Here is a 71,884-nt window from a genome sequence, read left to right on the forward strand (position 1 = left end):
CATGCTTCTGTTATTTCTCATCGTTTTCGATTGCTTTTATTCTACGATGCTGACATGATCTCGTTGATCTTTCACTGATAACCGAAAGCATCTACCTTTCCTCAGTCATTTGAATATTTATTTGAATACGTAGTCCGTCTTCACCCTGCTGTCAAACAACCATAATAACAAGTCTGGCCATAATCATATTAAGATTGGACCACTGTAGTATATCTGTCTGTTCCGATCAACTACTCTATTCTTAGTTGCTTCAGTTGTAATATACACACCCATTTCCTTTCAAACACGGGGTTTGTGGATTAGTTACTGAATCCATGCGAAGTTTTTAGGACTGTCAAAGGTAACGTTGCGATTTTAACTCTTTCAAGTCCCGTTCTCTTATAGCGTATATCCTCACTTATCTCTGTTATTTTCCCTCGAAGTTTTTATCGCGTACTTCCTCAAATTTTCTCACATTTTAGACTTTAATATAATGAATAGCATGTACAGTCATAGCGTTGCCACAAGTAGCCATACTAAAACCAAAAGTATGACTAGCATTGCTAAAGGTTTTAATTCAGACGTCACTAACTAATAGACAATCTTCGTTTATAGCAATAGGATTATAAAAAAGCTCAAGACAACAGGAAAAAGCCTCAAGTCAATGTGAGCAACAACCCGAGTTCCCAATTTTGAGGAAAATTTGACCCATTTTAGGGAAGCCACCATAGTGAACTTTGGGGAAATGGCTCAAAAACCCCAAAATTCCCCTTTAACCTTGGTCAGGGTCATTTGACCCCAAAATTTCCTCAAACTTGGGAGCTCGGGGTGGATTACTCAGCTCAATCGTTTTATTTAGTGTTCCATTTTGGAGAGTAGTGTATTGGAAAGTAGAGTAGCCTCTGATAAAAAAAACGATGGGGCATATACTGTACAGTATAAAGAAAATGTTTTACTTCAGCCAAGCAATACCGCCTGTGTAAGGTCCAAGACGTAGCAAAGGTAAGCCCTCTCTACTCAGGGTAAGTTTAGATTCAGCACACGTTACAGAAGAAATTTTACACCTCAGAAACCATCTGTTAAGCGACCCTTTTAAATTTGAGTTTGACACAACAAGTCGTGGGCCTTAAGAGATGCCTGTAGATCGGCAAATACACGAGAACCAACCAGCATGGTGGTTCGCGGAGTGCCTGCGCTGGTAGTTGATAGTTGTGATAAAGCTCACAAACATGATATGTAACAGTGGCGTTGGGTATCACATAGCATAGGCTTTCACATCACTACAATAATTAGCGTGTCCAGGCTACTTTGTCCTTTCCACCTCACTATCATTAAGTCTTCTCTGGTGGCTGTAAACTTCAGAAACCGAATGGGCTTAACTGAGGCTCCTCAGACGTGGTAGGACTCGAGGAACGGTCTCTCTAATCACGTCAAATGTTGCAAAAGCCAACCTAGATCGGCAGAGCAACAGCAGAAAGATCAAATAGAACACAATTCGGTGTCGGCTGACCTTGATTAACAACCGACAGTTTAGATCACAGAGAACATGGTTTCGCTAATGGGACATGATATACAGGCGAAACCCTACAAAGTTCAGTTCCCTCGCAACTAACACAGTTTAAACAACAATCTCCTTAAAATCCTGTTGACCCATACGTCTGTAGAGGAGCATCAGGTGATGAGAGTGGTGGTTAACAGTGGATGACCACTTGTGGACAATGAGGGGTATGATTCAGTATGCTATCCAACACAATGTACCACAACGTAAGAATACACTCGGAAAGCGAAGACCCTGTGTTAGACGAGTCACAAAACGCTTGCTACTGACCAAACGGTGAGCCTGGGACAAGTTGAGAGTCTCCGTGAAGGATTCTAATCTTAGCTTTTACTTGGCATTGAGAAACAGATGCGACGCCAGAGTCTGCAGTAATGGGATATGTATTCAGGTCAAGCTAGCGGCCAAAATCCAAACTGACCCCATATATCTCTACTGATTCATGATCAGGAGGAAGCCCACAAGCCAAGGGATCTGTACTCGTAGAGGGTCAAATGGCTTTGAGATGTCAGAGATCTTTAGCTCCAACTTCACAGACCAACTAAACTAGGAGCCTAGAAGCGCGAAGTATCTCTGAATTTAAGTGGCAGTTTAGGGTCTTGGATTAGTATTTCGGAGACTAAAATCCCTGCGTCCAGCCGACCTATAATCCTGAAACACTGTGCGGAGGCCATCAGGACACTAGTGTTTGACGTGTTCAGGCACTCGCTAGATTTACACCAACTGCCAAGAGAATGTAAGCAGTCCACTCTCTACAATCTTCATTGAGACGATAGGGAAGACTCAACCTGTTACAGACCTATTGCATTATTCCCAATACCGTCGAAAGTAATAGGAGGACTGTTGAATGAACAAATGAGAGAATAGATAGATAAAAACAACATCCTATAGGAAGTCCAATGCGGACTCAGGAAAGGCAGCTCCTGTGAGTCCAATCTCCTCATATCATGACAAAGCTGGAAGACCTGTTGGGACCAAAAGATACCGATTTATCTAATATTCCTCGAATTAGCTAAAGCTTTTTATACAGTGCCTCAAGTACTCGCAGCAAAAGTTGCAAAGATGGGTTAGATAGGCCCTATTCTATCTTGGTTCCGAAACTTCCTAAAGAAACTTGATCTCAGGCTTGTACACCCCAATGTTGTTCCTAACACTGCTTAAAACGTGCGCATGGCCCCACCTTGAGGTCCACCATGTCGTTTACACGTGCGCGTAACAAAGATGTTGGATATTGGCAGTGTATTCTATCTACTTGCTGAGAGGTCGGCTGACATTTTCTTTTGTTCTTTTCCCTTCCAGACTCTTTCACTGTCTTAGCATACAAGGTACTTTCAGGTTAGACGGAAACGTACCCAAAACTGAACACCACAATTATTTCATCTGGATTTGCTTACGCACTGTCCTTCGCTCTATACATCGGATCTTTTTTCCGGTTTGCACATGTAATTGGTCTCTCATTTAGCTTTTAGGAGTTTGACATCTGACCATCTCTTCATATCGTCCTGACGAATTTTCGTTTATACTGCACGAAATTGAAATAAATTTGGCGTTGAACCGTGTTATTTTGAGGATGAAATTAGATTACAAAGGTTGTTGTAACTTTTTGGATACCAGAAGGTTAAACATCATAAATGAAGTCAACAATGTAATTATTATTCAGATGCTCTATCCTTTTTAGATTTCTTTGAAAGGAAACAGCTTCTCTAGTGCTTTCAAGTCATATTTCCAAAGTCAAACTATTCCAAATGAGGTTTTGTGGTCACTAGAATGTTATAACGATGTCTACTGCGGTATATATAATTCTTCTGGGGACCTGTTCTTCACTGCTTCGCAAGGTGAATATGTGATTGCCAATTGTAACTTTTATACAGATGGGTTTATTCGAGTATTTGATTCTTCTGGACATTATTTTCGTTACATGAATGAGATTAATGTTCCTGAATATACCTGGAGTATTGTGTCACTCTCTTTAAGGTGTGTGCATTTTCATTACTTACAAAATTTTCTAGCAATTTGGGGGATACCCTTGTTTTCTGCAGTTTGTCTCCTATTCGTAAGTAACAATATTTATTTGTAATGAGATTTCAAATGCAATGTTTTATTTTCAATGTATAGTTTAGTTACCGTGTCCATTTTGTCAGAATGTAGTTTACCGATTTTCGCAGAACCATTCTTGCTTTTTAAAATTGTTTGTCCCTAGCTTGTGTAATTTTAATAAAAATGTTCCCATAGGATTCTGTGTCATCCTCCCCTCAACTAGTCGGCTAAGTGTGTTAATCAAAATGGGGATCGTACAAACTCAGTGTTCCGTTTTTATCTTAGAGCTATCAGATAAAACTGGACTTCCACAAAATCACTGCTGAGATTAACAGAGACCAACTGATCCATAGTGATCATTTCTGAAGATTGATAGGACCATCCGCTTTTGGGGAATCGCATCATGTTTGGTCAATCAGCCGCCATGATTGTCTCCTTAATAACTTGGGTTTTGCGCGTTTTAAGAGATTGAGATACTTCAACTGAGATGTGTCACCCATCCAGGTCACCGACTATCCCGACGTTCAGTCTCGAACAACGTAGCTGGTTAAAAATATCATCAAACTAAGACATATCAGTTCGTGTCATTGGCAGTAGGTTTGAGTTATATCTGGAGGCACCTACTACCTGTTAAGATACGGGTGCTCATTTTCAGGTGTAGCTGGGTCCATCTGATATGGGTTTAAATCAATCACAATGTCACATTCGTACTAATTCTTAATTTTTGTATCTAGTCATAGTATCGTCCCATTTTTTTCCTTTCGAATCGTTCTTTATATTTAACCTTGCCCATCCATTACGTCTGGTCCTGAGTTCACCCAAGTAGGTACTATCAGTAAAAGTCAGTTGATGTTGGTAACGATTAATAATGTTATCGGGAGTGGACTGTAAGCTTCAAAATAAAAACGTCTACTTTAAAATACAGAGATTTTACTAGTTTATTTTTGTTTCATTTCACCAATGTTTTACCCTCATCTTAACATTCACATTTATTTCAGTGTATTTCACCAGTCTAACCGATGTGCGTGATGAGGAGCTAAATCTCAAACATGCCGAACTTCAACCTGGTGTAAGAAATATAACGAAGACTTTCAGTGTTGATTTTCTTGGCGGGAGTAGTAATCAAGTGGTTAGTGGGTAAGGTGTTTCGTTCTGTCTGTATCGGTGTCTTATTTTATTATTTACTTTGTTTGAACTATTGGATTTCTTTTACAACACTCCGCTTATCAACACTTTTGTCACTGTTTTTAATTGACTTATGAATATGTGTATAAGTTTGTCTATAAACAATTATTTGGAATAATCATAAATCTTTATAGTTATAGTACAAATCATTCCGTTCTGTAAGTATTATAGTCAGACCTCATACAATTAATCTCTAATGAACTGTTATCAAGTACAACTGACAAATGTTATGAAATCAAGTGAATAAATTACGTTTTGTTTGCTATACATCTACATGCATACCTACTTAATAAGTACAATGCAAAAAGTAATTTAGTTATAAATGCTTTTCACAATTATTTAAGCTCACTTAATATAAAAACAGCGCATACTTAAGTTTATGACTTAGTTAACTGCAAGTAATATATGCAGATTTTTTGAGTTAGATGATTACGGTTATATGAATGTCTAAATTATGGGAATTCGCACTGTTTTACTAGTGTAGTTTCCGTGAATATATTCCCATCACTAATTTTTACTAATAGTTATCTGTGCTTTTAGCTTCTTATTTCATTCATACGTTTATCACATTTAAAACTTGGGCATAATAAAATCCTATTTGGTTTTCACGTATGAGCAACTTATGTTCTGATATAAATGTTCATCTTTCTAAGCTGCCGTATAAATCACAACAAGGGCCAATTGAAAGTATTAAGATACATATCAGATTCTTGGCAGTGTTAGTTGCATCAATGATTCAAGAAAAATCAGACAGGAAGTATTGATTGAATAGAATGAATTAAACAAAGTAAAAAGTATGAAACTATGTAAAAGCTCATAATTTCAAAGGTGGAGAACGAATGCAACTGCGCTGCTGCAATCAGGATCCCTAAGATCTTCAGACATAAGCGAAATATCATGTCTCTTAATAGCTGAGTTTTACACATTATTGCATTTTACCCTGTAATACTACTGTAAAACGTTGTCGTTAAGTATACAGAATCATCAGTTATGGATCGTCTTTGTGTATTTCTATTGGTAACACTATGTTTCATTCACTTGTCTTCGCTTTACTGTGCTGATGTAAACTGTGATCACTTGTCCCGATACACCTGAGAATTAGAATTAGTCAAGACCATTTCCTTCTTGTTATCACGTGAGGTTCGATGTCTTTCACTAGAAGTCAGGGTAGTGGCAAGTTTTACAATTCATTTATAGTTTCGTTGAAATCTCAGTCAGCTGATAACTGGGACAGCTTAAAATGCCTTTCAGTGTTTTCTAAAAACAGCAACTCATTACACTTTTACTCAATTTGACCAACTAACTGACAGATATCTGAAAAGCTTTTTTTCTCTACATTGGCTTGTGACAATCTTTTTAAGTGTTGAAACAAAAGTACACAAGCATAATTAGCTTTTACATATGGATTACAAAAATAGCTTAACACACTATTACGTAGTTGTACGCGAAGTACTAACAGTTAGGACTCGCTGAAAATAAGTTCCTACGTGTCAAAAGCTGTAGATAGCAGTACGCGTTGTTTTACTTGCAACCAACAAATTCTAATAGTAACAATTACCTCTTCTGTCCGTTCAGCCATTCAAATCCTTGCTATCTATCTGATACATTCATACAATTTCAATGTTAAGCTTTTCAAGTTGCTTGTATTTTGAAGTGAATACTGTTTAAATTAAGCCTTTATGATATCATTAAAAGTTTCGTTTCTCTGTCTTATTGGGTTATGGATGAGACTTTTAGTGATTTCATGCGAGAATTTTCGTTTGTCAAAATCAATTTGTAGAATCCTGGTTGATAGACAAGTCTAACTACATGACGTAGGTAAATAACAGCTGCTCAGAAAAACAAATAATTGAATTAAACCTCCTAATGATTTGATTTCAAAACAAGACCACTAGCCAGAAGAATAGGTTTATCATGTAATAAGTTAACGTGCTTATGTAGAAAATACTAACACAAAATAAATGTAAAATATCATAAGCGATTGGAGAAAATTACTTCGTATATCACTCACTCTCCAATCAATAGAAACCTGATTATTGGAACTAGTTCTTGGACATCGTATCATGTTGCTACATGATTTTATCCTCGTTTATCTCCTAAAAATTAACTATTCCACTATTTTCAACGCAGATGACAATCTTCTTATAGGTATTGATTAGTTTATATTTGTCACACTTTCCAGTAAAAACGTTTTTATCAATTTTGTCTCTTTTTTCTCATCAGACATAACAAAGGCATGGTTTATGTGACGGATCTGCAGACAAACAAGTATGAATCATTCGTAAGTATGAGTTAATCAATCATGTTGATTCCTTTACAATGACTTGTACGCTTTGTCTATCGAATAATAATAATAATAATAATAATAATTATTATTATTATTATTATTATTATTATTATACCTTCAAGTTTCATTTTGTTAAAAACTACTTGGACCATTCTATTCTTCATAATTTCATTTTATTTATTAGTACTATTTTTTAGCCAGCTTGCAAAGTTGCTTTCAAATTATTTGCTGCGATCATCTTAATGAAAAAATTAAACCAATTCCTTTGCATCATTGTGGAAGACTAACATCAGTTCTCTGTTTGCTTTTAAGCTTTACATTTAGATTTAAAACAGAAACGATAAAAATAATATCGGATTAAAAGTTGAAGATTCTCACTTTTAAACTACTCAGTTATTTATTTCTTTTTGTATTGTTTGTTTGGATGTTCCCATTGACGTTTAGGACTGCAATTGATCAGTCTCTTATTGGTATATGTTCATCCTGTTCTTATTGCGTTAGGTCACAAGCATTATAAGCAAACATGGATGGTGGCTAACAGTGGAATTCAGGACGCGGGTTTCGTCTCATTTGGGACTCATTATCTGGATGTGACTGCATTTCCATTGCATAAGCCAGCGGCTATCCGGCTCAGTAGCTAAATGGATAAGTCGATGGCGTTTGGAACGAAAGGTACTGTTTTCGAGTCCTGAGGTGAACATCAACTCTGGGATGCAGGTACATCCAGCTTATGAGTCCCAAATAAGATTTATTTATTCATTTGAACACATAGATATTGATACAAAGGGGCACCGAATACATATGCGCCACACAAGTTACTTGATTTGTTTGTAGGCTGTGGTACTCCCCGTGTGCGCAGACCGAAACGAGTGGTTTTCTTAAGGGGTCACACCCGGAGCTTTCGACTTACAGGTCTGATCCATAAGGCAGTGGAGCAACGTAAAGAGATGCAGTCCCATGGTAGCTGGTGACCAATAATTGGTTCATATGCCATTTGTTCCTTCAGGATCCTTCAGCCCATGTGCACCATTGGTATGGAATCAGGGTTTTCCAACTCCCCTAGGTGGATCCTCCATATCCACCAATTTACTAAACAACACCCCAGCCATGATAAGCCAGTGACTAAGGCTTCTCTGGTAGTGACAGTAAACGCGTGGATGTGTGAGAGCATTTCGTGAGGGAGAGCTGACCCTCTCCACTCTCGGTCGTACCAGGGAATTCGGGCGCTATGGGGGTGTTGTTGGCAGAGGGGATTCGAGCACACGACCTTCGGTCTCGTGTACGAATACCCAAAACCTAGACCTCGCGTCCTGGATTTTACTGCTAGCCACCATCAATCTGTGCTTATAATACTCGGCTGTTTATTCATTTGTTTTTGTGTATCACATTTCAATTCAAGTTTCTTTAGATTACTTTGATTTTGAGATCAACATTCTACTGATAGCATACTTCTTTTACAAAATAAAACAAATAGAACCCTTTCCTTGGTCAATAAACTCGCAATATATGGGTATGATTTAATGTTTCCAAACAGCAAATACTGCAGTAAAGTATACCAATTTAAATAACTTAAGAAACCGTCATAATGTTAGTCTACCTATAAAAGAACAGGCTTACACATATTTCGCATCATACTTTACCTAACTCTCATGGTGAACCCCCATGTTTTACAGCTGAAACTTGGTGATTAAATTGATAGTGGGTGGGTAATGAATCCGGCTGTTAATATGGCGCACCAAACTGAAAAATTAGACTAACATTAATGATCCTTAAGTAAAATATTGTTTCGGACTAAAATATATTTCATCACGAATTTTAGAATAGGTTATTAGAGATTCAACAACTTATTATCAGAAGTAGCTTTACATTAAGGTTTGTAGCTATCATGCCAGAGATTTTTTGTCTTAAATGACTAGCAAGATAAACTTCTAGAAATAACTAAATTTATCGGCTCTGTATTCTTATTTGAACACTCGTCTAATATTCGGATTTTCCGGTGTTATTGTTATATGATTTCCTTTCTTTAACTTCTGTGAAATGTTATCTTCCTATATTTTGTTTGGTTCACCTATTGTGACGATCGGACCGAGTAATGTAGACTTGGACATTCTTTCTTGAGGTTATTCCTGGATCAGTTTGCAACATGGTTTGACAAACAGTATAAAGTATCAAGTTGGATGGTGAAGTTGTGTCACCAATTACTGATGTGATAATAGATTTAGTTAGCAGTGGTTTAGAAGTTAATGCACTGATTGGTAAGCACAACCGTAGTACCAATCGACATATTTAAGCATCAATTCCATCCATGTTTACAAATTATTTACAATTATTTTTTTGTTCCCATATTTGTATGCTACGTACATATCTTTTTGAAATCACCATAGTTTGTGTCATTACAAACCAGCTACTCTTATTGCTCGGTATTCTTCGGACACCTTATTTCACTCGACTATTCCCCGAATCAAAACACGATTGAACAAGAGTATGATTTCACAATTAGAAAAACGTGAGTATATCCATAGTTTTACAAGAGAATCTAATCATCTCCCAATATCCCCTCGTGCTGATTGGCTGAGAGATGGTCAATCAGCATGTTCCAACACAATCCCTCACTGAACATGGTTTCATCCAAACTCTGTCTCGCTGTAGGTTTCTGTGTTAGCTTTCTCGTTCTAGTGTAGTTGAGTAGTCTGAGAACAATTGGTTTAGGTTAACGAAAGACGTAGTAATAGTGTTATCAAGTAATGGAAAATTCACGTGATTATGTTGAAATCACTGGTGTTTATGTCATAGTTTTAGCACCACAGTGACAACATACCTGTTTCACCCACAAATGAAGGCCGAGGTATGAATGATGCAAATTACATTTGACTCAGTTAGCAGACGGAGTGAATTTATTACAAATCATGCAACTAGTTTTTCGTTTACAACCCATGATCATCTGTCTGTCCAATGATAAAATCCAACGTCAATTAGGTGACAACGTGTTGATACACTAAAGTGACATCTCTCCAGTGAATCGTAATTTTGTTGACCTAGTCATACATCGGCCTGTAACAACTCATTACATGTGAGGATTTTGAGACAGGGGTTGTTGTCCCTCGCGTTCATACAGAGCAGCAACTATTTGTTGATGTCAACCTAAAGCTCATTTCTTCTACTGTTTCAGATGCTGAGTTTACTAACTGTCCTAAGCGAAAATTTCGTATCTATCGCCCCACTCTAGAAGTGGATTTTTAATTGTTATGTCATTATTTTAAAAAGTTTTCTCACTGCGTGGAGGTATTTAATAGCGCTTTTTGATTAAGTGCATAGCTCCTCGAAATAATTTCAACAGACAGACTGGACCTTATACCCAAACGAGTTCTGAGTCATCATTAAGAAACTTGGATCATTTGGACATGTGTAGCAAAGATGTATAAAACAAATCGCTTGTTTTATTCACTAATATAAAATTATACGAACCAGGTTCATACATAAAAAACTAATGAGTTTTCCCACTAACTGTAAGCTTTAAAATAAACAGTATTAAAAGTTAAAACCAATAACACTCGTTAAAAAGTTCATTATATTGAACTGAACACATTCTTTAAATTGACAATGAACTATGTTTCTCATTAATGAAAACTCCTTACTTGTTCCCCATCCACGTAAATATGTAATTGATTCTACCATATGCTCATATCTATGTGCATAGAACTTTACAGTATATTAGTTATATTGTTATTATAAGCAGATTAGCATATCACTAATTCGTGATGTCTTGTTTACTAAGTTGATAGATAAAGCGAAGTTATGATTTGGGTTATGTGTGTAAATATGGGTTAGTTTTTTGGGAATCGAATTTTATTATTGCTTAACATATTTTGATCTACACTTGTTAGAGTACAGGCGGTTGTATAATAGTTCTCTTTGTTAACTTTTTTTTGTTCTATAAGTAGGTGTAAAACTTTTGTACCAGCTTTGATTACTAACAAATATTTTAACATAGCTAATTGTATTTTGATCCTACAGGTTCAGTTTTTTTTCATTTTAATCAAGGCTGTAAATCCACGATCAAAAGCTGATGTAAATGCTGTTACTACACTGGATCGATCAAGTAATCTTATCCTTGCGGGTAGTGATGATACAAATGTTAGAGTAAGCTATTATTTTGATGATTATTTAGGTGTTTTCATCCCATTTCCACCTATTTACAAAACTTACATTGGTCTCTGTCCAGTTCAGAAACTTTTTATGTAAACCGAGTTAATATATTTGACCATAATTAATTATTAGTGATTGAAAATATCTTAATTTTGTAATGTTTTACTTGTCACACAGATTGTAGCGGATTTACTTATGGCTGTATTTCTGCCTTTTTTCACGATGGTCAAACATTTAGTCTTGCTCTGATCCCGTACCCCTGATCATAGATTAGTATCTCCAACTTTCACGTGATTTGTATCCTTGAGTCAAGTGAGTACACGGATCTGTAAAAGTTCTAGGTTAAAACTAAATATGAAATCAGACAGTAATTCTATTTACTTTAGCTATGAATAAAATAATTTAAGTCACTTGACAGTGTTTTAATGTAAAATCTAGATAGACGTTCGTGGTACAGTCGCTGCTCATTAATCTTTGCTGTGAGTATTTTTACTAAATTCCCTTGATTGTCGTTTCGTGGTATTAAACGGTGGAACTTAGTTTCGTAAATCTTTTCCTGTAAGCTGCAATCATTCTTCCACTGATTTCTCTTGTTTGTACAATAGGTAGTATAAATAAGAACTTTCGTCTAAATTTGAACGAATAGTTTCACATTTGGGCGCCGAGTTAATGTGAGTCATTAAAGAGGAAGAATTTGAGATTTTACAAATACATTCTTCCTCTTTAATATGTAGTATAAGGTTTAATTAGTTCATGGACATAACTGACAGGTGATTCATTTTTACTTTCATTGAAATAGTAAACTGATCAATGTTAGACCGCCATTAGCAAGCTGGAAGCACTGGACGGCTGTGTTGTCCTATTGTGGGACTCCTCAACAGTGCTTGTCCATTATTCCGCACGTGGGATTCAAACCCAGGACCTTCGGTCACGCTCACTGACGATTAGTCTTTGTATTTAGTTGTAACGCATGTAGCTACTTATAGGTATCATAACTGTTTTTAAAGAAATACTTTTAACCCGTATTAGGCTATTGCATACGTAAAGTTTTTAATTTAATAGGCACATGAGCCCATGCAGTTCGCACATGTGAAATATCAAGATGTTTTCAGTTCACACACTGAGTAACGTTTAATTCAATAATCATTAGCGTTGACCTTGAAACTTTTCGACTAGAAAGGTGCATCTGAATAGTTTTCCACCATTGTACTATATTTGGCTAAAGTATATTGTAATGACGTACCAATCAAACCGTAGGTTGCGAGTTCTAAGGCTATAGGACATATAAACAACTAAGTAAGCTTCGAATTAACCTTCTGTTAATGTTTTTAATGATGTTATCCTACAACGTTTGTAAGGACTGGTTATGATTAGAAGGTAAAAACATGTGATAGAAGTATAGTATGTAGACAAACCAATCAGATTTGATGTAAAGCTTATACATACATACATACATACATACATACATACATACATACATACATACATACATACATACATACATACATACATACATACATACATACATACATACATACATACATACATACATACATACATACATACATACATACATACATACATACATACATACATACATACATACATACATACATACATACATACATACATACATACATACATACATACATACATACATACATACATACATACATACATACATACATACATACATACATACATACATACATACATACATACATACATACATACATACATACATACATACATACATACATACATACATACATACATACATACATACATATATATCTGCAATCTCGCCACCTAATGTTGAACTCAGTAATCTTCGGTTTCACTCACAAAGGCCTAACCTCTAGACAGACTACTGAAATAGAATCCAGAGGTTTATACGTATAATTTAAATAACTTTACAAAGAAAAGAGAACTCTTCCCAGGACTTTCGTCGACGTTTCCTAGTTCGGTTGCGTTACCGCGCTGGGCGTACGCCGAACCAAAGGCCCGACACACACCAGTCTCCGTGATCAGGGTCGGGAACATTAACCCGATTCCCTTTCGCTACAGGAGGCTGCAATGCAACAGTACTTTGCAGATTACTGAACAAAGCCCGCGAACGGACAATGTCAGGCACTCCGTCTCTGTTCCAACTTTCCGGATCACTTAGGACCGCTTGACCGGTGGTCAACTCGGCCTTCAAGGTTCCCACCTGAATATTTGCTGTTACCACCAAAATCTGCGCCTGTGGTCGCTTCACCTATGCTCACGCCTGAGGTTCCCCGCTAGCCACATCGACCCTCCTAGTCGTTACCGTCACTCCATGTCTGAACCAAGTGCAGCTTGCCCCCACACAGTATAGACTCAGCTTACAGCAACGGTCCGGTATAGGTTCAACGCTCGAACACCATTCATTTTTAGGGCTGGTTGATTCGGCAGGTGAGTTGTTACACACTCCTTAGCGGCTTCCGACGTCTATGGCCGCGGTCCTACTATCTAGACTAACCAACACTTTACGGTACCTCATGAGTGTCGTGTTGGGCACCTTCACCGGACGTTTGGTTTATCCCACAGCGCCAGTTCTGCTTGCCGAAAATGACCCACTTGGCACTCACATTCAATGTAGAACTCCAATTAAGCGAATTAAGCTTCTCACCCACTTAAAGTTTTTGAATAAGTTAGGGATGATTTCTCTCCAATCCCTCTAATCATTCTCTTTATCGGATAAAACTGTTTATTTCTCAGAATGCCAGTTATCCTGAGGGGAACTTCGGAGGGAACCGGCTACTAGATAGTTCGATTAGTCTTTCACACGTCAGAATCACTACGGTCCTCAACCAGAGTTTCCTCTGGCTTCAACCTTCACAAGCATAGTTCATCATCGTTCGGGTCTCAACGTGTACACTCTTGCTCCTCCCCAACGGTGCACGTTATGATGCTTATTGTTTAGAGTTTGTACATATTGATTATCGTGTTTTGGTTCCTTTCTTAGCTTTTTGATATTCGTGCATTGAACAAAGGGTGTCAAAGTTTATTTTCTGGACATGTGGACGGTATCACATATTTGGATTCAAAGGTACTGTTGTTTTTCTGTATTTGATTAATTTCATAGTTATGTTTTATTATCATATCAAACCCATAGAAAATGTATAGTTTTTAAAAAGATAAGAAGTATGAGTTGATTTATATGAGAACTTTCGTCTAAATTTGATCAAATAGTTTCATAGTATTTTGACGCCGATATGATGTGAGACATTAAATAGAAAGAATGTATTTGTAAAATCTCAGCGAATAAAGTTGAAGTAAACCCAACGTTTCGCCTGGCAATCTGGTCCAAGCCCTTCAAAGAAAATATAATCAAACATCAAAATTATTGCTGTTTGGTTATGAGTTGATAAGTTTACATTTTTAGTACTAACCCACAGAAAGTCTCATTATACTTCATAATTAATGAAATTGTGATTTATTTTAATTTTAAATACTGACTGGAATAGTTCATTTGTTTGCACTAATGTCAATCATTTCGTTTCCATTATGATAATGTGATTACTCACTATTAGCTTAGTTGTTTGTATAGTAAGTTCCTTTACTCGTTTTACAGAGATCCTCAATGTCTTTATAAAACTGGAGGAAATACTCTCGCAACACCAAATACCTTGAAAAAAGAACACATACAATCCTCTATTCTTTTCTCTCAATGATCATACATTCTGAATAGAAATACCATGTTCTGATTAAATTTATTTGAATTACTAAAGAAGATTAATTAAGCGGACTTCTACTGCATTGCATAGTGCGTACTTGGATTCTTAACTAATAACCAAGTTACGCTTAAAAGTACTGTGTTGCTATGAAAAATAAAGTCAACACTCCATTCCTTAGATACTGAGATGTCTGGCCACAGTGAACGAATGATACGTTTAGGATATAACTTAGTTATTCGCAACTCCGCTTTCAATGCGATGTGCGAGACAGTTTTCATAGACGGTCAAAGAGCGAAACCTCGTGCATTAGATTTCATGCGAATAATATCTCTATTGATCGCTGTGAAATTGCCGTAGTGCTTGAATACGAAGATATTTGGGTCCAGCTACATAATCTCTGAAAATTAAGCAGTTGTACACGATACGTAAAGGTTCAAAGTAACGAAAATGTTGTTCTAGTCCTCCATCGAGAGGTTTCTGTGACTGATCGTCTTCTGAATTAACAGATCATTGGTTAATGCAAGTTGACTGTCCACAACTGACTGTAGTAAAGCGTGAAAAGTTGATATCCTACATAGTCTTTTGTAGATAACTCGGCCCTTCAGTTAAACTAATTAGAATGTATAAGAAAGAAACATAAAGTCTTGCCAATTGGTGTGATATTAACTGTTAACAAAAAAAGGTTGGCCAATTCATCCCATATAAGTTATAACAATAAGACGGGTTAAGTGGTTTTCTCGTTGCAGTACGTATCCCATTTGATGACTGAGTAGTATACCTCAAACATTTTATCTATTCTAGGGTGATGATGTGTACTTTTTGTCAAACAGTAAAGATCAAACGGTTAAACTATGGGATACAAGAAAGTGTCGGGAATCGGGGAAAGAAACTGTAAGCAGCGTCTACTATTTTTTATAATACGATCATTAACGGCATTGATTTTATTGCTCTGAACTTTTTAAAAATAAGTCTGTTCATGTACGTTGTAAGTTGCCTGCTAAACTAACGATCGCAAATAATACTTGTTCTCATAGTACAAATCATGAAGTAATCCTAGCTAGATCACCATTGGAAACCTAAAAACACTGGACGAGTGTTTTGTCTTAGTATGGGACATCTCAGCAATGTGCATTCACGACCCCAGATCCGGAAATAGAACCCAGGTTCTTTGGAGAACATGGAGGCATCCTTTCAAAGTTCTTTTCGCTTCAATCTGACTGATAATATGGACAAGGAAGAAAGCTCTTTGTCTTGAGTTTTACATTACTAAGCATGAAAACAGATTAAGCTTTTTTGATGAGCATCCGTCAGTAAATAATTTAGTCAATAGAATTTGTTGGTAAGCTAGACAATTTGCAAATAAAGAAGTTGTTACAATATTTGAATGATTAGAATAAAATAGGATAACATAGAAATTCCTGCTAGTGACTTATATAACGTTCCTTCACAGTCATGATTATATTAAAAAAAGATATAAAAAAAACATGTAGAGAAAGTTGTTGGTTTATAATCTAATGGCATTGTAATTTAGTTATAAACATGACGTGATCTGTATAAATTATTTAGAATTTTGTATATCAAGTACTTCTTCATGTAAGTGTCTATGCTATGAAGGTAGAATTTTATAATTTTGCTAATAGGTTTAAAGTTACTGAAATGATTAAATCCAATACTAATCGATGGATAAAATAAGATATTATAATGCAACGAAGTGATAGCTATATCAGTTCGAAACGATATCAGAATGCATAACAGCAGCCCATTAGCATAGGCTTTTTTCTCACAAAACAACATACATATATACAAATATTCAACACAAGAATAAAAATGATCAGAAATCATTTCACAAATAAACGGCTGAATGGTGTAGGAACTATGGATTATTTATTCACCAACTAAATTAATCCCTAACTATGAAGCTTGATACCTATTTCCACACCGCCCCCTCCCGCTCATTATATCAGTCTACAAAAATGGTCGTTTTCATGTCAATATCTTACGGTACAGGATGCACTATGTATGTTTCGTTTAATGTGGTGTGACATTTCATCATTCTTGATAGTTTAACATTTCGAATTTAGTTACATTTTTATGACCCAATATCCAGGCTAACCTCAGTTGGTGATTACTTTATTCTCTGTAATTTACCTTGTATCTATTCCGCAATATTTCTTTGATTAGACTGAATTTATTCCTAACCTTTTAGGAATTGTGTTGTATCTCTCAGATTCCTACGTTCATTTGGTGGATATGTGCTACTTCGTAGAGTCATTTCATTTTGAACCCTAACTTTTATTAGATATGTATTTTTATTCTTATTGGGTTGAAATACACTAATATCTTCATTGTGAACACTTAAGGACAACTCAAGATGCTTGAAATTAGATATTTATTATTTCACTACAATATCCAGGACCAACCCACTAAGTGGACAAACAAATAGCCGATAAGGTTGAATGCAATACACGTATTGAATGGTGAAGGTATTACGGATAATCTAAGCTTGTTGTCTGCTTAAGTCCTTATTATCTTTCAACTCTTAATAAAGTACTTCCAGTGATTAGATTGGAATACTATCTTAGTTACAGCTCTATTATTAATATTACTTAATTTTCATGTAGTATTTTAGTAAATGATAACAACACCATATATCATAAAATTCTCTGTAAATGGGTTAAAGCAGAAATCGATCATTAAGGGTTTGTGTATTGAGTTAGCTTCCATTGCAAGTATCAACAAGAACTCAATTATTATTCAATTTTAAGAATCTGAAATACTCTACTATAAACGATATCGTGCTTATCAGAGGAATGTCAACAGTGTGATCAGTATCGACCTAATGTCGTTTAAATCCTATTCCAGTGATACAATAATGAACTTTTGTTAAAATATCATGTTACTGTTTATCGGGACGTGTTAATAATATATGCAATATATCTATACATCTACTATCTGTTACTAACAAAAAACCCTATTCATTCCTGTGGTTTGCATCCATTGCTGTTTACAGTCAAAATTGGCTTTAATAACATTATTATAATAATGTTTCTTTGTGTTATTTTTTTGCCTTTAGCGAATGACTCCTCGTTCTACTTGGGACTATCGAATTCATCCGATTCCACGTGGATGTAAGTTAAATTTTGCAGTTTATTGCAAAACTATATTTTTATTAACTGGTTGGTTAAAAAAATAAAAAAACTACACATTTATACTTGTCATTCATGTAGAAGCCTATTGATTTGTTTCATGTACTGTCATCTGGTTCAGTTGTTAATGCATAATTCTTGTCACTATCAACCTGACTATTCATAGAGAAATGAGTAAGGCAAGCTTTATTGCCAAAGGGCCAGCAGTTATGCTTAAAGCTTATGAGGACATATTGTTAAATCTTTATAATGACGATTAATTTTATGTACAACGGTTATATCTCTTAGGGCTGCCGACCAGCCCAAGGTACTGGCGAATTAAGGAACGATGAGCCATTCTAATACGAAAGGTTTCATTGCAGACTGGATAACGACAACTAAACTGTAACACAAAAGAAAACTGGATATTCAAACAGAGTAACTTGAAATAGTACAACTCAGTCAATATAGTAACGAAAGCACGAACTTCAAGTGTACAGAAAATTAGCGAATTCAGAATAGTGCCAGCTAGTAAGAAAAAGGGCAAAGATCACGCGAAAAATTGAATTAAAACAAAAACATTCGGGTTTACCTTTCATAGTAATACCAATTATGAATGATTATGAAAAATAACTGAGTAATCCTGCATTAGCACATATATATGTGTCAGGATTAATCAAGATAAGGCCCCCAAATGTCCTGGTACGGCCGAGGTTGGGGAGAGTCAGCTCTCCCTCTCGAAATGCTCTCACATATCCACGCGTTTACAGTCACTGCCTTATCGCGGCGGGAGTGAGGACGAAAAGCGAATGTCCGGCGCCTTAACCGGGTTGGTGGATATTGAGGATCCACCTAGGGGAGTTGGAAAACCCTGATTCCAAACCAATAATGTACATGGGCTGCAGGATCCTGAAGGAACAAATCGCGTATGAACCAATCATTGGTCAACGGCTACTATTGGACTGCATCTCCTTACGTTGCTCCACTGCCTTATGAATCTGTTATATCAGTGGTACACGTTCATTTTAATACCTAATTGTACCGGTATGTATGTGTACGGAATAAACTTTACAGAATATTGTTTTGAAAATCGTATTTTATAAATAGCTAACAAATAACATTATTTTGTAACCTTCTTTAAGTCAAATTTTACTGCTTGAAGATGTTTTCCGTCCAATATGATATTTCTAACACTTCTACGTTTCAATGTTTATGATGTTATATCATACCTAGATCCCATACCTTCTAAACAAAATTCTTCTAAACCTATTCGAGGTGATAACTCTGTGCTTACACTTTCTGGACATAAAGTTCGCAACACGTTAATTCGAGCACGTTTTTCGCCTGCATTTAATACTGAACAAAGATTTGCTTACTCTGGAAGTGCTTATGGTAATTGGTATATATGGGATTTGTATTCCGGAAAAGTTGTAAGTCATTCTGTCCCCTCTTTATCTGATAATCTGTCAAAGTTTCGTAAAATTGTTCTTTTTTTCATTGTAGACAACACTCTTCGTGACTTGGTTGTTTCTTGAAATCTTAATAAATTTGTATCTTTAATACCTGTGATAATAACGCTCGAAGTTTCTTCATCTTTACGAATGGGATGTTAATTTGCCTTAGACGAATATCTACGCTAGATTCCCTCTCACTGTCTATTCTACTGCACTTCAACACAGCTCAGATCTATAACACGTGATTAGCCTAACTAGAAGGTAAATACATTTCCACACCAAAAAAACCGACAACAATCAATGATAATAAGGATAGGAGAATATCTAAATCATTTAACGCCTGTCAGACTCTACTAGTCTGACTAAGCAAACAACCAATCATTAACATTCTCCCCCACACACTTCCCCAATTATTTTCTAGAAAAATTTACTGAAACTGATTCCTTCTTTCTTTTTAGTTTCTTTACATATGTGATCTGTTTTAACAGAATCACAACAATAATATACGACAGTTTCAAACGTAGGTGAAAAATAATGTACTTGACCGAACGTATTCAGCTCATTTAAATTAGTTTAATAGGTCCATTTCAAGTGATTTGTGTCCAGCCAATGAGTGCTGATAGATATTTGTGATATACCATATGTGTGTGTCACGTGATCAAGCAATATTAACTTCACAACATTTGAGGCTACCAGCTTTTCTTTAATAGTACGTAATAGTCATGCACTGTATATAATTTTTCGGAAACGTACTACTTGCACATTTTTAAGATTGCCTTTGCTTCATTATGTTCAATAAATACGCTAAGTGTAGGCTAATGTAAAACGTTAAAGCCGTCGAAGAGCTTAATTTCTGAAGAACTCGATAGTTGTTTTGAACAATCGTAACAGGTATCAGACAAGTGTATAATAATTAATTGGAAGTGTATTAAAGAGAACAAGCTAAACTTTTGTCAAATAAATGCTACAAAACCTCAGCTGAACAGAGAAATGTACATTGAAAAGAGATCGAAATTCAATTCAAAATCTATAATTAAAAAAACGAGAAAAAATTCAGACAAACATTCAGAACTCTTTGCGAATGTATAACTCATCACATTATTATAATACAATGGTGCATTTTATACTATGTTGTTGTTTATTTGTTTTATAGGTTAAACATTATTCGTGTGATGGGCATACAATACGAGATATAAATTGGCATCCATATGAACAGCAAATAGTTACCTGTGGTACAACGGGTGATATAAGTTGTTGGGTATATAATCGGAATAAAATGACACGTCCCAAGAAAAAGTCTCAGAAAAAACAAGAAAGCAAACATTTAAATTCTTCTCTACCAATCGTAGAAGCTGATGACGAAACATTTCATGAATTACGTAAATTAGCTAAAGCTGGTTTAAAATATCGGGTAACTAAGTTGTTGTCATTATCGGTTATTTTTTAAACGTAGAAATTTACAGAATTGCTGTTGGTAAGGAAAAGTGTTGTAAATATTGCATATGTTTAAAAAACCTTTGGAAATAAGGTCACTTTAGCTAAGGATGCATTCATTTTTTGTCTTAAAGTACTTGTACTTTTTGTTCTGTGAATTCAGTTTCTTTTCGAATCCTATTGTTTCTGCCCTCCCCTTTTTTGCTACTCTGACATTTGTGATAAATTCTTCTCACTACATTAATGCTATCCGACAGCTTTAATCGATGTGCCAGGTTCTACTTTACTCGATCGACTTACTTATCTAGTAAACTAAATACAGATCGGTGTATACGGTTGGCTTTGACTATTACTTGTGTTGTGGCAACTCATGATGCAACACTAGTCTAGCTAAAATACAAGGAGTACAATTCGAGTATGCGGCTGACAGCCATAAGTTTTAATCACTATGCTACCACTCACCTAAGATTATTTCGTAGAGGTTCTCAATTCGCGCGTCTATAAGATATGCGTACATAAAAAAATTCATCACAACTATAAAGACTACCATTTTTTATGTACACTATTTAGCATCTTCAACTATTAAAAGATGCTAAATACCTTGTCGGCCAATCGACAATAATTTTCTGACAAATAATCGTCTCCATCTATGTAAGGTTTCACTAGTATCGCAATAACAACTCAGAGCTCACTAAATGAAACAATTCTCCGTTAATATATTTTACTGTATCCAAAATTACAATGTATATATCTTCAATGTCACTTCGATGTAAAGTATGGCAATTTTGTTTGTCATACCTTTAAAACTGGGATATGTATTGAAGACGTTATTATTTATGCAGCACTAAACGCTGTCTAACGTGTTTAAGACAAGTTGTGATTACCTTCTCTATTGACCAAATAACCAGTGTAACATTATTGATCATTCTAATGTTCTATACCAGTCAGTTTTTTGTCTAACCTATTGTTGTATATCCATTAAGATGACGCATATTTGCAAGTGTTTTGTAAAACAAGTTGTGAATTGGCACTTTATCGTAGTGTTATTTAACAGATAAGTTTTTCATAACAAAACATATTCGTAGTGCAATCTTTCTTTTGTCAGTGAATTGTTTCATGCTATTTATCAAGCATTTAATCGGTCATTTAGTTGACCTTGCCTGCAACATGAACATGCGGATTAACGTTTAATTTACCTAAACTAAATCTACAGCAATCAGACTTAGATTTGCATTACTATTGAATTTATTTCAAAATAATAGTCGACTTCAGAATATTATCCATGCATCACAAATAGACTTTAATAACTATAAGAAAACTATCAAAATATTCGTCCTGTTGGATACATAGTGGGCTAGCAGGTACTGAACGTTTTATAGTCTATATTTATATGAGCAACATTTTGTGAATTTAAATTCCCGAAGTTTCTCTTTTCCTAATCCTTAGGTAAAAGGAATTTTTGAACGCCACAAGTCATCAATATTATCCCGCTTTATTGGATCTAGCGATTCAGAAGATGAAGATTTTATTACTGATTATGAATCAGATGAAAGTTCCATTTTTCCATTTGATCATTACTATTCCTTTATTGATGGCATATATTTTGATGAATACTATGAAGATATTGATTCAGACTTTTATCCACCATCTGATGATGAATTTCTTTTCGATACACAATCATATATACCTCCATTAACACGCAATCAACAGAGACATTTAAATCCCGATGAAGAATTAACTACTGAATCTATTAATAATGGATCCACAGCCAGGAATTCTCAAAGACCTAGCACTAGACCAAATAATCGCCAAACAAGATCAGCAACTCAGAGACAAACTCAACAAATTACTCCACAAAGGAGTATTCGTCGTTCATCAAGGAGACGTACACGAGGAAGGTCTAGGAACTAGAAACATTATTCATATTATCAGTAGAGATTATTCATGCGAATTTTTCATATTTTATTTGTTTCAATAAAAGAACATATTTATATTTCGACGTTCATATCCTTTTTTTCTTCACAATCATAAGTTTAGAATATGTTTATTTTTTGTCTAAACTAAGGTAATTAGGAAAACCTGTACAATCAATGCAATTCTTGCTAGGTCATTTCTGTAGTCTACACAAGCTGATCTAACTTATGTAAGTACAGTTTGAGAATAACGGTATTTGTCCATGAGAATTACTGTATACTGAATACGCAACATCTAATTATTCTATCGATCCTTTCTTCACACTTGGCCATAGTTAAAAGATTTTTGATCATGAAATCCATACATGAAGCACTAAAACTAAACTTATTTTTGTATTGGTTGTTTGGATCTCTCCATCATTGTTTAGGACTGCAATTAATCAGTCTCTTATTGGCATATGTTCATCCTGTTCGGACTGCCTAGATATTGACTTGAGTTACAAGCATTATAAGTAGAGATGGATAGTGGCTATCAGTGGAATCCAGAACGCGTGTCCCGTGCTATTTGGTACTCGTCAGCTGGATGTGCCTGCATCTCCATTGCACAAGCAAGTGGATAGTGCAATGGCGTTTGAGGCGAAAAGTACCGTGTCCGAGTCCTGGAGTGAATATGAACATCCAGATGACGAGTCAGAAACAGAACGAGACGCGTCCTGGAATCCACTGCTAGCCATCATCTAATTCTGTTTATAATTCAAACTATACTTAATTGTACTTTTTAAAATATCTATTGTGGATTCAAACACATCAAGTAAAATCGTTTGCTCACATAGTTTTTTTCTCGAAAAGATCCTGTTATAATTCTGTTGGGTTCGATTAGATGGCACGGTCCCTATAGTTTGTTACTGATACATATACATTAACTTTCGGTCAACCAAGCCAAATTGATTTTCCTCATTATTAAAATGAAGTGCCAATGTTCACAAGTTCGAATAATGTGATTATCTGAGTAAAAACACCCTCAAAATCTTATAATTATTTTCTGAACTCAATCAATGATTGATAAAAAACAACTAAAGAGTAGAAGAATATTTGTTTACAGTAAATGAAATATATGTACATATTATTTTCAGTTCGTGCAAAAATTCGTAGTCATGGATAGTCACAAAATGTAGACGCAGAATTAGACGTGATCTATTGTATAATATACATAGGAGAAAGATTTACATAGAGGATTTTTATCGACTATTCAGTTCTCGTCTTGAAGAAATTGTCTGATACACAGAGATGACATGAATAATAAATATACATAAAACTATGATATCGTCTAAAATTCCTATGAAACCGGCAACTACATCCGGAATAAAATCGAAAGGTGTAATCAAATAAAACAAAACGCATAAACCCAACAAAGTTAAACGGATTTGCATCAAAGCGAATGTGCCTTCACCACTAAGTAATAATTGTATAAATCCATAAACAAATAACGGAATGTCTTTAATACGATCAATTATCTGAAAAAGAAAACAAAAATAGCCGGATACTATTCGATAATTGTGGAGGGGAACATCGTAAAAACAATCACTCAAGCTACTCCTCTATAAACGAATTTATTGTCATAAAGGTTACTTGATAATTAGATAGTCGTTCACTGGTTAAAACGCTAAGCATCTGCTAAGAGACGAAGGTTTTTGGTTCAACCCTGATGGAATCGTGAATATGCACTATTAGAATTCCATGCTAAGACAACTGTCCGCTGTTTCCTAGTTGTCACACTAAGACTGTTAAGCAATGAAATTCACTAGTCTCCACAAACCAACTCCCACAGTGATGGTAATTGTCTGCTGTCAACAAAGTGGGAAAGTCTTAGTAGAGCTATCTCTGTGGACTGTATTTCAGAAAAACACACTTCCAGTGTACCTTGTTTTCTCTTGTTGGGACATTGAACGAGTTATTCAAAACAAACGAATATGAAAGAGCACAAAGTGTAGTTTTATTTTAAAATATTAGGAAATCCGTAAAATATCTTATTAACACTAAATACGGTAAAATCACATTGTTAAACTATCACTGATATTACATTATTGGTAACAGCCTAGATGGTTGGATACATACATGCCAATTCATATGTTCCGTCATATTAAGAAGACACTCCCGATCGAAGCTGCTACCTTGACGCGGTGGTCGGGCTTGCCTATCGTGATGACCCAACCGAGCTATATTGGCTGGAACATATGTTCCTATAGGTTCTACCATGCCAGGCAGGTCGATTGGTGAACGGTAAGACTAAAAGCAGCAACTCAAGGTCTGAGGGCGAAGTCGTACTGCTGACTGTAGAGGGGGTGTGACAGCAGTAAGGTGTTTCCCTCGGACGACCAGCATGACAGCGATGCTGCCTTCCCACAAGGAGGGGTGGGGTTAGAAAAGGTCGACCCTAAAAATGTCACACCTCACCTTACCTCACGGACTTCCGTCTCCGGCGGTAAGGCCCTTTGAAGAACGGAGCTAACACGTCAAAAACCTTCCACAAAAAGGCCGTGCGCGACCGGCCTCAAGCAGTTGTCCCTTGGGCTCTGCGGTCACGCTCCCAGGTCGTCAAGACCAACACTAATCCAATTTCCTCTTCAGGTTCCTCAAGAAATACCCTTCCACGGTGTGGGCAGCCGGGAAGTGATATCAGCCCTCATACCCGTAACAGCATAAGAGACCAAGGTGGTCACATTCAAATCTTTCCTACACCTTCTAATACCTCTCTTATCTCCCCGACTAACCCTCCCCACGTCTCTTTATCACCTCGCACCGCTAGGGCAAACGATTCGAGTACGTGGAACGCCATTCCTGGTCTCCTGAAACCACGCTCTAAACTACACGTAGGAGTTTTTAACGTACGAACACTTTGCCAAATAGGACAGCAGGCTTCCTTAGCTAAAACTTTAGAATCTCGCGCCATCGATGTGTGCTGCGTCTCCGAAACGCGCATACAGGATCCGAGTAGCGTCATTCATTTGACCTCACCATGCCAAAATAAAGAACCGACTCGATTTACGCTTCGTGTATCTGGAAGCCCTGATTCTGCTTCCTGTGGCCTCGCCGGCGTAGGTATAGCATTGAGTCCTAGGGCAGAACTAGCTTTCTTAGAGTGGATCCCAGTAGACAGTCGTTTGTGCGCTGTCCGACTGAACGGAACAGTAAGAATCCGGAAAGATAGGGACACTCGTCGTTGCCTCTTCGTCGTCTCTGCCTATTCTCCCACTGACTGCAGCTCAGATGATGTAAAAGATGAGTTTTACAGAAAGCTTTCGGACCTTCTCCGAAAAGCTAGGCGCTCGGATGTAGTAATAGTGGCCGGTGACTTTAATGCTCAAGTAGGTAAACTAAGCGATAGGGAAAGACACCTAGGTGGATCTTATGGTGTCGTGGCTCAAAGAACAGATAATGGCGACCGTCTGTTGCAGCTATGCTCAGATAACCGCCTGTTTCTTGCAAATACTATATTTAAGCATAAGGAAAAACATCTTTCGATATAACGAACATCGAATTCGTCCCAACGTTGGACCCAAATAGATCACATCGCTATCAGCCACCGATGGAGGGGCTCGATAGAAGACTGTCGCTCATTCTGGAGCACATGCTTAGATTCAGATCATGCTCTAGTGCGAGCGCGTATTTGCTTGCGTCTTACTGGACGTAGGAAAGACGCTGCAAGGAAACCTCTTAGGGGCCTACTTAATGATAGTCAAGCTAAGAGTATATTTCAGGAACGACTTGGGAAACAGTTAGGTAGCCATGTATGTGATGCCCACCCCGAGGCAGCATGGAATGATATCCGAAAAGCTGTGGAAACAGCAGTGATATCTGCTAGTAAGGTAAACCAGAAGGTTAGGGAGCAACACTGGATCTCAGCAGCATCTATCGTACTGATAGATGCTCGGAAACTCATTCCACCTGGCTCTGAACATAATGAAAAGCGGAGTCAGCTTAAGCGCAAGCTGACAAGAAGCCTACGCAATGATCGCGAACAGTGGTGGGTGGCGAAAGCAAGAGAGATGGAAAAGGCAGCGGCAATAGGTAATAGCAGACAATTGTTCAGACTTGTTAAGGAAACCGGTATTAGGAAACCGACTGTTAGCGAAACAATCTCAGAGAAAGATGGACATATTATTCATTCTCAATACAGGAGATTGGATCGATGGGCAGAACACTTTAGGGATCAGTTCAACTGGCCTTCAGCTACACTTCGGTTTCCCACGATCTCTATTCAACCTGAATGGCAAGTTAATGTACGTCCTCCGTCCCTTTACGAAGTTGAAAAAGCCATAGGAAATCTGAAGCGAGGGAGAGCAGCAGGCCCTGACAGGTTTACTCCTGAGATTTTTAAGGATGGTGATCCAGTATTAGCAATGAGATTAACCGAGGTCTTAGGTAGAATTTGGGAACTGGACGTAATCCCATCTGACTGGTCTCAATCACTGATTGTGCCAGTCTATAAGAAAGGACAAAAGTCCTCTTGTGACAATCACAGAGGAATCAGTTTGACTAATATAGTGTCTAAAATATTAGCTTCAATAATACTTCGACGCCTAACTAAAGCTCGTGAAGAGCGGACTAGAGAAAATCAGGCTGGTTTTCGACCTGGACGTGGTTGTATAGACCAGATATTCACACTACGTCAGGTTCTAGAACACAGACACACATTTAGACGCCCCACAATGGTAGTATTTCTCGACCTTAAGGCGGCATTCGACTCTGTTGATCGTGAGGTTCTATGGCAGTGTTTGTCACTGAAAGGAGTACCAAAGAAGTACATTAACCTTATAAAGGCTCTCTACTCGAACACAACTGGTCGAGTGAGAACTTATGGTGAACTGTCATCAGAATTGATTACCTCAAGTGGTGTTCGTCAGGGCTGTCCACTCTCCCCATTCTTGTTCAACTTTATGGTCGACGTACTTTTAGAGATAACACTCTCCTCATCTAAATTTCCAGGGGTTGAACTTCTACCGGGAGGTTCACTTGTTGACTTAGAATATGCAGATGACATAGTTCTATTTGGTGAAGACGCTGACAAAATGCAGAGTCTTCTGACCACTCTAAGCAACAATGCAAGCATGTTCGGGATGCGATTCTCTCCCTCGAAATGCAAAATGTTGCTTCAGGATTGGGTTACATGGACACCCGAACTAGTGATAGGGAGTGAAGTAGTTGAGTGTGTCGACCGCTTCACTTATCTTGGAAGTCTCATCAGCCCTTGTGGTCTGGTGTGTGACGAAATCTCAGCACGGATACAGAAGGCTCGACTAGCTTTTGCCAACTTGCGTCATTTATGGCGTAGGCGAGATATCCGTCTATCAACCAAAGGACGGGTTTACTGCGCAGCAGTTCGTTCCGTCCTACTTTATGGCAGTGAAACATGGCCGGTAAGAGTAGAGGATATCCGTAGGCTACTAGTATTTGATCATAGGTGTCTTCGAAACATTGCTCGTATATCATGGGACCATCGAGTAAGTAACACAGTTGTTAGGAAACGGGTACTAGGTAAGGATGGCAAATCAATTGATGAAGTAGTGAAACTTCATCAGTTGAGATGGCTGGGACACGTGTTACGTATGCCCAACCACCGACTGCCTCGACGTGCTATGTTCAGTGGTATAGGAGTAGGTTGGAAGAAAGCTAGGGGCGGCCAGACCAGAACATGGCACAAGTCCATGAAGTCACAGACAAGTGGACTGAGCCATGTTGGTAGGTGTAGACTTTCTGGTTGGGATCCGCGAGATGATAGCAACCGATGGTTAGAGACCCTGAATGACATGGCTCAAAATCGTTTGCAATGGCTCAGGTGCATCCACTCTCTGTGTTCTCCCAAATTCTAATCTTCTGAATTCTTCATGTCCCTTTTTTCCTCTTTCCAAATTTATTTCACTGGATTATACTTTTTAAATAACATCTCCAAACCCTAATCTTCCCGATTACTGCTTATACTCTTATTACCTCTACCACTATGGGATTTGAATCGACAACTGCATCTCTGTGCTAATGTGGTGTGGCAACTCGAACTGATGTACGTACGTACGAAGTTCTACGTTGTTACTGACTGACTGATTAAGAAGACACAAAATAAACATTTAACTATGATATTCTATCTACCATCTTTCTTAGATTGTTTTTATCTGCTCAGACAAACTGAACCGTATTTTTTCCAGCAACTTTATTAAATATATAAAGAATTATTTAATTTGAAGTTATTGCTTGTCACAAACTCTTCAATCTATCTAATAATTATACTCTAGTAACTGGTTTTAAGGTACGTTGTTAATGTTTTGCTGAAAAACAATGCTGTTGTACAGGCATGTATATAACTGTTGGTGATTGCGATTAAATGATCTAAATATTTCATGTTCGGGTTGACCTTTTGCAAGCCATGATCAATGTTTTCTGTTGACTACTTGCAACCAATTAACATTAAATGATATTTTTGGAGTGTTAACTCTGAACGATATTACATTTTCTCACATAGTCTGTAAATCAGAATAGGTAGCTTTAATCAATAACTAGTAGTAATTATTTTTTAATTGAATAGAATACGCTAGACAAAGGTATGGATTACATTGTGACGAACAGGGAGCACATTTGAAGAGAATAAATAAAAGTTCATTACAACAAGAATAATGTATAGTCGCAGAGATAGTTCTGTTAGTAACACATACGATATAATTTAAATTCTGTCAGTTTAAGCAGTCCTCGCATTTATGAAGAATGTAAAAGTAAATTGCAGCAAGATTGTCATTGATTTCTGTCCAGAGTCATATCTAATAACGTCTCGAGCCACTCAATTCCACCATCTCTTGGACCCCAAACCAGAGAATCGTGATGCACCGACAGATGACAGTCCTATACAGCTTCCTTTCATATCACGATGCCACGATATAAACTGGTCAATTCTCTGCTTTTCCAACCAGTCCCAGCGTCGGTATTAAATGCAAAATATGTAGTTCGCTAGGATGACATTGATGAAACGTGTCCAGGCAACCAAGCCGGTGTTTCGAGATAGTGACAGTAATTGCATTGTCGTCACTAAGCATGGACGCATATCGGTGGGCCTCATCATTAATGAGATGGTGTCGTGGTTGGATACCAGCAATTCCTCAAAGGCAATGATCGTCGAACATAGAGCTGCCTACTTTCTTCGATTCGGAGAGGTTTAACATACATACAAGAAAGTTGATCTCACAGACGCGTTGCTGATAAGGCCTTTCACAAACAGATAAGCATCCCGACGGCACCAAAGATGACCTAGATCGGTATAAGTCAGTTTTGTTTTTACTATACGTAGAATGGTCTCATCAGTCAAGCCAACACTAACACTCATACAACAACTCAGATACACGAACGTTCCGACTACTTCTAACGACTCACTTCCAATTATGAGTGCCGAAATAGGCTTGAGTATTATTGCGCACATTAAAGACAATATCAACCGCAAGACCGGGAAGTCTTTCTTCTGGTAGCAGATCCACACCACTAATACCTAATTTCATGAGAGCTGTTTCCAGTGTCATCGATGGCAAAGTTGCAGAGGAATGGTAGGGCTGGATAACCCTTCTTGACCTCACTGCTAGAATGAAATAGTGAAGAGAGGTGGTTGCATGTCTTTACTCCGTCTGAGGTGTTTGTATATAAGGGCTTCAATATGCTAATGAAGTTTTCAAGCACACTTTTCTTTAGTAGACCATCACAAAGTACATTTCTGTTCAACACATCGAAGGTGGTCTGTCATCAGGGTTGCTTCTGAGTTCAGTCAACAAAAATACATACATTTATAGTCAAACTTTATGCTTCTTCGGTTTTACTTTACAACCAACTACAAATTTTACGGCTGGAATACGCCAGAGTCAATCATATGGAATAGGGCGAAATATCAACCAAATAGGTTGCTCGAATTAATGTCAATTTCGATTAATCTACAAAAATAATTTATTTATGAAATGCATCGTAAGAAATATACGGTGCATTTCAAGTTTATTAAAAGTATTCTGAATTGAAATTATTATCAGAAAAATGAAAACATACTTTTTATTTACTTTCTTTAAACAAACTTACTGAAATCGGTTCGCCTGAATGCCAACGATTGAATAATCGTAAATCTGCTTCAATTTTTGATCGTCTAGTGTTCTCACGTTGCAACTCTTCTGCGGTGAATAATTTAGTCAACGTTGAAACCTGAACACCACATAAAACATTTCTTTAAGATAAATCATCTGTAACTAAATAAGTTATAAATTATGAATCATAAATGTTGGTTGATTGATTATTGAAACGGTCCCACCAGTGAATCACTAGTCAAAATGTGACCAACTAAACAACCACTATTCATAACTGTTCAGTGCATTAGCAGCATTGTATGAAAAACTGCTGTGAAAATCTTCCAATCAATAAAGTTGTTTGTGATAAATCTTCTGAATGACCGCTTAAATTGGTTTCCTAAGAGCCTCTAGTAACGTATATGACAACTTGAAAATGAGGGGAAAGTCGCGAAATGTAGAAAAAAGCACCTTACTCCAAGGTCGGTTTATGTACAGAAAGTCGATGGTCTTTCAGATGGCCTTTGGCTTTTGGAAGGTTCTGGAACCTTACTAAAAATAGTAGGATAGGCAATCATCAAGTCGGAAATTTGACACGTATATCTTCACCTTCTAGACGTTTCTGATGAACTTCTATTCAATGCTGATTAGGTGTTTTTAAGGCCCCTTTGGGTTTTATATATATTGGGCTCATCCTCTTTTTTTGATAAAAATGCGTAGACATTGAAAGGAAAAATCACTATTCACCTCGTAGTCTTCACTTTCACTATTGAATTTCCATTTATCACTCAATGAATAACTCCTTGTTAAACTATTATGAGTGAATATTTTCCACATAACTAACAGTTTTCATAACCTAGTAAACACACACACATAACCAACTGGCTAGTGGTTCTACCGTCTGAAATTTATTCCGTCAAGATATGACCGCTGATTCTGTGACTAAACTACCCGTTTTCATAACTATATCTCACATAGATTAGAACTACTTAAAAAACTTTAAAGTAACGTCGTGAGATTTCAGGATTCCCGAAACGTACAATCTAAAATACCTACAGACTTAGATAATATGGTTTCAATCATAAACTATCATATTGTTTAACAGAAAAAACATTTATGCATGTTTTCCCTGTTACAAACGATCTAACATTGTGCCGTGACCGCCTATATTTATCTGACTTCATCAGGTTGATAACTTCCAACAAATTCGGCCTAGTACTAAACCAGTTTACTTTCGGATTCCAAAGTGTTGATATTGATTTATTCAACCGAGGTATCATCATATGTCTAAGAAATTAGTAAAACAAAAGTTTATTTATATTTTCACCCAATGAATGTTGAAGATCCTGTGTATTTTGTCCAAATCCAACACAAGAGGAAGTATCGTAAATACGGTGCTGTGAAGTAACCTCCAAATACTAGCATACATGTAATACCAATAAAATCCCATTCGGGAAAACTTCCAAAATTAAAACCAAATAACTATATTTATAGAAATTATAGGAAATTAGCAGCATCCTTCCCAAAAAAAATGTCGTCTAGTTAGAAGAATTCAAAGGGCTCTATCCCTACAACACAAATGTATGAACTGGCAATCAAGGCCCTTTATGACCAGCTAAGTAGTTTAACCTCTACATCTTAAGAGAATCAAAGTTGGAGTAAAGTTAAAATAGTGGGTATACTGCATAGCATATCCCTAGACTAAAGCAGAGAAGCATAATAAATTTGTCATTTCAGATCGTCGACAAGATTGCGAAATAATACTGATATTATTCTGGCTGAACCTGACAAATGATCAGCTGTTGCTGTTATGAATATATCAGATTAAAAAGATAAAAACAGTATCCAACATCAGTGATGAAAGCAACTCTATTCCTGATGTTGACTCTGAGAGATTATACAAATTACGAAGGAAAATCAACTCGAATTTAATGACATTACTTAACACGAACGGTATTAATAGAGAAAATTAATTTCGAAACCTAAGGATTTGATGTATCCTCATTTATATGGACTACCAAAATTTTATAAACCCAGTACCTTCTCACGTCCAATTCTATCCACTTGTCAGTCATCTATGAGTAATCTTGCAGAATAGTTGAGAAAAGTATTGAATCCTATTCGCGACAAATTTTCCAAGTATTCTTTGAAAGATTCATTCAAATTAATTAATAAGTGGATATTAGCATGCAAGCTAAGACAGTGGGCTCTCTTGATGTAAACGCATTATTTACAAATGTATCTCTATGGAAGAATATTGTTATTTTGTGTAACTATATTTTATTAAATAAGTTTCAATTTTTATTTCCTGTAAAAGGATTTGTTATTATTTTTATGTCCTGACAATGTGAAATCACCTTTGGAAGAGGATTTCAGTTGACAGATTGATGGCGTATTTATGCGTAGTTCTTTTATGACCATTCCTGGCTAATGTATTTATGGCATATGTAGAAAATCTAGTTGAAGACTAAATTCAAAAGATGTATTTATGTAAGCGGCACGTGGACGAAATGCGACGATGTAAACCAGTTGTTTAAGGAACTCAACACACTCCAAAAGCACGTTTGTCTTACATGTGAAGAGATGAATAACCAGCTCCCCTTTCTAAGCACACTAATTAGCGGAAGAATGCTTGTTCCATCAAACATTCTATGTAAAGAAAGCCAACATGGATAGCATAACACCTTAGTTTACACAGTCACTGTGCAATCCAGAACGGATGTGGTTTAATAAAGGGCTTATTAAATAGAACCAATAGTATTCGCACAGAAGATATTACTGAGGGAAAAGTAAAGCTCGTAATTGAAACATTGGTGAATAATAGTTGTTCGTTGAAGTTTATAAGCCTATAGAAAGGCAGAAGTACCACGGGATCCATTACGCTTTAGACACTCAACAAACAGGTCTATATCACACAATTATTTGGATACAACTATGATAGTCTAATGTTGGGTCAAAGACTTAAATTAGCTATCAGTAAGACATTTTACGCAGCCAAACTCATAACTATCGAAAAGTCAAGACTTATGTTTTACCGAAAACACAAACAGCATGTGAATGGCTGTGTCACATCCCAACCAATAAGTTTATCGATTTACACGTATGTGGGGAAATACACACATAGAAAGGGGTAGTCGTGATCTGCAAGTAGGGGGGCTGAACAGCTACCTAAATGATTGCAAAAACAAATGAACTCCAATGGTAGAATAAGATCACAATATGGACAAAAAGAAATCGATACTCAGTAGAACTTAATGCAAAAACACTAATAAGACCATACAATAACAGAACTGATGTTTCGGAGAACGAAATGTGTGATTAGCTAGTGAGTGAATATATACATGTCGGCAATACTAGATACAAGAGATTATTTTATATGCAAGACAGATCCCACTTCGATATTACTGTTAACTACTTCGTATTCAGTGTTAATAAGCGTTCGTTTTGGCCTATATCTTGATGTTGATTATTGGCCGGATAAGTGAGTCAGGTGTATTACGTGATCTAGTACTGTGATCAAGTGTCAAATCATGTGTTTAATTATATGATACTAATTATCTAGTATCTAGTGTCCCATTGGTAGAACTTATCCAAATTTTGTCTTTCAGTTACAATGAAAGAGCAGCTGAAAATTTTGTTTCGTTATCTGTAATTATTGGGCTAAATGATTGACATCCGGATTTAACTTGGAAACCAATCATATCACACCTATACTATTTAATCGATAAATGTGAATAATGGGAAAATATCCATTGAGTTTTACTGCAAGAATGTACATAGGCAATTATTAATTCAAATAATCCAACCTAAATGGCAATGGGTAAAGAACAGTGCAGAGGTGGTAGAAATAATAAATCAGAAAGTCAACATAGAACCTGGTACATATGTGTATCGGTTAGAGTTTCCATACGGAAGTAGAGCACCAAGATGAAATTATGGGGACATATATCACAATAGTAGAACTACGTGACAGCATCAGTTTTTTGATGGAGTTTTGTTCTCTGAGCTGGATGGTTTGGTCGTGGAGCTTTCATCGTTCTTCTGAACGACATCATCAGCACAAACTTCAGATAGAAGTGAAGTGTTCGAATTTCTCCATATGTGTTTCAAAGCTTGTTCCGCGCACCTCGATGTTGATTGGTCCTTATTGACCTTAAATTTGTCATTGTTTACTTCTTTGTTTTGGTTGTGTCTCCCATTGGTTTGATTTTTGTTCCTATATTTGTGCATGATTTTTCTGATTGGTTGATAAATTGGATTGATTTCAATATGTTTGTTGATTGCTGATTGACCTGAGTGCCAGGTTTCTAGAAATTCTCTGGTGTTTTTGGAGTTTCCTCTGTCTAAGATTTCCACATTTTTCCAATCGAATGAGTGTCCGCAGTTGTCCACGTGTATTGATATAAGTGAGGAAGTATCACGGCGTTTGACTGCTAATTGATGTCCATGTAGGCGAAGGTGAAGGGGGCGTCCGGTTTGTCCAATGTAGTGTTTTTCGCAGTTGGCACAATTTATTTTGTAGATGATGTTTGATTTGTCTTCCTTTTTATTTCATCCTATGGTTTGCATAGGATTGATTGTAGTGATTTTTTCGGTTTATGTGCCACACCTATCCCGAAGGTTTTCAGCAGTCTCGTTGCGGTTTCTGATATGAATTCTAAAACTTAGAATCTGGGAGAAGACAAAGAATTGATGCACCTGTGTCATTACAAACGATTTTGAGCCATATCATTCTAAGTCTCTAACCACTGGTTACGAAAATCACGTGGGCTTCAACCAGGTATTTTACACCTGTTAACACACGAGTCAGTCCAATTGTCAGTGACTTCATGGAGTGATGCGGTGTTTTGGTTTGACCGCCCCTCGGATTCTTCCAGCTCACCCTTACACCAAACAACATCACCCGTCAAGGTAGGCAGTAGCTGGGTATATGTAACACATGTCCCAACCACGTCAGATGATGAGAATTCGTTACCCCACCAACCGAATCGACATCTTTAACTTGTGCTCTATGCCTAACCTGGGCATTGATTACTTTGTGTTTCCAAAACACGAACAGTGCTTCGAAGACAAGCGTGATTGAATACTAGTGCTATCCTTAATGAGTATACTTCACATCCATAAAGTGAAACGGAGCAAACTGGTGCACAGTAAACTCGTCCTTTGTTGGTAGATGAATATCTCTCCTACACCACAAGTGATGCAAGTTGACAAATGCCGATCGAGATTTCTGAGTTTGTGCTGAAATTTCTTCAGATACCAGAGCACCAGGACTGATGAGGCTCCCAAGATAAGTAAAGCGGTCGGTACGTCCAACTAATTCACTCCCTAACATTAATTCAGGCGCCGACACATGCCAATTCCAAAGCAACATTTTTCATTTGGAGGGAAAGAATCGAATTCCAAACATACTTGCCTTGTAGCTTAACGGGGTCATAAGATTCCGGAATTTGCCAGACTATATATATATATATAAATGACCATAATTTATGAATGGAGTAACTGTCATTAAATACAAATCACAATGTATTGACCAATACAATGAAAATATGATAACGAATTACCTACTGAATAAAAAATCAATGGATGAAGTTCACTTTAAAGAAATTTGTGAATGTTAAAGTTGATTTCCCCATAATTGTAGTACACAGGAATTTCATATCTTCAGCATTAAGGAGTAAGATTCATTGATGAAATCCCTTGATTTACAATTTTATAATTTTTAGAATAAACTAAACTTCAGAGAACAGAACTTACATGAACGTTCGTGTTAGTGTTAGGATAACCGTCGTTTTCTATTTTCAATAAAAATGTGACATCAGACGTTTTCGAGTATGTTTCCTTTCATTTAGGGAGTCAATTCTGTATATAAGTGTAATTTTCACTGGAGACTTCAATTTATTTATCTAAAGTTATCTACTTATGTCTTCTATGAACAGGACACTACATCGTATTCTACCTTCTCGGAGGGTAAAAGCAAATCAAGTTAAAGCCGGAGCATGAAGTGAAATCTTCAGCAAAAATTATGAGCTTAGATGCAGCATTCAATAAATGAACGGAAAAGTGCCATACACTGCATATATGTTGAACACTGAAATTCAGATACGCCATAAATTTACGAACACGTAATCTATCCATCCTGGTAACTGATGAGCATTTATGCATTTAACGTACACTTAAGCTATATATGGTGGAAGCAATTTTGAATTTATCCAACAATCCTAAATTACAATAAATATATTCGATTCCATAAGCTTCTACTATTTTAATAGCAAAAAAAAAGTTAATTAAGGTGATGCAAACATTTAAAATGAAAATGCTTTTGTAGTTATGAAAATTGTGAATAAAAGCAAAGGATATCAACGAAATTACACATAACCTAAATTTAAGATAGTTTTGCAATTATTTCATGTTTAAAGAAGATTAAATTAAGATCTATTTATGATTTAATGTAAACTGATATTTTCGTTGTAATAAGGACTTTCATCAAGTTGAAACTTCTCTGGCAAAGATGGTTAGTCGAGCTTTTAAGTAAAGAAATTTGACAAAAACTAACTAAATCAATAAGCACGACAGTTATATGAAAGACTCAACAGTCAATATGGTTGTTGTCATTAGCTCATAGTCTACCCATTAAACTTTTTCAATGCTCAGTCAAGAAACAACAGCATCAGAACTGCCCAGCTTCTTTGTTAAACTGTTGAAGCGATTATTCAGGGGGGTGAAACGGGTAAGCTTAAAAGCATGTAGGGTAACAAGCAAACAGATACGCAAACACCTATGGAAGGATAACAGTTATAGATTCTTGAAAAGTTAAAGCAAAACTAATTCAATTTCCGTATAAATATTACTGCTGCATATGTTGAATGACTACCTTATATATACTGAATCTATCTATATTTTTATCAGAATTAATAAAAACTTTAAGCTTAAAGCAATACTGGTCAAAGATAGTTAATATGAAACTGTGAACCTAGGTTTCGTGCTATCAAGAACTCGTCACCTAGGTGCACCTGTAATCATGACAGAACTGATGGTCAATGGTGGATACGATCTGCATCAACCAGCTTCACAGAGACGTTATCAACTGATCTATCCCAGTTGTGACTGATTACCACTAAGTAGGACTTAACATACATGACATAAGTCACTACTTAATGATTAAATAATTGTGAAATGAATTGATTATGCTCTTCGGTCATAGAAATTATAAATACACGACTAATGAATGCAATCATAGATTATTTTGTAATACAACTTAAGATATTAAAAAACAAAATTGAAACAATATCTCATAGATAACCGCTTGTTCTGCATAAACAGTTTTAATCGTTTGTTCATCTTACATTTTTGGATGAAAAACTATTATTGTTTATTATTTTATCCAAATAAACATAAAACGACCTATGTGTTTTACGTGCAATTCAAGTTTGAAAACTCTAATGTTTAAAGCATTGATTTAAACAGAAATTTATCGAATTTTACTGAATTACTTGACAATGCTTGTTGTAACTTGCCTGTATAATATATATATGAATAGAAAGAGAAAAAAAGTTGACAGGGCAACCGCCAGAAAGAAAACCACACCTGAAGCATACCACGTTACACAATAAATACATGTTCATCAATAGTGCAGGAAATTATAATCAATTTTCCGCAAATCTTAACTACTTTCAATTCGTAACTGTGTTAAAATACTATAATAACTGATTAGTAGAAGAATGAACCATTTATTGAAATCACACAAGACCTACTGACTTTGTCTAAGCCGCACTCGTACGTTATTAATTTATTGGACCTCTATCGTCATATGAGTGCCGATAAATTATAGCATTAGAAAGCATTAAGTAGTGAAGATAAGATCACAAAACTACAGTTAACGGGATATATATTAGATTAAGCATGTTCTGTGTAGGAATGCGTTAGGGCACGCTGACTGACCATTTCTTAACCAATCAACTCTAGCGGATAGTTGGAGAAGACTCTAAAGTCTCGTGTATTCATTTCATTTATTTATTTGAACGCATAAATATTAGTACAAAGGCACACCGAATACATATGCGCCACACAAGTCAGTTGATTTGTGTGAGGGTTGGGATACTGCCCGGGTGCGCAGACCGAAACGAGTGGTTTTCTTGGGCGGCCACACCCAGAGCCTCCGACTTACAGGTCTGATCCACAAGGCAATGGAGCAACGTAAGGAGATGCAGTCCAATGGTAACCGTTGACCAATGATTGGTTCCTACGCCATTTGTTCCTCCATATCCACCAACCCGGTTAAGGCGCCGGACACTCGCTTTTCGTCCTCTCAGTCTGTTAAACAACACTTCTGCCGCGATAAGGCAGTGACTAGGAATCCCCTGGTAGTGGTTGTAAACGCGTGGATATGTGAGAGCATTTCGAGAGGGAGAGCTGACCCTCCCCAACCCCGGTCGTACCAGAGCATTCGGGGGCAACGGGAGTGTTGTTGGCAGAGGCGATTCGAACCCAGGTCATTCGGTCACTCAACCTCGTTTATTTGGAATATAACTACGTTCCTGTTCAACCGTGTCCTGATCTAGGGACTTGCCAATGAAGTAAAGTGTTTGAAGAATACTGAGCAATAAGAGTAGCTGGGACGGTGGTCCCCTCCTTTCTTGATTTCTGAAGAGCATTTCTAAATGTATCAACAAAAAGTGTAGTGTCGGGAGAATACTGAGTAACAAAAGTGTATGGGTCGTAATAAGAGAGATTATAAGTGGTGACGAGGATAAAACACATCCAAGATGCAGATATCAGATGACTAGCTCAGTTAAAATCTACAACAGCGAGCACAACTTGGTGCACAAATGTAGTTGTACGGAGCTCTGACGCAACAGCTTAACACCACTGCTCGAGTTCATACGCTGTCAACCACTTCTAGTGATGTAGTTTCCAGTAGCATTCCAAAATTTAATTACGGCCTGGAAAGTGAAAATACCTTTCTCAAGTAATTCAAGTGTTGGGAAGACAAACTTAAGATAGAATTCTGCAAACAAGATGATGCATGGAAGACTCGGTTGTTGATGGGTAAAGTGGGAATTAATGAACATGCACACCAACCTGACCATATATTACCAAAGAGCTCAGTTTCGAGGAGACAGTGACTCAATTGCCAGAGATGTTCGGTGAATCATCTTCATTCTTTGGTATTCGACATCAACGTCTACATTTGGTGGAACGCGAAGCCGATGAATATGGTGCTCTAGCAGACGTCGTCAATAGAGTGTGAACGGCTCAAATTACGCTCACTGACGGAGGACCAATTTAAATGCCTAGTATTCACCATAGTTCTTCAGTCACCATAAGATGCTGGTATTAGGACTAGACTTTTAGCTCGACTGAATCAAGATCCAAACGTCACACTCAGGACACTGACAGATAAGCGTAAACAGCTACAAAACATCAGGTACGACAATGAGTTAATTAGACAAGTAAATCCGAACTTAATCTGCAGCAATGTTAATACTATTGCTACGTTAAAAGCTCAGAAGCTGAGAACAACTTGTAACAAACCAACGACTGCCTGTTAGTTATGTGGTGATTAGGATTATTTACGATTCTGCCCATTTAAGAAGCATAAATGTCAGGTGTGCAATAGACATGGATATAAAGAACGCTATTGTCCACTGAATCGTACGTTCCTGCCTAATAAGAAACACGTGGTGAAATTAGCCGAATCTAAATCACCTTCTCTGATGAGAGCTTTCCAAACAGACCACGACATTCGGAAAAAGTATGTTACTATCCTAATTAACGGCATCTCAACATGTCTTCACGTTGACACGACATCCAATATCACCCTAGAGAAATTTATAACCTGCTTTGGAAGCCGCCAATAAAGCCATAGAAGAAGACTGCTAAAAGCGCATTAGGCGAAGTGCTAAAACTGGTTGGTGAACTACAGTGTGAATTTCCCCTCTATGGAACTAACTGTAAAAGAATATGCTACCTAACAGGACGGCCAAACCTTGATCTAGATATGTTACGAAAACTTGGAATAATAGATAAATCCATTGACAGTGTCTGGAATGTGTCGTGTTCGTCGTTTAACACCCTGATATTTGCAAAAACGACGGGTAAAAGGTTGCTAGAAAAGCTAAGGAGAAACTTTGCTGCTGTTTTCAAGAATACCCTTGGTCACTGCACCAGGATGTAAGCTGACTTGCTAGTGAAACCAAATGCTAAACCTATTTTGCCTTCGAAGCGTTCTGCATCGCATGCCGCTCTTGAACCAGTCGACCAGAAACTTGAACATTTGCAAAAAGCTGTTGTAGCCTAATTAGTCAAATACTCTGAATGGACAACACCGATCGTAGTGATTAGAAAGGTCAATGAAACTATATCATATATGCTGACATAACCGGTTTAAACATAGCACTAGATGTCTATTAATACTGGTTACAAGATCCTGAGGGCCCGTTTGCTAAGTCAAGTGGTGAAAAAGGTTTAAGAAAATAGACTTCCATTGCCTATCTGCAAGTGAAAGTAGACGACGATTGCAGAGAGATTCTAACTATCAACACTCATCAAAGGTTATTTCAATACATTCGTCTACCATACTGCATTCGGACCACACGTGTCATCTTTCAGCAAATAGTGAATATAATGTAGACAGGTATACCTGGAGCAACAGCCTATCTAGATAATATTATTGTTATAGTTTCAACTGACATTGAGCTTTCTGATAGGCTACATTATGTTCTTAACCGAGTGATGGAACATGATTTCCAAATACGTGAAAAGGAGTGTATCGTCTTCATGTATTCGATCGAATACCTTGGTTCCATCTTACATAAGAACGGTCGCCGACCAGACCCTGTCAACATAGAAGCCGTTCAGAAGATGCCAACTAATATCCCTTCATTAAGATCCTTCTTGGGATATATTCTTCATTACAGCACATTTCTGCCTAAAATGCATTGAGTGAGAGGCCTCCTGAATAAATTACTAACAAAAAGTACCTTAGCAATGGCCAGTGAAATGTAAAGCATCTTTCAACAAGGTCAAGTCAATGCTCAACTCCAAGCTTATTTTAAAACACTTCGACCAGAGTTTGGGAGTTCTTGTTGGATCTGATGCCTCTAGTCATTAAGTTGAAGCAGTGATATCTCACGTGTTTCCGGATAAATTAGAAACAATTGTTCATACTGATAGATCACTTACCCCAGTCGGGCCGAACTACATCCAGATGGAAAAGGAAGTCCTTGCAGTCATTTTCACCGCTAAGTTTCCATAAAATGCTCTATGGCCCTACGTCTACTATACAGACAAACCATAAATGTTTGATTGCAATTTTTGGTTCTAAGAAAGAAATCCCTGTCTATACAGCCAATAGATTACATCATTGAGCGACAATGCTTATGAGCTATGACTTTAATATCATATATCAGTCAACAAATACTATCTGTCAAGCTGACGCTGTCCCTGAATTGATTAGAGTTCAACACACTGGACTGGAAGACAAAATCATTGCCTTCATAGCTGTATATTCAGAAATAAGGTGTGCGGTGGCAGATGCTATTCGGAACACTCCGTTGGCTCAAGATGAATTAAAGGAAGGAGCTATTCGAGACCCAGCCCTATAAAAACTACACATAGAAGGGTGAGCCTCGAAGATCAGATCCTCAAATCTTAGTAGTTGTACCAGAACAGACTATTTCTTCAGATTATTGATTACAGCCTTTCACTAGCCGAATCTGTCATAATCCCAAAAAAGCTACGTCTAGTAGTGTTTCATTTATCCTATGCAGGACATCCTGGAATAAGTCGCATGAAAGTGACAGCATGAAGTGTGTATACTGGTCGTACGTAAACATACAACTGGAGCAGCTATCCCGTTCATATAACAAATGGGGGATACCAACGAAAGTACAACGGGAAACAGCTGCAATCATGTTCAATATCAGTAACCGTGGCAGTGTATGCATATGGACTTTGCTGATCCACGTCATGGACAAATTTACCTTCTGGTTGTTGACACATATAGCAGGTGGGCAGAAATTTTTCTCATGGAACATCGAACTTCAGGCTGAACAGTTAGAAAACTACATCGACTATTCAGTCGTTTCGGGGTTCCACCAGCATTATCCATCCAACTGTCCTAGAAAATTCTTTCCAGTTGTTATCCATCCTTTTCATGTCTGCTTTCAATTTTCAACGTAGTGTGTTCTCCCGTCTTCCTCAATTCCGTATCCCTTTATGATACTAGGTAAGCGCTTGAATCGTGATGCAGTTTGGTAGTTTCTGCAATATATGTCCCATCCACTTCCAAAGTGTTTTCTTAACTTCCTCATCAGCGGGAAGTTAGTTTGTTCTCTCCTACAGCAGACTGTTGCTGATGGTTTCTGGCCAACGGACATCGAGTATCTTGCGTAGACAACTGTTGATAAATACTTTCACCTTGATGGTTGTGGTAGTTCTCCAAGTTTCAGATCCGTACAGTAGAATTATCTTGATGTTCGTATTGAAGATCCTCATTTTGACATTTACTTAGTTGTTTTGCGTCAAATATGTTCTTCGATTGTAGAAATGTTGTCCTTCTTTTGCCAATCCTCGCCTTTACGTCTGCATCCGATCCTTCTTGTACATCGATGATGCTTCCTAAGTACGTGGAAGATTCCACATCTTCTAGAGTTTCTCAATCAAGTTTGATTGGGTTGGTGTTCTCCACGTTGTATTTGAGGATCTTGCTTTTTCCCTTATGTACGTTGAGGCCTACTGCTATAGGGTAGGGGCTTCCGCTAAACTGTTTGTCTTAACCTGCATTTGTTGGTATGTATGAGATAGATCTAGGTCATCTGAGAAGTCCAAACTGTCTAGTTGTATCTAACCTATCCATTTTATTCCGTGCTTCCTGTCAGATATCGAGGTCTTCATAATCCAGTCAACCACCAGAAGAAATAGAAAGGGAGAGAGTAAACAGCTTTGTTTACCTCCGGTCCTTTACTTGGGATGTGTCTGTCAGCTGTCATCTATGCAGCACTTTGTACTGTAGTCCGTCGTATGAATTCCGGATGTTGACAACTATCTTAGGTACACCAAAGTGTCGAAGAAGGTTCCATAACGTCCTGCTATTCACACCGTCTTTGGTAACTTGATGAAATGTGCTTCGTAATCAGTCAGAAAGTCAGCTACGACGTAAGACCAGGCACATATATACATCAGTCCTAGTTGTCACACCTCATAAGAGAAATTGTAACTATCCAAGCAATCTATCCTGAAGTATATAGATATACAGATCTGACCTATGAAGATAAACATGATCACTCTTGTTTACTGTTGATTCTGAGAGATAGGGAAGTTCTAACAGCCTATTATGAGTCAACAAGACGAAAAGTAACAGATGGAGAATTCCAAGGGGACGATATGCCTATGTTCAACTTCACTGTTGGCAAACCCAGTCGATAAGTTGTGTAAAGAACCCAGTGAAACAGAGCTTTCCGCAAATGAATAACTTCATTCTAGTCAAAACACAAAGAGCTTATTTGGCGTACTATCACAGACAAAAAGCTCTTTTTAGATTTATACTTCCGATGGAAAATTTGTAGATCTGTTCATGATTAGTTTTCGAAATTAGTCAAGTCAGTAATATCCCCGCAAAACTGAACATTCAGTGAATTTTGGAAAGTAACACAGTTAACATACACAAACGGTTAGTTACTCTTTTTGTGATTAATAAACAAATTCGGTTAGCCTAGATAAAAATGAACTCGAGACAAGTATAGCTGTATTTAAACAATATTGTATGAACTTGACAGTTTATTGAATTCATAAAATCTTCAGTTATGAGCCCCACGAATTATGTAAAAACTAATTTTACTGAATCAGTGTAGAAACCTTCGTAAAGAGAACAGAGTTGGAACATGAAATAATAGTTGGAAATCGGATGCGATAATCATGAATCTGGAACTTCGCAACAATGTAAGACAGAAGGAAAAGTCCAATGAGCATACAGTCAGCTTCTGAACATATAACATCAATGATTACAATGTTAGCACATTTAATACTTGAGAATCACACTGCAGAATAGTAAATAGTTAAAAGCAACACTTAAACGTGTTAATAATAATATATTAATCTTCACAACGTAAACACGTTATCTAAAAACAGGCTTTCCTAAAAATGATTTTCTCCGCAATATATTAATTATTTCAAGCATAAATTAAATTGAAAGAAGGAGCATTTATTGTTCATTAAAAAGATCAATGAACTACAAAGATATAAATTTCGACTAAGAGTAATAAATAAGACTTCATAAGCCGTCCATAAATTGTGATCACAAATTTACCTAACGAGCATTAAAAGTTGAAAACGAGGATTAAAATTGTTGTACTTACTCGTCCACGACACATAGGACAGGATATGACACGTGAATATATTGTCCGCTTCCAATGAAGAATAAAACACTCAGCTAAAAATTATAAAACATATATATCGGTAAAAAACGACATAAATTGATTAAAAAACAGGTTATTCAAAATGCCGAGCATAATCAAATTTTTATTCCAATGCAATGAATTCGTTAGATGGATAAACTAACCATTGAGCTACGTCATACTATCTATTTATTTGCTTCCCTATCTCTGGACTTACAATTATTTCAAAGTTAATAGCTATCATATGGAAATATACACCACAAGTGTTCGCAATAACCAGGTTAAAATGATTACTTTGAAATGAGTAGAGTTGATACTAGCCGAAAAGGCTTATCAAATTATAGTACATGAAACACACCACTTTGTGGGTTTGGATAGGTGTTCAAACTTGAGTGTCTTCTCAGTGAACGTAGTCTGTCCATTCGGGGATTTAAGTACAGCGCTATAATTCAAACATCTGAGAGTCGAACTTTGTGTTTGTTTCCAATCCTAGGGTGAGATACTAACCAAGATTTAGTTTATTCCAACATAACAAGAGAAACATACATTTTCGTTACTCATCACTGTTGATAGATGAAGACCAAACTCCATTTATACATTAATCTGATCAGGTGTGCTTTACCAAGGAGAATAGACAGGACTGAGGGGTCACTCAGTAATCCACCTGAGGACAAGGAGATCATGAAGTCGTACTGTGGGTTGTTGTGGAATATCTTGGCAATTACACTAGACCTAAATATCAACAGTTTATAATTCTCCAGTGAAACTACTCATTACTGCTGGCTCCTATTGTCTTGAAACACTAAATATATCGATTAACCAGAGTTATGTATCATGAAACCTGCGTTTCATGAGCAATATTTATGGTTTGATGGCGAGATTATAATTTATGGACGAGCCAATCAGAAACGTTTAAAGGATTTCAAGATCATAGCGCCAATTTCAGTGCCTGATGCTAACGTACGATGGGTTCGTGGCGGATCTTAGAAAAAACGTGATAATTGGGCGGTTACAACAAATGGGATTACTAAGAAATTCCTTTATTCGTGATTGTGGTAATCAAATGATTTGTGGACCTTGTGTAGACTATCATGATGTCGTCTTTCGATGTAATATGTGTTGGAGGAAGACGTCTGCTAGAATAGAATTTTTCCGCTCGATCCAGATTGAGATTAAGGTAAATTATGATAAGTGTTGTGAACTGGATAACAAAAGCACCAGTAACACTGGCTGGAGCCAGGTACTACAATATATACGGATGATTGGAGAGCGTACAGATGAATGCATAGACTTTGTTATGTGCATCATGTCGTTATCCAGAAGTGGTAACTTATGAACCCAATAATCGGAGTGCAAACAAACAATATTGAAGCCATGTGGTCGAGGCTGGAAGAGTTTCTAAGATCTTATCATGGCTTCAGATGCCGGCTAATATACAGCCATATGGACGATTTCCCCTAACGTATGCATTGGGATTTTAGAACCTCTGAACCTTTTTCCAACATTGACGAGTTTTTGAACCATGTAAAAGAAGTGTATCCACCTTAATCCCTTGCTTCTGTATAATATAATATATATCAACTGTTTTGTGATTGTCCGATATTCCTCAAGGACACTCAAGATTCACTCAAAGGTCGTCTATAAACTACAATATCCCCGAGACGCGTATATATTTGGTGCCTCCTTGTACTAATGTTTGTGTTTAGATAAATAATAAATAAAAGTTTTGATATATTTGAGGACCCTTATCTTACCATTCACTTCCCCAGTATAAAAAGTAGTGGCAAAGAATTATAGCTTAATTTACACAAAATGTATTTTGGACTACAACTGCTTTAATAATGTGGTATAGTTACAAGGCTGTACGGATGGAATGAAAAAAATCAAGCATATCATATTGAAAAGTGGCTATTTTTGCCGTTTTTAAGACTGGGACTTCACAAGACAAACCGCAAGATGTGCATATTTGAGTAAAGACACCTTAACGACTATACTTAGGTTTGAACTATGAATGGACAGATGATTTTAGTTACCAATATGACTTTGGTAGACCTAACCCCAAGAACGGGCACTCTAACCAGTTGTCCACGGTATAGAAATAGTTTGTCGATATGAAGTTCTTTTATCTGTAAACCAAGCTTCTTTAGACAATAGGTTGACAAGTGGTCGACCGGTCAGTTTGTCTACTAACTCTTGATGATAGTGAACCTATTAGTTGCTACAGAAAAGACGGATTACAAAAGCGACTTTGTATGAAAACGTCGAGCTGATAGCTTCTCAGTGGCTATAATCTACGAAAGAAACAATTATATTTGAAGTAGTATATTTTGGGTTTTCGACAAGAAAGTATTCGTCCACATAGTTAAGTAGCATTAAAGCACTATGACTGACGTAGGTCCGTGAACGAATCCCTAATTTTAATTATATTTCCCCACACTAGTTTATGACCTTAGTAAGTGGCTAGAGTTTCTCAAGGGTAATTTGTTGCTTTTAGAACATCGTCTATAAACAACGGATGAAAATCAAAATAAGAAGTTACATACAAAAGTGAATGGTACGGAACTAAGATCTGAACTAAAGCCTTACCACAAAATCGATGACCACAGTTCGTCTCAATCATGAGTGAAGGGAATTCCATACATATCGGGCAATCATAATCCGAATTACTCACACTTCTAATTCTCGTCGAAGACTGTGTACTTTGTCTAGGACGTGAGGATGGTCGAAAATATCCCCTACGGTCGCATAATTAATCCAACGATTATTAAGACGTGCATACCAAACGCATCCAACGGCAATCAAAAACAGAACTATAGCGGGAAGTGACATGAAAACGATGACATGGTTGTCTATTGCTTCGAGGAGAGAACCCATCTTACAATGCTAGTGCATCAACGACTGGAAACAAACTCAACTCCGGTTCGTAATATCGGCAGTCAACTTTGCGACCAATCAGAGCGAAGTGGGGAATGTCATTTCCACCATAGTCGCAGGCAGTGCACTTTTCAAGGTCACGAAAGCCCGTAACCGGCGCCGTCTTGCAATCAATGTCCAATATCTACGTGTGAGTCAAAAAAGCAAATATGTGCTTTATTCTAGTTTCTCCCAGTTGAAACGCTTTTCCGGCTCCTTGGCATAGTTCAATGTAAACAATCTAGCTACTCGGTTTTTTTGCGCTCTATTTAAAAGGACAGTGGTACTGTTTCTCGTTGAGTTAATTAACTATTTTGATCGTAAATTACGCATCAAAACTACTGTTTACACTTTAATTGCATCCACCCCAGTTAAGGTGATATTGTATTGAGTGTTTCGACCTTGCTTTTGTGTATTTATTGCATCGACTTTTACTTGATTTATTTAGTTGAGGTTTGAGAATCCTTTTACATATCCTGTTTATGTCACCGTTGTAGTTGATTTTCAAGATGGCTAGATCTGCTCATAAATGTGGACAACCATACTGCTTATTTCCCGTGGAGGGAAGGATGCAGTGTGATGAGTGTAATAAGTGGTTCCATAAGATGTATACCCGATTAAGCCCCACTGCATATAAAAGGTGCTCAAAGCCCAACTGTCATTGGCTTTGTAGTTTTTGTTGCTCGAGCAAAACATTACTCATCCAGAAAGCAGTTAGCCTCCTGATGTTGGCTAATAAGAAGGTTGATGAGGGCTGTACTGGTAACATTGGCACTGATGGCGAAGATTGCGTCAGTGTCGTAAGTGCTCTCACTGCACAAGCCAGACATCTACCTGTGCAACCCACAGTTAAACGTTCTCCCCCGAAACGATCAGTGAGTGACACATCATTAGACGTTGGTGGCCATATTGCTACAGCTGCGACTAGTGATCCAGATAAGACAATTACTGTCCCGAGTTGTTCTAATGTGGATGCTACGACTGATGGAAAATGGATGACATGAAAACGCAGAAGAGTAGGAAAGACAACTAAAACTAATGACTGTTTACTTGTTAAGTCCTTGGTGAACTCTCAGACCAATCTGAAAGTCCCAAAGTAAAGCTTCGTCTAACATTGTTGTGAGTCACTCGCTCGATTCCCAGGACTCTGTTACAATAAAAACTAATCTTAAGACACCAGTAGTTAAAATACAGGATCTAACGTCACGGTTGAAAGCTGTGAACACAGTTTCAAAAGGAGCTAAACCCCTCCCTAGTTTAATTATTTGGAATCTAGAGGAGTCGAAAGACAACGACCCTGCTAGAAGACATGCACATGACCTGCAGTTAGTGGAGTCTGTGGTAAGGAATGTACTATCTGAAGAGGTTTCAGGGGTACATATTACAAAAGTAATACGACTTGGTAAATGGGTTGGAGGCGAGACCCAACCAAGAAGAATCCTGAAGCTGGTTCTCGGGAGTTTTGAAGGAGACATATTATTGAAAAGCGCACTAAAAACTAGTGCCTCAAATTTCCGTATTCGACCAGATTGGCCGCTTGAGGATCGAATCAAGTGGAAGAATGCTCTTACGGAGTTGAGGACTCGCAAATTAAATGGCGAAAATAACCTTACCATTAAGGGTTTTCGGGTAGTCAGGTCTTGGAAGCCAATGCTTCCGAGGCCTGTATGGGTAGAACGATTGATTTCCAAAACACCTTAAGTGTGTGCTACACGAACGCTCGTAGTCTTAGAAATAAAACGTCCGAGCTAAGTCTGATGGTGCAAGAATTATGTTCCGATATAATCGTTGTTACAGAAACTTGGTTCACCGTTGATATAGACTGTTCTCCTTTCATTGCCGGTTATATCTGTATCAGAAGTGATAGAGTTTCAAGTCGCAAAAGGGGAGATATAATATTATACGTTAGGGATCACTTTCGTATACAATCAACCATATCGGAGGCTCATATCAGTGGCACATGTGAGGTTGCATGTTGTAAGATTAAATCTAGAAATGGTTTAGTGACTATAGGGGGAATATACCGTAGTCCGTCTTGTCTTGCTGACGACTTTATCCTAAGACACATCTGTTCTTGGAGTATGGCAGAATGTTGTCTCACCATTGGGGAGTTCAACGCACCGCATATCAACTGGATAGAGCTTACAGCTCCAGGTAGTGGTTTCGATAGCGATCTTTTATCTACCGTTATTCAGTGTGCGCTTGTACAATGTATCACAAAACTGACACATATTGATTTGCAACATGATCCGTCACTGCTGGACCTCGCCCTCACCCACAACTGTGAGGATGTCTTTGATATCCAGCACCTTCCCCCACTAGTGAACAGTGATCACGTTGTAATTCACGTTAAGTTTAGGACACATGGTATACAATTCGTATCTGCCCCACCCCGTCCCAATATCTGGCGAGCTAATATTCCGGAAATCAGAAACTGTGCTATCTCGACTGATTGGTCGGTCGACGCGGAGGGATTGATCGAAGATGAATGGAATAAGTTTAAGGCTACATTCGAGTCCGTAACGTCACCGTTTATCCCATGGTCAGCACGTAAGCTATCACATTGCCCTCCATGGATTAATAAGGTAACCCGGAAGCTGTTAAAGCGTAGGAAACATTTCTGGGACTTATTCTTGTTGACAGGTCATGCACCATTTAAGCGTGAGTACCAAAAACACCGTAATATCTTTAAGAAAACCATAGCGAAATCCCGTACCACTTACGAACAACAGTTAGTATATAATAGGCGTACTTGTCCGAAACGATTGTTAAACGGCAAATGAAACGTAGTGATGGTATTCCCTTGTTACTGTTACACGAAAATTCAGAATTACTGGCTGAATCAGATCGAGCAAAAGCTGAGACTTTTTCAGACTATTTTAGCGAAGTCTTCTCTACGTTTATTGTAACAAATACTTGTCCCACTCACACTGAGATACCAACCATTGAATCTGTACAGGTGACTGAGGAAACTGTCCTTCCGTTGATAACTAACCTCAAACCTGGTAAGAAACTGGGCCATGACGGGTTACATCCACGGTTGCTGTCATCTCTTGCGGACATTATTTCAAAACCGCTTGCGACACTCTTCATCATGTCCCTTTCACTCGCTCAACTCCGTAGAGATTGGAAGGACGCTATAGTTTGTCCTATATTTAAGGACGGTCAGCGACAGATAGTATCTAACTACCGGCCTGTCAGTCTAACTAGCATAGTCGTTAAGTTACTTGGAAAGATAATTCGGGTTAGGTTGCTAAGCCACATAGATTTACACAATCTGTTAGCTCCTGAGCAACACGGATTTCGTAACAAGCGTTCATGCTTGACTAACTTGCTTATTGCGAGGGAGGATTGGACAGCAGCCCTAGATAACGGTCTGTCTGTCGATATGATATTCATAGATTTTAGCAAAGCATTTGAAAAGGTTTCACACGTAGGTCTTATGCAGAAGCTCACGAGCTTCGGAATAATAGGTACTGTACATGAGTGGATAGGAAATTTCTTATGTGACCGCAGACAGAGAGTGGGGGTTAACGGAACGCTATCCGATTGGAAGCCGGTCAAAAGTGGTGTACCCCAAGGCACCATCTTAGGCCCTCTGCTCTTCCTTCTCTACGTTAATGAGTTACCGCTGTTACTTAGATCGTCGACATTATGGTTTGCGGATGATGTAAAAATCTGGAGAACAATTAAAAGTGCGGCTGATCATGTGGATCTTCAAGCTGACTTAGACGATTTAGTTAGATGGGCTCGAGAGTGGGGCTTAGAAATCAATGCTAGAAAGAGTGTACTAATGCACATCGGTCACGGTAATAGTTACCGTTACACTATTGAGGGTAAACCTCTTCCATGCGTTCAAGAGCATAAAGACTTAGGAGTAGTATTAAGTCATGATTTAAAAACAACTACGCATTGCAAGGCAGCCGCTGTCAAAGGTTTTCGTGCGTTATGGTCACTTCACCGAGCGTTCAAATCTTTTGACGAGGAAACGTTTCGAATTTTATATCCCATATATGTTAGACCACATTTAGAGTACTGTATCCAGGCAGCTAGCCCGTGTCTGGTAAAGGATACTAACTCCCTTGAGCGTGTCTGGCGTGTGGGAACGAAATTAGTGAAGGGTCTTTCTAGACTCCCTTACGATGAGCGTTTAAAACGCCTAAATCTTTTCCCCTTGTCGTATCGTAGGACACGAGGTGACCTTATACTGGCATTTCGTATCTTTGATTATGATTTGGGTGCTAATATATCTTATCCTTTTGCTCCCTCCAGCACTAATAATCTCCGAGGTCATAGCAAGAAGGTTCATAAACCACGATCTAATAAACTTAAAGTGGGGTCCCGTTTTTCTCATCGAGCAGTCAATGATTGGAACGCCTTACCCGAACAAGTGGTATCAGCCCCATCAGTGAATACTTTCAAGGAGAAGCTGGACCTTCACTGGAAAGCAATGTGTCAGGATTAATACAGGTTCATCAACCTACTATCCTTATTACTGAAGACTGGTTGCAAAAATCCTGCTGAATTTGATAGTTACTTGAAGGAGAATTTCCCTTCAGTCTAAATGATTCCACTGAAACTATAATTAAATGGGCCTATGTCTATTCGTAAAACGTTTGATGACAAACGGTCCAGAGGGACCTAAAAGGTATGACACACTAACTTACAATTCACTGTTTGAGATATGGGACATCGTCTTGTGTTCTACTACGAGTGGAAAAGAATTAAGTTTGAAAGTCCTCTCATTAACCGTGTACTCACGCGACAAACACATTGATAAACGTCAACATCCTTAAGTAATCTAACATAGATAAATTGTTAAATCAGGTTTTTGTCTTCGTCAAAAAGTTTGAAATCTCTATTAAGCGAACATCATACTCCGGGGGATCAAGCTGCTGCTAAACTGCAATGTGAAACCATATTAAAGTCATGGCTTTCAGTGTCTATCAGGCTGCCTTGCATGAGCTTGTGAGAGTAGTGTTCCGTTGGTGATATACTGCTGAACATTATTATGTCCAATGTGCATTATTGTATCTAAAGTAAAACATATAACTGGAACCCAACACTCAGACCGTTTGACTTATTTGTAACAGTCAGACTACAAATCATAATAATCAGCACTAAACCTTATTACTCTTTAGACTTTTTGAACGTTGCAAATAAGTCTCAATTACTTGAGCCGTATCGGTATTTCGCTATCACAGAGAGGTAAGAGATGTCAGATCTTTTGATACGTGCTTAAAAGAAAAAACGGAGCGTCGTTAAGAACACTAATTCTGTCTAGTCTTCACAAGACTGGGTGACTTTGAAAACAACTGAAACGCACTGTATTTCCTGAGAGCTCAAATGTAGCTAGATATAATGACAATGAGTTTGTAGAATTCTGGTCTACTTCGTTATGGGTACCATTATAGTAATGGACTTAATCCTAAAATTGTAAATATGTCGTGTTGTGACTTTTCAGTCTGTAAAATCTTACATACAAGTCACACTATTGTCCATTTTGACTCGTCGTATCGTAAAAATCCGCGAGATAACGTTTGGTGCTTGTAAAGAACACATTTAGGCTAAAGACAGAGTTAAATAATAGTTATATAATCTACCCTTGTGAGCCAGAGTAATTTTATTTTGGTTTTCAGGTGAACCAGACACCATCCAGACTTTCACGTGACAACCCAAACAGTATAGCTTAATCCCATTTAACAGGAGGGCCAGACATCGCCCAGACTTACATTTTATAAACCGAGAAGTACAGGTCAATCTCGCTTCACAGGAGAACCAGACACCGTATAGACTTTTGATGCTACAATCTGAATAGTACAGCTAAATCCTGTGTTGCAACCACACAGGTACCAAGCACCTCGGTGGACCATTCATATACACATTCACTCCACATGTATGGTTATTCCGATCAATGATCGAATGAATCAATTATGCACAGCACGAACATGCCAAAGTTGACCTATTCCGCTTACACGACAGTCAAACTCATTAATGTCAGCAATGGCGACATCCCTTACAATGTCCCAATGACCATGGCCCTTGAGAACACTAAAAAGCACCCACCATTATGAATGAAAGACAGAATAATATATTTAATGTGAGCAAAGACAAAATATACAGAACAACTACGTCTGCGCGGCTGAGCCAGTAATTCTTCCCGCTTTCTCTATTGTTGACCTCCTCTTCGTGTTAATTGTTGAACATGCATTTTCCCAGTTACCGCATGTTCACCTTTCAGGATTGTGTGTTTAGGACCGAAACCACTATAAGTTGTCCGACCGCAGTACATAGAAACTGGATAGCAAAACGTCTACAAATTAAAGTCTTAAAATAGGCATTTTTATACGCCGTTCGTAACTCAAGAGGCAGGTACATAAACGCCTGACAGCCGGACAGAACACGGAAAACGGTACCTCAATTTAGATGGTGGTTGGAGGTAGTCAACAGGAAACCCTGGTCCCGGGCTTCGTGCTACTTGGCACTCGTCAGCAAGGTGTACCTGTAATCTTGAGGGGACTGATGCTCCCTGGCGGATTCGATCTCGTGTCACCCAGCTTCACAGTCAGAGACGTTACCACTGAGCTATCCGAGCCGTGACTAACCTCCTGTAGGACTGAGATGTGATCACAATTGATTGATCACTGGGTGGTGATCAATGTCATGCTTGTCTAGTCCTTATTAGTGCAGATCGAATGCTATCGATCTGCCAGGGAGCATCAGTTCCCTCAAGATTACAGGTACACCTTGCTGACGAGTGCCAAGTAGCACGAAACCCGGGTCCAGGGTTTCCTGTTGACTACCTCCAACCACCATCTAAATCTCAATACATGGTGCCCGCAGTGTCGAGTCACCTAGACTGGTGGCCACATTGCAACATGATCGATAGCATTCGATCTGCACTAATAAGGACTAGACAAGCATGACATTGATCACCACCCAGTGATCAATCAATTGTGACGGTACCTCAATAATACGGTGTTGGGTACCCTGCTTGACGCACTTCCCGTGATATTCTTATTTACTTTTCTTACCGTCTATTCTCTTACGAGCTCTGATCGCCATGCAAAGCACACGCTTAGTAAGGCATAAACGGTGATTTTTGGAAGAAATTAAATTCCGAGTGAGAAGATGAGCTTATAAGGCGGATTATATCCATGGAATTTCGTTGAATACTGACATATTGTTGGTCATCAGTGGTTGAAAGTCAAACGATGAATTTGTTAATAATTCTTCTTTGGGCTGCAGTAAAATAACGGAGATATTTTGGTATGATAGGTTGATAAAACCGATGTTCCTACGGAAGTTGATTCTTGGAGGAAGCTAATGTAGCAACCTGTGTTAATTGGTTAAGATTTGACGTAAAACATCTAATTATATGTCAAAAGAGTAAAGCTCAAGTATTCATCAAATGACATATTTTGTATAGGAAATATATTTCCCATTTCTTATATACTGTTTGCTGAAAGCTTTGTGTCCTAAAAGGTAACCTCGTGCTCGACCGTTTTTGCCCAACGATCTAAATAATGACCTGATCAGTACTAGTCTGATTTCTTCTATCAACAAAACGAGGGATACCTACCAGCACGAAACGTTTTCTTTGGTTTCCTGTAAAGGAACAGTAAACGTTGCTACTAAATCTTTCCTTGATCGGTGATAATTTTATACGTCAGTGTTGGTGAATTTCATGTAAAGTGTGTGAAATAGGCTGGGGAGTATAAAACGTCTATTTTTAGACTTTAATATGTAGAGATTTTGCTATTCAGTGTCCATGTACTGTGGTCGGACAACTTGTAGTAGTTTTGGTTCCAACTACACAATCCTGAATGTTGAACATGAGTCAGTCTTCAGACTTCAGCAACAAGGATAGGAGGTCTATCGACCTATGTTAATCCTCGCAGTTTGTCACACTGTGGAGGTCCAATCTCATTTTGAATATATCAACGGAAGGTGCCAATATTACATGTTCTTGTAGAGAATTCCGGTCATCCACCACTCGGTGCGAGAAACAAAACTCCAGACGCAGATGATTTAGTCTCCGTTTTTGAACTTTCTTCGCATGTCCTCTCACATGATCAGTCCTAAACGGAAGGAAAAGATAAGACATATTAATACCAAGATCATCGTTCAGTATATGATGAGGCGATATTAGATCACCCCGCATTCTACGGTAAGATCGTAACAGCTTAGGTTGATTGGTTAAGAGTTAACGTCAAACAACTAAGGATATGTCAAAACAGTGTAGTTAAAGTATTCATTCACTTCCTTATTTTGTATAGGCGTTATATTTCCTATCAGCTTATAATGAATGTTGAGAGGCTTTGTTTGTCTGAACAAATAATCCCACGCTCCACTGTGACTGCGCGAAGATCTAAATAAAGACCAGTTCACTAATGTCTGGTTCCTTCTATCAATAGCACGAGGGTTACCTAGAGGCACGAAACTGGTGAGCCCTATTGAACAAAAATTTAAGCTCATTTTTGTTATTATTATTTTTTTTACTTGATCGTAAAATTAGACCTCCTGATTGTCCGTAAACTAAGTTGGGTATATACATAGTTTTTAAATCTTAAGGTATTCGTGTTGTAGTGACCACTTTTCGTGCTGATTTTACTGCTATAGTGGTCACATACATCATGTCAGACTCAATAAAACCCAAAACCTGGAGGAATTGTCACCAGTAGAAATAGACACTGTAATGAATACGAAATCCCGACTTCCAGAATTTGATCGTGGTGATCCTGAGTTGTGGTTTGCTCAACTACAGCATTATTTCACTAGATACAATATCAAATCTGAAGGAACTCGCTATAGAAACTTATGTTCTATCATTCCTCCTTCAGTCGCCAAAGAAGCCTGTGACTTGATTTTAACTCTACCATCACCACAACCATACACCATCTTAAGACGAGAGGTAACGAACAGTTTGTCATCACCAGACGGTCAAAAAATCCAAAGGCTTTTCCAAGGAGAAACACTAGGCGATAGGTCGCCGTCACAGTTTTACTCCACCTCCAAGTCTTAGTGGGTGATAACACAGTGGGTGAGGCAGTCTTAAAACAAGGATGGATACAAGCTCTGCCATGCCACGTCCAACACTGTTTGGATGCACGAGATCCTGAAACCTTTTTATCTCATTTAGCGCGTATAGCCGATAGAGTAATGGAAAGAGGTCCCCGACTGGATCACGCACTATAAATCACACAAAAAAGAAGAGCCAGCAAAAGACCCAATCATAGAAGGACTCATTGTGAGTGTTAAAAGTTTCACTGAGGCTGTCACCAGAATGCGATTGGGTCATAGAAACATGAGTAGGTCACCAAAACGACCAAGATCCAAGTCACAAAACAGGTCACAAATGTCCAGATAATCTGGGCTGTTCTGTTGGTATCACTAAGAGTTTGGTGTCAACTCAACCAAGTGCATGTAACCATGCGCCTGGCCTAAGCGAAATTCCGAGAAAGCGGGAAATGAGTAACCCCTCTCAAGGTCGCGACGACTGAGGAGGGGCTCCTAAACAGTCGCTTGTTTTATTTTAGAGACCGTAACTTCTTGGTAGATACTGGCGCTGCTCTTAGTATCATCCCTCAAAATAAAACTGAGCTGAGTCAAGAAACATCCACAATTACACTTTGTAAGATCCAAACTATGGTTTGGACTGCCGGACAGCTGTCTGGATGAGTCAGATACGCGCCCTCGCCCGTTTGAAACCAAAACAAAGTAATTGGGTAAAATGACGGTTCTATAATTCATCATAAATTTAAGTGTACATTATTACCTAAACAAATATAACCACTCAGCTATCTAACCAATAATTGTTCAATTGATGAAATCTAAACAATCACCACAAATAAATGTTATTCTATCCTGTCTGGATAGATCACGTACAGATTCGTTCAAAAGGCAATAATTGGTCGCTCTATAACACAGTGTTTTCAATTCTGGAAGAGTGCTTCAATTCATAACCAAAATGCACAATTCCAGTCAACACAGGTAAAGCAATCAAAAGCAGGAACAAACCAAAATGGCTGCCGCCCAGACTTAGTATAAAGTAAAACAACATAAATGCAGTTCGGGAAGAAACATGGGGAATTAGTGGTGTAGTAAAAACGAAAACTATAATAAAATACAAATATTAACAATTCAAATGTAGCCAAAAAGTTAACAATGTACAACTAAGAGGATCAATAGGAACAAAGTGCAAGTATATAAATGGAGGGATTTTCACAAACACACAAAGCATTCAAAATGGATCTTACACACTTCAAGCTGCCAATAAAACTAAAATCGTAACATTCGGGCAGAAAACTTTAACATTAGATTTGGGGTTCACTGTAGCCGATTTAGATTTGGCAATACTGGGGATGGACTTTCTAGAGATACGAATTTCTAGTTGACACTAAGAAAAGACACTTAACACTGAAATAGACTTCGGATTACACAAAAGCAAAGAAAGTCACATCACATCTCTTAACTTGATTCAAACTCCTCTAGTAACAACAGCGAAATTCCATGACATACTCGCGGAATTTCCAAACTTAACTAGAACAAACCCACAACCTTCCAAAGACAAACTAAAATTAGGTCACACTATCAAAACCGAAAGTGCACCTGTGTTTGCAAAACCCAGGAGACTAGCACCAGATAAGCTCAAAATCGCCGGGGCCGAATTTGACTATATGCTACAACTGGGTATTATCCGTCTCTCTGATAGTTAATGGGTATCCCCTTTACATATGGTCCCAAAGAAGATTGAAGGCGATTGGCGACCGTGAGGAAATTACTGAGCCCTCAACCGTCAAACAGTGTCAGATAGGTACCCAATACCGCATACCCAAAATTTCACAAACGGTTTACAGGGTATGAATATATTTACTAAAATTGACTTAGTCAGGGCATATCACAATGTCCCTGTGGCTGATGAAGATATCCCCAGGACAGCTATTACTACACCTTTTGGCTTGTTCACGCTTGTATGCATGCTATTCAGCCTGAGAAATGCGGAACAAACATTTCAAAAATTCATAGATAACCTACTTCACGATATGCCATTTGCACAAGGGTATATAGACGATTTTTTAATTGCCAACCCCAATTTACAATCAAACGAACAGCAGTGTTTAAAAGACTGGATAAACATAGAATGAACATACATCAAAGTGTGTTTTCGGTGTTCGAACTCTAGAATTTCTTGGTCAAACAATAAGCTTAGTGGGGATTACACTGATCAAAGAAGAAGTGGACACTACCAAACAATACCCCATACCTAGTTCTCTACCACAACTGAGAAGCTTTCTATTTCTAATTAGCTTTTATCGCAGATTCATACCTGGTTGTGCGCAATTAATGCAACCTTTGACAGATTCACTTAAAGGAAAACCAAAAGAATTCAAACTGTCTTCTGACGCCGTCGAAGCTATTAAACAGCTTAAAGATAAACCGGCTCAAGCAGCTACGTTGACGTATCCGAATTCTCTTTCCCCACTTGCTCTGATGGTGGATGCTTCACATAAGGCAGTAGGCGGTAACCTTAACCAGCTAGTTAAAAACGCCTGGAAACCAATTGCTTTCTTCTCGAAAAGACTCGCTCCAGTAGAGACAAAGTATTCTACTTTCGAGCGAGAACTTCTTGCAATCAACCTGACCAATTAAACACTTCGGACACATGTTAGAAGGTAGGAAATTTATAGTCTTTACGGATCACAAACCACTAACGCATGCGTTAAAAGCGATAGCCGATAAATACTCACCTCGAGAAGCCCGTGCTAGGGTTGAAGCCATCACGAGTTCACTTAATCTGTGGACGAGAACAAGACTCGGTGACCAAAGGCCAGTAAGCTAGCCACTTATGCGTCCCAGCCCCGCTAACTAGAGGGAGAAGTCCAAGCTTGAAATGGGGAATTATATTCTGCAAAAAGCCAGAAATGAGCGATAACAACAAACGCAATTCAAAACGTATATATATACAGTACAAAACCATCCTTGGGGAGAGTTACAAATAGCATATCAAAAGACGAAACGGACCAATAGAATTTAAGATATCTCCCAGTGGGAAATACATGAGGGTGACAAGAGTGTCTTTGGAGCGAAAACGAAGAAATCCAAATTTTCTTATTAAAATTACAAAATTAGGTCCTGTCCGAATTGAGTTCTGGGGATCTAACGTCTCCAACAGTCCGACACCTTGACGATATATCGCAGTTCACAAGAGATATCCGACATGTCAAAGGTCAGGACAATCAGGCGGCAGATGCCTTATCTAGACTACAATTGAACATGCTACAGCAGTCTACAGTAAACTTCGAGACTTTGAGACACGAACAAGAGCAGGATCTAGAATTACAAAACCTACTTAAAACAAACAATTCAAGTCTTAATCTGAAACAGTTACCATCACCTATCGATGGTACTCTAATTTACTGTGACACGACTAAAGCAATGCCGCGACCTTTCGTTCCCAAAAATATGCAAAAGCTGATATACAATAACTTTCATTCTGGCGCAAAAGCTTGAACTAAACTAATCAATGCCGGATATATATGGCCGAATTTACAGAATAATGTACACAAATGGGTTAGATAGTGTTCAGCATGCCAACAATCAAAGGTTTATCTTCACACAGATTCACCCATAGGTGTTTTCTCGCAACCAGATGCACGTTTCGCCAAATGAGCATATTGGAGATTTTCCTCACCGTTTTGTGGACGGGTTTTTAGTTCAGCTAGTGCCATTCCCCTTTTTATTCTATCTTCAAGAGATATATCATGTCGTACTCTGACGTCGGTATTGCCATGAATACGAGAGCTACTTAAAAGAAGATCACGATGCTTCTCCCACCCTAGGATAATCTTAAGGAGTCTATGTGGTCAGATTTCAAAACTGCCTTTGGTCCTCTTACCTTTTCTTATCAATTTTTGACCTGAAAACCTTCAGAGTTATCTGGTAAGATGATACGGAAGCGTTATCGATGCACAAGAAGGATAGGATGCGGACGTAAAGGCGAGGATTGGCAAAAGAAGGACAACATTTCTACAATTGAAGAACATATTTGACGCAAAACAACTAAGTAAATGTCAAAATGAGGATCTTCAATACGAACATCAAGATAATTCTACTGTACGGATCTGAAACTTGGAGAACTACCACAACCATCAAGGTGAAAGTATTTATCAACAGTTGTCTACGCAAGATACTCGATGTCCGTTGGCCAGAAACCATCAGCAACAGTCTGCTGTAGGAGAGAACAAACTAACTTCCCGCTGATGAGAAAGTTAAGAAAACACTTTGGAAGTGGATGGGACATATATTGCAGAAACTACCAAACTGCATCACGATTCAAGCGCTTACCTAGTATCATAAAGGGATACGGAATTGAGGAAGACGGGAGAACACACTACGTTGAAAATTGAAAGCAGACATGAAAAGGATGGATAACAACTGGAAAGAATTTTCTAGGACAGTTGGATGGATAATGCTGGTGGAACCCCGAAACGACTGAATAGTCGATGTAGTTTTCTAACTGTTCAGCCTGAAGTTCGATGTTCCATGAGAAAAATTTCTGCCCACCTGCTATATGTGTCAACAACCAGAAGGTAAATTTGTCCATGACGTGGATCAGCAAAGTCCATATGCATACACTGCCACGGTTACTGATATTGAACATGATTGCAGCTGTTTCCCGTTGTACTTTCGTTGGTATCCCCCATTTGTTATATGAACGGGATAGCTGCTCCAGTTGTATGTTTACGTACGACCAGTATACACACTTCATGCTGTCACTTTCATGCGACTTATTCCAGGATGTCCTGCATAGGATAAATGAAACACTACTAGACGTAGCTTTTTTGGGATTATGACAGATTCGGCTAGTGAAAGGCTGTAATCAATAATCTGAAGAAATAGTCTGCTCTTGTATGGCATTTTTGAATATCCAATGGAATATGAAAGATTAAATTTACTGAACTGTTTGTCAAGAATATATATATTCTTGACGAAAAATAAATGTTATACGCAGAACATGAAGGCTTGAACGTTTTAATTTCAAATTAACAATGAATCATGTTTTCTTAATAGTATGATGATAAGTGTTTTTACGTATATCTGTATGTATACATAAATGTATGCATCCATACACACATGCATACATACATTCATGCTCACAACGAACTGTCAACAGGGATTATGCCAACATGAAAAGGCACTGCACATACGGTTACATTTTCTGGTAGAAACAAGATGACTCTCCAACACAGAAGACGCCGCAGTCGATACAACTTAATTTGTAGACGCAGTTCTGTGTAGATATGAAAGGGATTTTTTCTTTTTAGCGAACTAAAGTATTTCGAAATGTGTTTGTTGTTCTGTAATATACGTTAATTCTGTGTTGTTTTATGATTCTCTGTTGTACCATGAAGGTATGGTAAAACTGCAGTACCAAACCATGACTTTTTATTCGAATCATTATTATAACTCATTGAACCATCCTGTTTTAACATACTTCTGATAATCTCCAGATGAAAATTATTAGATTGTAAAATACTGATTGCATTCTTTCGTTCTTTTCGTTTGCCAAAAAGAATGAGTAATAATAAATACTCATTGGAATATTACGAATATATTATTTATTTATTTATAACAATCTACCCAATGCTCAATTTATTCGAAATTATCAAATCAAACCTTCGTATTGACACCTATTGACGTAGTAAGTTTTAAATCACCGGTAGGTATGTGAGAAACCGAAATAATACGAACGAGTAAAACGCCATATATTCAAGAATCATAGTGATTGAAGAATCTTGGTTAATCATTATCATGTAGTCATAGCACGGAACGGCGTAAAAAATATTACCTCTTAAAGTTCTCAGTTTGGAAGTTTTCCTTTCCACACTTCTACATACTAGCGATTATATAAATCTCTCAATAATGGTGGGCTATCAGTTGTAAGTTAAGTTGAAAGTGATATTGTCTAATTCCATTTTACCTATCATATCTTTACCACTACAAGAAGAAAATGAAAATGCTAATGATTATCCATCCGAATCCTCGGTGTTAAGTGATATATTTGATGTTGAGATATAAACCTCATTCTGATTATATTAATTTGAACTACGGAAAATTTAGGCTACTGATAAAGACGTATTTTTCTGCATTCTTAAGACAGTTGATCGAAATCTCAATCAAAAGTCAAAATTCTGTAATTCGTTTCACAGTTGATGTAAGAAATCTGAATCTTGAGGTCATTTACTTTGTTTGATGGCATAGATGTCTAACGGAGGGAAGCTTCTTGACGTAAAAATACGTTGTATCCAGTAGATTGATCGAATCGATTGTTCCTTCCTTTTATTGCATGCAGAAAGTGTAGGATTCAACTTGTCCTGTAGACATAATACTAGGACCGTAAACGCGATACTGGCGAACCCAGAGTCTATGTGAAAGCCATCATCAGAACAAGGATAACTTGGCTTTAAACTCTGTCTGTTTCTAGATGTAAAAACAAGTAAATTATTGCAATAATTAAAGGAATAAAAGTCACTAATTGAAACACACAAACATACTGACCAGTATTGCATGTCTTACGAAATGAATAAAAATTATGAGTCAAGCTAATATAATAGGATAATGATGTCTTTCAATTGGCAGGCCACATGCAACAGGGATACTTTACAGACACACCAGACTAGATAAACGTGGTGGGTGCTTGAACAGCGATTTGATTTGTTAGTTATAGACATAACTAACAGGAGGTTCTGTAATACTTTGAACACACAACGAACTATGGCACGCTAAAAGCGAAGTTAGGCCGGAGATCTATCCTCCATCTTGATAAAATTTGAGGTGTAGAGCTTTCATGCTGGCAGTCACCCTTGTTTTTCATGTCGGAAAGGCCTGACTAATGGCTGTAGTAGATGTTCACTCAAATCGTGGAACTTAAACAAACACACCTTTCAACATTCAATACGAGATAACAGGAAATGTAATGTTTGCGCAAAATAAGGAAGTAACCAAATATTTCGATACCAGCAAAAGGTCTTCAACTAACTCTCAACTACTTGACTTATGCTAACACATCAGACTCATCTTCCGTGAGAATATCCCTTGAGTCAATTTAGTAAATAAAGTTACATCAGTCCGTTCGCAGCACCCTTGTGAAGAACCACCATTTAGTGATTCATATTACTAGTTACATTGAAGATGGCACAGGTATCTGGGGTTTGAAAGTGCTTTAACCAGTAACACCTAATATAAATCGTACTCACCAAGTGAAATAAAAAGACAGATAGAGGATGTTCGAAGATATATTTGATAGGCTATCAATATATCGTGGATCAACTGCTTTAATCTGGCTAGCGATTGCAGGGGATGTTGAGCACAGCGTTCCCACTCGTGATCTGGTGCGGATGGATGACCGAGCGCCTTCAGCTAGGCGAGTCCATCAAAACTAATGTGGTCGGGATCCAATGTCGAAGATTTACAGAGCTATTTATTTTGGGGATTTATTTACCACTACAACATATTTGATTGACTAGGTCATCCAAATGTCAATGAAAATGCCATGCCTTTGTGTCACAGGGCAGTACCTAAAAATGAAAATTAAGTTCAGAAAGCTGATATTTAGTCCTTCTTGCTTGTCCTGACTTGTTTTATGGCTGTTGAATATTGATAAGTACTGGCGGTATTTATGGTTTTATGCGGTGTGGTTGTGGCCTTTCTTTAGATGGTGGTCCCGATGAGATTCTGTAACTAGTTGCTGGATATAACTTGTCTAGCTTGTATCCTGCTACTGTAGAAAATCTCAAACTTAAAATAAATAATTTTCGCATGAGTGTAGGCATGGCCATGCAAATTGTTCAAGGTTTCGTGTGCTGTCTAGTTTGCCTTATTAAAATTCTTGGTAGTGATTAGCGAGGTATAAGTATCTTTACTCACGCTCTTTAGGCCCACTTCCCCTCGTTTTTTCATTATTCTAAGGTAACAGTCACCTCTAAGTGTTGGTTCCACAACTTATTGATAAGCTTCCAAGAATTTCTTATATAACTCATTTTTCATCTTTTTGAAGCCGAAATCAATGACAGTTTATATAGGCTTCAGACACTCATCGGAAGTGTGGCTGAAAATATCGACTACAGAAGGTGTGACTGAGAATGCTGAAGACGTTTTTCTGCTGTTTCATTCTACTGTTTGGTATAAGTTTCATCCCATGCATGTTTTTTCTTAGTATCCTAATGGCGACCTCAATATTCATGTTGCGTGGATATTTATGTTCAGATTACATGACAGTTACCCTGGTGCGTACTTATGGTGGCCACTAATAAAATGCTAGGGTCGCCCACATTAATTTATATTTTGAACCATTTTTATTCTTAATGTAGAATTTTGCATGTTGTCAATGAGTGATTTTTAATCGATATCCGGCTTTCAAATGACTGTTTTTAGGCTATTGATATAATTTACCGAATCCTCTTTTAGTCTTAAACTGAACAATCTGGAAGATTTCGTACAGCAATTCAAGTAGTTAGAATTGTATTCTTCAATTCTTTCGAATAACACAAACGTTTAAGACGAAATGAAGTTGGTTGGAAGTGCATTGTACATTGTTGGCTGACATGATTTATTGTTATTTGGTGCATTAACCACAATGTAGGAATTTAACTACCAGTTATATATATTTTCTCCTGTGTGACAAGTTCTTTTAACTGTGTGTGACTCCAATTACTTTACGTTTTCATTAAAACTTTGTACGAAATCGTTCAGTGTATTTTGTTACCTCGGAGCCACAGAATATTACTGTTTTGGTTGGAATATTATCTAGGGTTTTCATCACGAACTGACATCAACTATAATGCCAAAACTATTTTACCAAAATTCCGAGCCCTGTTATGTTATACCTCGTATATGTGCTGTGCTTCGACGGAAAAATAATTGTCTCTTATATTGTTTTTATATCATTTAATTGAATGCTAAACGTTTTTTATTTAATTCAGGTGATATTCTTAGACTTCAAAGATGGCTTATGAGATCTCTGTTCCTGATGCGTATAGGTATAGGACGATTTTCGATCAACTTCAGCCAACCTATGGGAAATTATCTGGGGAAAAAATTAGAGAGGTTTGTGGAATTTTGTTTGCCGACTGCCATTAGTTTAGATTAATGTGATTCTGTTGAGCAACATTTTTTAACCTAGTGAAATTATTGCTTATTATATTGATTACAGTCCTAAGAAAGCTGGGAAACTATCATCTATTGAATTGGTTGGAACGTCTGCAGTGCTTTAAGAATAGCTATTCTGTTATTTTTGGACGTAATCCTTTTTTCTCCGAACGCTATTGACTCCATTTGTCTTCATTTATCTGCGTGAATTAATTTTTAAATTAAAGTGGCAAATACTCCGGCATATCTGGAATCACTTACAATGTCGAAGACAGGAGTTTGAACACCATTCATATACTTAAGTCTCAGTCCCTAGCTATCATACCCAGCTGTTGCGTAACGGATTTAAATCATAGTCTGGTACATGAATTAGCACTTCTTGTGGAAATACTAATTTATTCCACATTTCATTTATAATCAAGTATCAATTATCACTGATATCCTCATAAAACATCTTGAAAATACAATGGTCCGCTCACGTCGGTCTGTACTCAAAGATTTAAAATTTCTTTCGCAGTTGCAAGAATAGCTGTTGTTATATGTAATACTTCCACAAGACATCGAACTTCTTTATTTTTAGTAATTTCCTTTCAAATGGGCATTAGTCCATCAACGATTAGGTAGTTTGGTTCAACTAGTTTATTCAGTCTCCATAGGTACATCACCTAAAAAGTAATACTGAACTTCCGTAAAAGTAGAATGTGTGTGTGGATAGCGTGCATATTTCTTATCCTAGTGCTGTAACCTTTTAACGTTTAAACAGTTTTATGATATTAAAAATCTATTCTAAACTAAAATTACTTAATTATTTGGCTATTCTAAACAGATGTTTCCGAACTACAACTGGCTACAATCAATGAAATAACGATAGTGATTAATTGAGAACAATTGATATGTTTTTACGCTGTTTCATTTATACACCGTCAAATACACAAAAGAATAAACTTATTGAGACCCGTGACTAAACTTTTTGTCATCAATATGCTATATATAGTTCCTGATTTGACCATTCGTTTTTTCCCAGGTATTTTTAAAGTTTCAGTTACCAGTTGAAACTCTTGGAAAAATATGGGACCTTTCAGATATTGATAATGATGGTAGTCTAGATCAGAGCGAGTTCATTGTTGTAAGTTTAAAGTGATATTCGTAACTTAGTTTTTCATGCCTATAATCGTTATACTAAATTTCAGTATAATTTTAATGCTGAGTGGTTATCTTAGGATTCTCGTCAAAATTTCACTGATTATTATTAGTTAGTGCTACTATGTCTGATATTTTCTTACGGTAGAGAAGTGTGTAATAACACTTATAGGTCTTAGTTCTCATTAAATAACCCTACTGGTTGGTTACTTATTGTCATCATTTTTATCGCCCCGGTGTGTTTTACTCGTGCCATTACTTATTTCAGTGGGTTCGTCTTCCCCAGCATAAGATTGTTTGAAAGGGTCCCGGGAACCCTTAAAACAAATGGTTTCCGCTTATGAAGTCATTGTTCTTTGGTGCAAGCCTTCTCAGAAAGCTCAGACTTCCTTATATGTTACATAATTATATACTCTGAATTGTCCTCCAATCATTTAACTAGCATTTGCTGCAAAGTTGACCAATTTGATTCGCATCAGCTGAATTAATTTTTTTCTAGTCAGACAATTGTGTATTAAATACTTCTTAGGTTGTTGAAATAACATCTAGATAAAAGTATGTGAAATAAATCATCAACCATCCAGTCATAAACAATGTAAGAACCTGATGCAAGTGAATATCGGCTCAAGTTGACGCATAAGTGACCAATCTTATTGAATGTGGACGGTAATTAACTGTATCTCATTCTCTTACCTTCATCATTTATTATTTGTCAGTTTGAATCTTTAGTGATTCAGTTGTATCTCTGATATTCTACTATATTGTGTTCTAACCTTCACTTCCAGTCTGCAATTTGTATCAATACAGTCTGCGTTATTCATACCTCAATTCCAATTACTTAGTTTTAGTCACATAAGTCAATCGTTTGCAACGTAGAACCTTGTAAGTGTGTACATTGGTTCAAGTTCATATATCCTATCAGCACAGCGCGATAAAATTATCAGGCCAAATCCCGGAATAACGTAGCTAGTAACAGTATCAGTGATAATAGAAAAATTACTCATCGAAGATACGATTCGAGAAGAAAATCTAAGTTGGTGAATTGAAAAAGATTATGAGTCATTCCGAAGCTTAGAACTGGGAGAAGACAAAGAATTGATGCACCTGTGTCATTACAAACGATTTTGGGCCATATCATTCTAAGTCTCTAACCACTGGTTACGAAAATCACGTGGGCTTCAACCAGGTATTTTACACCTGTTAACACACGAGTCAGTCCAATTGTCAGTGACTTCATGGAGTGATGCGGTGTTTTGGTTTGACCGCCCCTCGGATTCTTCCAGCTCACCCTTACACCAAACAACATCACCCGTCAAGGTAGGCAGTAGCTGGGTATATGTAACACATGTCCCAACCACGTCAGATGATGAGAATTCGTTACCCCACCAACCGAATCGACATCTTTAACTTGTGCTCTATGCCTAACCTGGGCATTGATTACTTTGTGTTTCCAAAACACGAACAGTGCTTCGAAGACAAGCGTGATTGAATACTAGTGCTATCCTTAATGAGTATACTTCACATCCATAAAGTGAAACGGAGCAAACTGGTGCACAGTAAACTCGTCCTTTGTTGGTAGATGAATATCTCTCCTACACCACAAGTGATGCAAGTTGACAAATGCCGATCGAGATTTCTGAGTTTGTGCTGAAATTTCTTCAGATACCAGAGCACCAGGACTGATGAGGCTCCCAAGATAAGTAAAGCGGTCGGTACGTCCAACTAATTCACTCCCTAACATTAATTCAGGCGCCGACACATGCCAATTCCAAAGCAACATTTTTCATTTGGAGGGAAAGAATCGAATTCCAAACATACTTGCCTTGTAGCTTAACGGGGTCATAAGATTCCGGAATTTGCCATTCTCTTCACTGAATAGCGGTATATCTTCTGCGTATTCTAAGTCAACAAGTGAATCTCCTGGTAGAAGATAAAAGTGTTATTTCTGAAATTATTTATTTGACAGAGTTAAATAAAGATGAGGAGAGCGGAAAACTTTGGGGAACACCGCTTGAAATAATCAATTTGGGTAACAGTTCTCCATAAGCTTGAAATATTCGTGTGAAACTACACTTGTGGTGCGGGTTACTTATATTTATATAAGTAGTATATAAGGGTGGTCAGGCATAGAATGTATTTCAGCAGAAGATCGATGAGGAAAGAACAGTAACGGAACGCAATTGGTATGAAAACGCATGAACAATGAAATCTGAAACAATGGATTGATGTTTGCGACAAGAACGGTCAAGTTTGAGATGATGGATTGATATTTTGCAAATTAACGATTTACTATACGGTTCTCAGATTTTGTTGAGATGCCCTGTAGTTTTGTGCTCAAATACATTCCATTGTCCTCACTCGTGTTCTTATTCACTACACACTGAGTATTGAAACGAGTTCGAATTTTTGTCAGGTTGTCAGGACACGGAAACCTTACTCCATACATCCTAAGTTTCTATACACCTTTAAATCTGTACAATTGTGTTTAGGATAATACAGCTTTTTTTAATTCGATAAATATTTATTACGATTTTGATTGTAGGCTATGCATTTGGTCCATCAATCACTGGAGGGTAAAATATTACCGGACAAACTACCAAAGAATTTAGTTCCTCCTGACAAAGAACATTATTTTTCAAACTCTACGTCTATTAATAATTCCATGTTGTGTTTACCGCCTATTACTAGTGATGCTGATTTTAATTTAGCACTAGTCCCTGTGCAGTCTACATCAGAATTAAATCCAAAACAGAGTACTGGATATTCATCAGCGCTTGTATCCGTGAGTAATAAAATATTTCAATCTTCATTATTGATCCAGCTTAATGATTTCACTTATCATAAATATTAATTGATCCTTTTTTGATTTTACTCACTTAAATTTCTCTGCTTTTACTAGCATAAGGCAAACTGGTCTTGTAGTACTTTGAAACTTCGCTTTAATAATTCCGTCCGTAATATAGTACAGTGAATGCAGTTTACATTTCTACATATTACCGACTATTGTCTTATATAGCTGTTGTGTTCTTTTGCTGTCTAGTGTTCCCTGACCACGATGGTCCCAGTTAACTCCCCCCAAATCAACACCATGTAAGAAGAGACGATGCATATTCCAGCAAACCTGAACAGCAGACATACAGAATTAGAAACTTTAGACTATGTATATAATTTACGTAAGAATATACCATCGCGATTCAACCACTATTTATTTATTTATTTGAACACATGAATATTGGTACAAGAGAGCGCCAATATATATGCGCCACACAAAACAATGAAAATTCGAAGAGAAGTACAAAAAAAAAACTAAGGAGCGCAAAAGAAAAAGAGAACAATAACGAAGAGATTGGTGTAAGGTAGTGTGGTAGTAACGAGGGAACGAAAAGGTACAATCAGAAGAAATCTTTCAGGTAAGGGAGACACAACCACTTTTTATGAAGAAAGTAAAAGAAGATTACAGCAGGATCGCCACTGGCTTCTATTCTGAGCCATATCTGATAACGTCTCTAGCCACTGTGTAGCACCATCTCTCAGACCCCAACCAGGGAGTCGTGAAGGACCAACAGAAGCCAGCCCTTTGCAGCTTTCTTTCATCCCACGACACCATGTCATGCACTGACCACCTCTCCGCTTCTTCCAACCAGTCCCAGCGTCGGCAAATAATGCACGATGTGGAATTCTCTGGGACGACATTCGGAGAACATGTCCAAGCCACCGAAGTCGGTGTTTCAAGATGGTGACACCAATCGGATTATCGTCTATGTGCCCGAACACACGATGCCGAACCTCTGCATTACTGACATGATGTTGCCACTGAATGTCAGCAATCCTTCGGAGACAGCGACGATCGAACACAGAGAGTCGTCTAACATCCTCAACTCGGAGAGACCAGGTTTCACAAGCATAGAGCAGAACTGCTCTCACCGACGCGTTGTAGATCCGACCTTTTACAACCAGACTAACATCACGAAGGCGCCAAAGGTGGCCCAGATTGGCATAAGCCGCTCTGGCTTTCACTATACGTGCATTGATCTCATCACTCACACCCCCACCAGCACTTATGCAGCTACTTAGATACACGAACTTCTCGACTACTATCTGTTCACCGTCCAGGGTGAGTACAGGATTGGAATCCTGCCAGTCTTGTAGAAGTACTTTGCACTTCGAAGGTGCAAAGCACATACCGTACCTACGGACACTGATTGCCAACTGATTAAGTGCGGATTGCATGCTTTGGGCATTATCGCACAGTAAGACAATATCGTCCGCATACTCAAGGTCAAGAAGTCTTTCTCCAGGCAACAGATCCACACCACCATTACTTACATTCATCAGAGCTGTTTCCAGAATGTCATCGATGGCAAAGTTGAATGGTGAGATTGGGCAACACT

General features: G+C 37.7%; 2 protein-coding genes across 2 annotated transcripts in view, besides 21 other annotated features; one reads left to right on the plus strand and one right to left on the minus strand.

The window, feature by feature from the left end:
* Positions 1-3,104: 3,104 nt before the first annotated feature.
* Positions 3,105-3,179: a sequence feature (Protein overlapping with rRNA (MS3_00002862, KAH9590014.1) was converted to a misc_feature.).
* Positions 3,105-3,179: a sequence feature (Protein overlapping with rRNA (MS3_00002862, KAH9590015.1) was converted to a misc_feature.).
* Positions 3,180-3,212: 33 nt separating this feature from the next.
* Positions 3,213-3,369: a sequence feature (Protein overlapping with rRNA (MS3_00002862, KAH9590014.1) was converted to a misc_feature.).
* Positions 3,213-3,369: a sequence feature (Protein overlapping with rRNA (MS3_00002862, KAH9590015.1) was converted to a misc_feature.).
* Positions 3,370-3,405: 36 nt separating this feature from the next.
* Positions 3,406-3,508: a sequence feature (Protein overlapping with rRNA (MS3_00002862, KAH9590014.1) was converted to a misc_feature.).
* Positions 3,406-3,508: a sequence feature (Protein overlapping with rRNA (MS3_00002862, KAH9590015.1) was converted to a misc_feature.).
* A 35-nt stretch (positions 3,509-3,543) lies between these two features.
* Positions 3,544-3,587: a sequence feature (Protein overlapping with rRNA (MS3_00002862, KAH9590014.1) was converted to a misc_feature.).
* Positions 3,544-3,587: a sequence feature (Protein overlapping with rRNA (MS3_00002862, KAH9590015.1) was converted to a misc_feature.).
* A 982-nt stretch (positions 3,588-4,569) lies between these two features.
* Positions 4,570-4,708: a sequence feature (Protein overlapping with rRNA (MS3_00002862, KAH9590014.1) was converted to a misc_feature.).
* Positions 4,570-4,708: a sequence feature (Protein overlapping with rRNA (MS3_00002862, KAH9590015.1) was converted to a misc_feature.).
* Positions 4,709-6,979: 2,271 nt separating this feature from the next.
* Positions 6,980-7,037: a sequence feature (Protein overlapping with rRNA (MS3_00002862, KAH9590014.1) was converted to a misc_feature.).
* Positions 6,980-7,037: a sequence feature (Protein overlapping with rRNA (MS3_00002862, KAH9590015.1) was converted to a misc_feature.).
* Positions 7,038-11,057: 4,020 nt separating this feature from the next.
* Positions 11,058-11,183: a sequence feature (Protein overlapping with rRNA (MS3_00002862, KAH9590015.1) was converted to a misc_feature.).
* Positions 11,085-11,183: a sequence feature (Protein overlapping with rRNA (MS3_00002862, KAH9590014.1) was converted to a misc_feature.).
* Positions 11,184-13,931: 2,748 nt separating this feature from the next.
* Positions 13,932-14,060: a sequence feature (Protein overlapping with rRNA (MS3_00002862, KAH9590015.1) was converted to a misc_feature.).
* Positions 14,061-14,178: 118 nt separating this feature from the next.
* Positions 14,179-14,262: a sequence feature (Protein overlapping with rRNA (MS3_00002862, KAH9590014.1) was converted to a misc_feature.).
* A 1,429-nt stretch (positions 14,263-15,691) lies between these two features.
* Positions 15,692-15,781: a sequence feature (Protein overlapping with rRNA (MS3_00002862, KAH9590014.1) was converted to a misc_feature.).
* Positions 15,782-17,963: 2,182 nt separating this feature from the next.
* Positions 17,964-18,018: a sequence feature (Protein overlapping with rRNA (MS3_00002862, KAH9590014.1) was converted to a misc_feature.).
* Positions 18,019-19,248: 1,230 nt separating this feature from the next.
* Positions 19,249-19,445: a sequence feature (Protein overlapping with rRNA (MS3_00002862, KAH9590014.1) was converted to a misc_feature.).
* A 1,177-nt stretch (positions 19,446-20,622) lies between these two features.
* Positions 20,623-20,880: a sequence feature (Protein overlapping with rRNA (MS3_00002862, KAH9590014.1) was converted to a misc_feature.).
* A 1,469-nt stretch (positions 20,881-22,349) lies between these two features.
* Positions 22,350-22,814: a sequence feature (Protein overlapping with rRNA (MS3_00002862, KAH9590014.1) was converted to a misc_feature.).
* A 1,080-nt stretch (positions 22,815-23,894) lies between these two features.
* On the minus strand, positions 23,895-48,303 carry MS3_00002863 (uncharacterized protein). Its single transcript, XM_051210517.1, has 5 exons — positions 48,070-48,303; positions 47,877-48,025; positions 45,252-45,325; positions 30,914-31,033; positions 23,895-24,330 (listed from the first exon to the last, which is right to left on the minus strand). The coding sequence occupies exons 1-5, from the start codon at positions 48,162-48,164 to the stop codon at positions 24,055-24,057; spliced, it is 714 nt and encodes a 237-aa protein (XP_051070516.1). The 5' UTR covers positions 48,165-48,303; the 3' UTR covers positions 23,895-24,054.
* Positions 48,304-66,186: 17,883 nt separating this feature from the next.
* EPS15_2 (Epidermal growth factor receptor substrate 15) overlaps positions 66,187-71,884 on the plus strand; it is a gene marked incomplete at its 3' end in the record, with an annotated part of 13,259 nt that continues 7,561 nt past the window's right edge. Inside the window, exons 1-3 of the mRNA XM_051218671.1 lie at positions 66,187-66,311; positions 67,378-67,479; positions 70,036-70,275. Coding sequence (XP_051070517.1) covers positions 66,210-66,311; positions 67,378-67,479; positions 70,036-70,275 — 444 coding nt within the window. The 5' untranslated portion in view covers positions 66,187-66,209. The remainder of the gene's footprint in view (positions 66,312-67,377; positions 67,480-70,035; positions 70,276-71,884) is intronic.

The sequence above is a fragment of the Schistosoma haematobium genome, chromosome ZW (assembly GCF_000699445.3).
Source record: "Schistosoma haematobium chromosome ZW, whole genome shotgun sequence".
NCBI classification, from domain to species: Eukaryota; Metazoa; Platyhelminthes; class Trematoda; order Strigeidida; family Schistosomatidae; genus Schistosoma; species Schistosoma haematobium.

Bases quoted from the DNA above. Each gene is read 5' to 3' on its own strand.
- MS3_00002863 (XM_051210517.1), bottom strand. From the start codon at position 48,164: ATGGGTTCTCTCCTCGAAGCAATAGACAACCATGTCATCGTTTTCATG. The intron at 48,026-48,069 runs GTATGCACGTCT...ATGCGACCGTAG, and splicing joins ATTGCCGTTGGATGCGTTTG to GGGATATTTTCGACCATCCT. The intron at 45,326-47,876 runs GTAAGGCTTTAG...TATAATTTTTAG, and splicing joins CTGTGGTCATCGATTTTGTG to CTGAGTGTTTTATTCTTCAT.